This window comes from Phyllopteryx taeniolatus, chromosome 4, assembly GCF_024500385.1.
Source record: "Phyllopteryx taeniolatus isolate TA_2022b chromosome 4, UOR_Ptae_1.2, whole genome shotgun sequence".
Classification (NCBI taxonomy): domain Eukaryota; kingdom Metazoa; phylum Chordata; class Actinopteri; order Syngnathiformes; family Syngnathidae; genus Phyllopteryx; species Phyllopteryx taeniolatus.
In genome coordinates this window covers 10,412,613-10,480,642 of record NC_084505.1, presented here as the reverse complement: position 1 = coordinate 10,480,642, position 68,030 = coordinate 10,412,613, and the positions used below count along the sequence as shown (strand labels likewise).

Below are 68,030 nucleotides of genomic sequence, written 5' to 3'. Positions count from 1 at the left end.
TGCATTTTATGACAAAAACATTTTCCTTTTTGTCTCATTTTAATTTTGCATTGAGTAGTTTGACAGTGCGGCACGGTGGCCGACTGGTTAGAGCGCCAGCCTCACAGTTCTGAGGACCCGGGTTCAATCCCCGGCCCCGCCTGTGTGGAGTTTGCATGTTCTCCCCGTGCCTGCGTGGGTTTTCTCCGGGCACTCCGGTTTCCTCCCACATCCCAAAAACATGCATTAATTGGAGACTCTAAATTGCCCGTAGGCATGACTGTGAGTGCGAATGGTTGTTTGTTTCGATGTGCCCTGCGATTGGCTGGCAACCAGTTCAGGGTGTACCCCGCCTCCTGCCCGATGACAGCTGGGATGGGCTCCAGCATGCCCGCGACCCTAGTGAGGAGAAGCGGCTCAGATAATGGATGGATGGATAGTTTGACAGTTCCTCAATAAGTTTCATTCCTTACATTTGTCTCTCGCAATGAGGTGCTTGTAAGTGCGTTGACATCTGCATTTTAATGATATTTAGGATTTTGAGAAATAGCTACAAAAATACAAGGACATTTGTTACTGTGAATAAGTAATACGAGAGAGATATTACACAAATTTGTAATTTCTATAACATGTTCTAGCCTTACATTTATTTATTATTTTTTTCAATTTTCTCCACAGCAAATGAGGTCACTGTTGTTTTAACTTTTTAGTTTAACATTAAATAATTCAGCTTTTGCTTCCTTCTAACCCTTCTAATTTCTTCTACATAAGATTATTATTGTCTCGCTGTGATTACTAATAAAAAGAGAGTAATCGTTATACATGCTCAAGTAATTATTTGTTCAAATTGGTCACTTAATTACAGCATAAGCCGCGGTAACAACAGCATGCTAAGCTAATGCTTTCTTTATTTCAAGGTAGCTAGCTATAACATGATCTTTACACGAAACGATATTTTTAAAATATGTTGACATAACGTTACCTTTACATTTTGACTTTTACTCCTCCGCTTTTCTTCTTTTACGGAACTGTACGCCCGAAGGCTTAGCTGTCCTTTTCATGATGGAAAACAAAATTGTAAATGAAATCACCTGTCCTGTTCTGACTGATCGCTCGTTCGACTGCGGTCAAACCAGCCACCACTCGAAAAGTAGCAGTCAAGCCAGCCGCCCCTAATCTTGTTCATACTAGGCATTACGGTAATAGGTCGCCAACTCGCGGCGAAGCCACCTTCAAAATAAAAGCTTCCCAATAATACGGACGTCAGTGCTCTTCGGTTTAGGAATGCAACCAGCAAAGTTAATTTGAATCTTGAAATACATTACATACATACATACATACATACATACATACATTAAAAAATAAAATACAAATAAATGGTAATGGGCTCCACTTATATAGCGCTTTATCTACATCATCACAGTGCCCAAAGCGCTTTACAAAGCCTCACATTCACACACACATTCATAAACCAAATGCCGACTGCTGCCATGCGAGGCACTGCCAGGCCCACTGGGAGCAAATTAGGGTTCAGTGTCTTGCCCAAGGACACTTCGACATGCGGACAGTCGGACCAGGCATTCGAACCTGTTCTACCTACTGAGCCAAAGCCACCCCAACATAATCCCATTGGTATCGCAAGACAAGTCCAGATCTGTGTGACAGACCACCAAGGACTCCACGAAAAGAGGTTTGATGAAGATATTGTATTTCAAAATAAAAATCCCTGAAAAATGCATATGTTGCTTTCATAACCCCTGACTGAAAAAAATCTGTTAAATCTTTTTAATGAGATATCGCAACACCGGTCCAGTTCTGGGGGACACTACACCACCCCAGGTCTCCAACGAAAGAGGTCCCATCAAAATCTGATGTGGCATTTCAAAATAAAAGTCCACTGAAATTGGTATATTTCACTGTCATGATCACGGATTTCAAAAATTCATAAAAAAAAATCTCCTAGTTATCACAACACCAGACCAGTTATGGGGGACACTACACCACCCCAGGTCTGCAACAAAAGAGGTCCCATCAAAATCTGATATGGCATTTAAAAATAAAAGTCCACTGAAATTGGTGTATTTCACTGTCATGATCACGGATTTCAAAAATTCTTTAAAAAAAATATCCTAGTTATCACAACACCAGACCAGTTCTGGGGGACAATACACCACCCCAGGTCTCCAGGTCTCCAACAAAAGAGGTCCCATCAAAATCTGATGTGGCATTTCAAAATAAAAGTCCACTGAAACTGGTATATTTCACTGTCATGATCACGGATTTCAAAAATTCTTTAAAAAAAATCTCCTAGTTATCACAACACCAGACCAGTTCTGAGGGACACTACACCACCCCAGGTCTCCAACAAAAGAGGTCCCATCAAAATCTGATGTGGCATTTCAAAATAAAAGTCCACTGAAATTTGTATATTTCACTGTCATGATCACGGATTTCAAAAATTCTTAAATAAAAATCTCTTAGTTATCACAACACCAGACCAGTTCTGGGGGACACTACACAACCCCAGGTCTCCAATAAAAGAGGTCCCATTAAAATAGGATGTGGCATTTCAAAATAAAAGTCCACTGAAATTGGTGTATTTCACTGTCATGATCACGGATTTCAAAAATTCTTTAAAAAACATCTCCTAGTTATCACAACACCAGACCAGTTCTGGGGGATACTACACCACCCCAGGTCTCCAACAAAAGAGGTCCCATCAAAATCTGATGTGGCATTTCAAAATAAAAGTCCACTGAAATTGGTGTATTTCACTGTCATGTTCACGGATTTCAAAAATTCTTTAAACAAAATCTCCTAGTTATCACAACACCAGACCAGTTCTGGGGGACACTACACCACCCCAGGTATCCAGCAAAAGAGGTCCCATCAAAATCTGATGTGGCATTTAAAAATAAAAGTCAACTGAAATTGGTGTATTTCACTGTCATGATCACAGATTTAAAAAATTCCTTAAAAAAAATCTTAGTTATCACAACACCAGACCAGTTCTGGGGACACTACACCACCCCAGGTCTCCAACAAAAGAGGTCCCACCCAAATCTGATATTCATCCAACCATCCATTTTGTACCGCTTATCCGAGGTCGGGTCGCGGGGGCAGTAGCTTTAGCAGGGACGCCCAGACTTCCCTCTCCACAGCAACTTCATCCAGCTCTTCCGGGGGGATCCCGATGCGTTCCCAGGCTAGCCGAGAGACGTAGTCTCTCCACCGTGTCCTGGGACGTCCCCGGAGTCTCCTTCTGGTGGGACGTTCCCGGAACACCTCACCAAGGAGACGTCCGGGAGGCATCCGAATCAGATGCCCCAGCCATCTGGCTCCTCTCAATGCGGAGGACCATCAGCTCTACTTTGAGCTCTTCCCGGATGACCGAGCTTCTCACACTATCTCTAGGGGAGAGCCAGAATACCCTGCGGAGGAAACTCATTTCGGCCGCTTGCATCCAGGATCTCAATCTTTTGGTCACGACCCACAGCTCGTGACCATAGTTGAGGGTAGGAACGTAGATGGACCGGTAAATCGAGAGCTTTGCCTTTCGGCTTAGATCCTTCTTTACCACAGACGCTGCACCGATCCGTCTGTTGATTTCCCGTTCCATTCTTCCCTCACTCTTGAACAAGACCGCAAGGTACTTGAACTCTTCCCCTTGGGGCAGGATCTCATCCCCGACCTGAGAGGGCACGCCACCCTTTTCCGACTGAGGACCATGTTCTCAGACTTGGAGGTGCTGATTCTCATCCCAACAGCTTCACACTCGGTTGCGAACTGCTCCAGTGAGAGTTGGAGATCACGGCTTGATGAAGCCAACAGAACCACATGCTCTGCAAAAAGCAGAGCTGCAATACTGAGGCCACCAAACAGACCCCCTCTACGCCTCGGCTGCGCCTAGAAATACTGTCCATGAAAGTTATGAACAGAATCGGTGACAAAGAGCAGCCTTAGTGGAGTCCAACCCTCACCGGAAACGAGTCTGACTTACTGCCGCCAATGCGGAACAAACTCTGACACCGGTCAGATGTCCCCCGCCTCCCTCCGAACATGAGCAAAGTTCTGTCGGAGGTGGGAGTTGAAACGCCTTCTGGCAGGGGATTCTGCCAGACGTTCCCAGCAGACCCTCACAATACGATTGAGCCTGCCACGTCGGACCGGCATCTTCCCCCACCATTGGAGCCAATATCACCACCAGGTGCTGATCAGTTGACAGCTCTGCCCCTCTCTTCACCAGAGTGTCCAAGACATGCGGCCGCAAGTCTGATGAAACGACCCCAAGGTCGATCATCGAACTGCGACCTAGGGTGTCCTGGTGCCAAGTGCACGTGTGGGCACCCTTGTATTTGAACATGGTGTTCGTTATGGACAATCCGTGATGAGCACACAAGTCCAATAACAGAACACCGCTCAGGTTCTGATTGAGGGTGCCATTCCTCCCAATCACACCCTTCCAGGTCTCAGTGTCATTGCCCACGTGAGCATTGAAGTCCCCCAGCAGAACGAAGGAGTCCCCAGCAGGAGCGCTCTCCAGCACCCCCTCCAAGGACTCCAAAAAGGGTGGGTACTCTGAACTGCTGTTTTGGTGCATAGGCACAAACAACTGATCGACTTTGTGGTCGTGTCATCGGACTTGTGGCCGCATGTCTTGGACACTCGGGTGAAGAGAGGGGCGGAGCTGTCAACTGATCACCACCTGGTGGTGAGTTGGCTCCGATGGTGGGGGAAGATGCCAGTCCGACGTGGCAAGCCCAAACGTATTGTGAGGGTCTGCTAGGAACGTCTGGTGGAATCCCCTGTCAGAAGGTGTTTCAATTCCCACCTCCAACAGAACTTTGCTCATGTTCGGAGGGAGGCGGCGGACATCGAGTCCGAGTGGACCATGTTCCGCCCCTCAATTGCTGAGGCGGCCGACCGGAGCTGTGGCCGTAAGATGGTTGGTGCCTGTCGTGACGGCAATCCCCGAACTTGTTGGTGGACACCAACGGTGAGGGATGCCGTCAAGCTGAAGAAGGAGTCCTATCAGGTCTTTTTGGCCTGTGGGACTCCTGAGGCAGCTGATGGGTACCGGCTGGCCAAACGGAATGGTGGTCACTGAAGCAAAAACTCTGACATGGAAGGAGTTCGGTGAGGCCATGGAGAAAGACTTCCGGATGGCTTCGAGGAAATTCGGTTCCACCATCCGCCATCTCAGGAGGGGGAAGCAGCACACCATCAACACTGTGTATAGTGAGGATGGGGCGCTGCTGACCTCAACTCGGGACGTTGTGAGTCGGTGGGGAGAACACTTCGAAGACCTCCTCACACGCCTTCCCATGAGGAAGCAGAGTCTGGGTTCTCTGAGGCGGGCTCTCCTATCTCTGGGGTTGAGGTCACCGAGGTGGTTAAAAAGCTCCTCAGTGGCAAGGCCCCGGGGGTGGATGAGATTCGCCCAGAGTTCCTCAAGGCTCTGGATGTTGTAGGACTGTCCTGGTTGACACGCCTCTGCAACATCGCGTGGACATCGGGGACAGTGCCTCTGGATTGGCAGACTGGGGTGGTGGTCCCCTTTTTAAGAAAGGGGACCAGAGGGTGTGCTCCAACTACAGGGGGATCACACTCCTCAGCCTCCCTGGTAAGGTCTATTCGGGGGTGCTGGAGAGGAGGGTTCATCGTGAAGTTGAATCCCAGATTCAGAAGGAGCAGTGTGATTTTCGTCCTGGCCGTGGAACAGTGGACCAGCTCTACACCCTTGGCAGGGTCCTCGAGGGTGCATGGGAGTTCGCCCAACCAGTCTACATGTGTTTTGTGGATTTGGAGAAGGCGTTCGACCGTGTCCCACGGGGGGTCCTGTGGGGGGTGCTTCGGGAGAATGGGGTACCGAACCCCCTGATACGGGCTGTTCGGTCCCCATACGACCGGAGTCAGAGGCCGACAGTAAGTCGGACTTGTTTCCGGTGAGGGTTGGACTCCGCCAAGGCTGCCCTTTGTCACCGATTCTGTTCATAACTTTTATGGACAGAATTTCTAGGCGCAGCCGAGGCGTAGAGGGGGTCCGGTTTGGTGGCCTCAGTATTGCATCTCTGCTTTTTGCAGATGATGTGGTTCTGTTGGCTTCATCAAGCCGTGACCTCCAACTCCCACTGGAGCAGTTCGCACCCCGAGTGTGAAGCGGCTGGGATGATAATCAGCACCTCCAAATCTGAGACCATGGTCCTCAGTCGGAAAAGGGTGGTGTGCCCTCTTCAGGTCGGGGATGAGATCCTCCCCCAAGTGGAGGAGTTCAAGTATCTTGGGGTCTTGTTCACGAGTGAGGGAAAAATGGAACGGGAGATCGACAGGCGGATCGGTGCAGTGTCTGCAGTGACGCAGACTTTGTATCGATCCGTTGTGGTGAAGAAGGAGCTAAGCCGAAAGGCGAAGCTCTCGATGTACCGGTCGATCTACGTTCCTACCCTCACCTATGGTCACGAGCTGTGGGTCGTGACCGAAAGAACGAAATCCAGGATACAAGCGGCCGAAATGAGTTTCGTCTGCAGGGTGTCCGGGCTCTCCCTTAGAGTTAGGGTGAGAAGCTCGGTCATCCGAGAGGATCTCAGAGTAGAGCCGGTGCTCCTTCACATCGAGAGGAGCCAGATGACGTGGCTGGGGCATCTGATTCGGATGCCTCCCGGACACCTCCCTGGTGAGGTGTTCCGGGCACGTCCCACCGGGAGGAGACCACGGGGACGACCCAGGACACGCTGGAGAGACTACATCCTTTGACTGGCCTGGGAACGCCTCGGGATCCCCCTGGAGAGTTGGATGAAGTTGCTGGGTAGAGGGAAGTCTGGGCGTCCCTGCTAAAGCTACTGCCCCCGCGACCCGACCTCGGATAAGCGGTAGAAAATGGATGGATGGACATCAGATTTGGGTGGGACCACTTTTGCTGGATACCTGGGGCGGTGTAGTGTCCCCCAGAACTGGACTGGTGTTCTGAGAACTAAGAGATATTTTTTAAGAATTTTTGAAATCCGTGATCATGACAGTGAAATATACCAATTTCAAGAGTCTTTTATTTTGAAATGCCACATCAGATTTTGATGGGACCTCTTTTGCTGGAGACCTGGGGTGGTGTAGTGTCCCCCAGAACTGGTCTGGTGTTGTGATAACTAACAGATTGTTTTAAATGAATTTTTGAAATCCGTGATCATGACAGTGAAATATACCAAATTCAAGAGTCTTTTATTTTGAAATGGCACATCAGATTTTGATGGGACCTCTTTTGCTGGAGACCTGGGGTGGTGTAGTGTCCCCCAGAACTGGTCTGGTGTTGTGATAACTAACAGATTGTTTTAAATGAATTTTTGAAATCCGTGATCATGACAGTGAAATATACCAAATTCAAGAGTCTTTTATTTTGAAATGCCACATCAGATTTTGATGGGACCTCTTTTGCTGGATACCTGGGGTGGTGCAGTGTCCCCCAGAACTGGTCTGGTGTTGTGATAACTAGGAGATTTTTTTTAAAGAATTTTTGAAATCCGTGAACATGACAGTGAAATACACCAATTTCAGTGGACTTTTATTTTGAAATGCCAGATCAGATTTTAATGGGACCTCTTTTGTTGGAGACCTGGGGTGGTGTAGTGTCCCCCAGAACTGGACTGGTGTTGTGATAATTAACAGATTTTTTTTTAATGAATTTTTGAAATCCGTGATCATGACAGTGAAATATACCAATTTCAAGAGTCTTTTATTTTGAAATGCCACATCAGATTTTGATGGGATCTCTTTTGTTGCAGACCTGGGGAGGTGTAGTGTCCCCCAGAACTGGACCGGTGTTGCGATATCTCAATAAAAAGATATCTCATTTTTTCAGTCAGGGGTAATGAAAGCAACATATGCATTTTTCAGAGATTTTTATTTTGAAATACAATATCAGATCTTCATCAAACCTCTTCATGGAGTCCTTGGTGGTCTGTCACACAGATCTGGACTTGTCTTGCGATACCAATGGGATTATGTTGGGGTAGCTTTGGCTCAGTCGGTAGAACAGGTTCGAATCCCTGCTACGACTGTCCGCATGTCGAAGTTTCCTTGGGCAAGACACTGAACCCTAATTTGCTCCCAGTGGGCATGGCAGCGCCTTGCATGGCAGCAGTCGCCCATTGGTTAATGAATGCGTGTGTGAATATGAGTCTTTGTAAAGCGCTTTGGCCACTGTGATGATGTAGATAAAGCGCTATATAAGTGTTGTCCATTGCCATTTATTTTTCCTAAGATATCAAATAAAGTAATTGTTTAATGTATGTATGTATGTAATGTATCTCAAGATTCAAATTAACTTTGCTAGTTGCATTCCTTAACCGAAGAGCACTTTCGTCTGTATTATTTGGAAGCTTTTATTTTGAAGGTGGCTTTCGCCGCGAGTTGGCGACCTATTACCGTAATGCTTCGTATCAACAAAATTAGGGGCGGCTGGCTTGACTGATACTTTTCGAGTGGAGGCTGCCTTGACCGCAGTCTCGTTCGCTGACTTGAGTTGCGCCCCCACGTCATGTGACGTGGCTTGACAAGTGACAAACACAGCTAATTGAGTTTATTTTGTCATTTTATTTGTTGTTTTCAAGACAGAAATGCAAAGTAGACGTCACAAATTATTTGATGATTTTATTAAAATATTTTTCCCGAGGAGGAGGGCGCTGACTGTGCGCCCCTCCAGAGGACGGCGCCCTAGCCGGCCCTGCATGCAATTACATTTTAATTTTTTGATTTCGTTAGCCACTATCCACGATAGCGTGCGTTTTAGTTGTATTATTTTTGATAAAAGGGGAACGACTGAGTCCAAAGTTGACTTTAGTTTTGTGTTAAAATTATCAACAGTAAAATCGCAGGGAGCAGGAAGAATGTCAGCAGGAGTGCTCTGTAAAATCTCAATAAAATGTTTAGCCACTTCAGACGACCGGTAATGTTTCATCACCGGAGCCTTCCGAGTATTAACACCGGCGATGTTAAAATACACACAGTAATAAACACGGGCTGCTAAAAACAAAGGTATGGTAATCAAAATGATGTATAGGTGTAAAAAAAAAAAAACAAACAAAACAAAAATGTATCTCATTTGGGTGAAGTGTTTCCTTGAGTGATGCAGTACTGCCTCTCCCATCCTAACCCAACTTGTAAAGAATAAAAATCTACAATTTGGTGGGCTGGCCTCGGTGATAACAATTGATGCATCAGTGCCAAGCCATGTCTCTGTTAGTAATATAATATCTAGTTTACTGTCAATGACCAGGTCATTTATGATGAATGTTTTGTTTTGGGAAGGGCGCACATTCAGCACAGCCAAATTGATGCTTTTGCCAAATGTGCACTCATCAGGACCAGCTGTGATGGGACCGTGTACCAAACAAGTCTCCCTCTCACTGGAGCTTGAATTGACGTTGTTTAGAGGCCTATTGGAGGTTTTGACTGTATACATTATAAATTCTAATCACTCCTATCAGAAGACTAATGTGAAATTTACAGTTTTAAGTAAAAGACTTACAAGGGAATAACACATCCAATGTGTATATTAGGTTTAGTTTAGAATTAACAGTCTGGAATTATTATTTGTAATTACTACATCTTTCCCAATAAAGGATATAAAAAATGGCATGAATAGAATATTTTGTAAAACAAAGCCATATGAATATGGCGTGTGTGAGCATTTTACTGTGATGAAAATACAAATCCAAGTCAAATTCCACATATGACAATAGACAAGTTCATCCTACACAATTTACGTTGTAATCCCCCAGCCCTCCACCCCTCACCCTCCAAAAAAAGGTCTTTTTTTTCTCCACAATGTATGAACTTTATTTTAAGAGTTACTGCACACAATGGGTAACAGACTCAAACAGCTGTTGTTTAATACTTGAAAAAAATGTAAACGAATAGTAATATTGAGCAAAACAGGGGAAAAAAAATCACCACTTTATCACTATCTCTCGATTTCACTGATCACAATTTGACTTTTTCTGTCAAGCACTCATTTCTAAGATCACCTTTCAAAATTAGGTTTTGATGTGCTTATGCAGTGCATTTCTCTTTTGGTGTTCTGGTCAATGTCTTTAAGCTATACTGGGGGTCCACAACAGCTTTCTAACGATTCCAGAGCTGTTCAGAAACCCTTTCTAAAATGTTACTGAATATTGAGCACCAGTTTTCAATTTCAATCATGGTTCTAATTGTATGTATTTGGTCAGAACACTAATTCTATTGCAGTGGTCCCTGATTGAGTCCAGTCATGGCAGCACAGTTAATATTTGAGTTTGGCAACTTTTCATTATAGAGTAAAATATTTTGCACGATAATTTGCTTGAATTGACCTAATGGAAAATGAAGTGACATGAAAGCACAGCCTTATATTGTACAAAACAGTTGCCTCATCAACATTCTACTGGTTGATACATTAAACTTAATTTGGCACAAAACTGTTACTTATTTTTGTGTGACCGTCACACCAATTCTACTGTACATAACATTGACCGTATTTAGTTCCATCACAAGGAAAGCAGAGGAAGAACAACTGTCACCTAGCATGTATGAGTCCTACTTTTTGACTTTTCCCCATTGCACTAATCAGGTTCCTCATTTGGATTCCGTACCCTCGTGTGCAAGATGTTCCAAAAATCCAACAACGAAGCAGTCTGCAAGCTTCGCCACACCCACAATATAGTGCTGATACTCCACGAGTGTACGTCCAAGCGAAGGAGAGCATGCAATATTCCTCTTCAACATCTCACAGTCCATATTGTTCATCCACCTTCAGCTTTCACTTAAGGAAGTCCAAGTTGGCGGGGGCTAGTAAAAAGATAACATTGTAGCATTTTGTATCAACATCAAGAAACATCTTTTTTTTTGTTCTTGTTTTTAACAAGGTAGGGCTCTTTTTTCTTTTTCTCCTCGCTCTTTTTTGTGCATTGGCAAATGGTCTTATACATCCCTACACGTGCATCCCTTTCCAGCCAATGTAGATGCTGCTGTTGTTGTTAATGGAGTGCTCACATGACCTCCCCCTTCACCATATACAATAGGCACTGTGATGAACTAAGTCATGACATGAGGAACAAAAAATAAAAAATACAATGTTATCCATCAACTGTTATTCAAAGGAAAGTACAACAAAGTTACGACTTATCTAATTAAATTAGAAAAAAGTGTCACAAAATTTCGTGTTCCTCCCTTGAAGTGTGTTGGACTGTTTGAGCGACATTCTGTATTATAAAACTGCTCCCGGTAACGAAGAGATTTGACCCTGAATAAGTTTTTTTAAAGTCCTTTAACTCCTTTTGCAGTTGGCAGTGAATGATCGGAACATTCTTCTTTTGTTTTCCAAAGTAGCTTGCTACTTTTTGGAATGGGCTTTCAATTAGACATCCTCTGAGAGAGTAGCACGGCTACTTTTTCAGTCAAACAAAGCATGACAACCCCACTTCAAGTGTCCATTGTGAAGGAGAAGCACCAGTCTCCAACCCCCACTCAAGTATGCTCTCGTTTTAAATATATAGATTTCTTGCATTGATTCGCATTGAATTCAGTGTTTCACAAACCTGCAGTCTCTGCCTCGTCATATCTTCAGAGGCTGTGCGCTTAACAGCAGGTCCACTGAGACAATTAAAATTTAAAAAAAGACCACAAATGAGAACAAAATAAAGTGAACATAGCGTGTCTCCCGCTTCAGATTGTGTGGTACAGATTATCTGTGGTGGAAGTCACGAGTGACTTGTAGCGACATCCACTGGTGGCATGGAGGAATCAGACACAGCTCTCCCTGGTCTTGTTGTCCATGAGGAAAGAGTTGAGCTGGGAAATGTCCATGACCACCGCGTCTCGTTTGCTCAGGTGGATGTCTTTCAAGTGGTCCTCGTCACTTTGGTCCTTGGCAAAATTTACAAACACCTTAATGGGGGAAAGAGGAAGAAAGATTAGATCATCTGTGCCTAAATTAAAAAAAATAAAAAACATCTAAAATGCAAAACATTTGAATGCATTAAACCAGGGGTGTCAAACTCATTTTTGTCTCGGGCCGCATTGTAGTTATGATTTCCCTCAGAGGGCCATTAGAACAGTGAAACCATACAAATGTTTAATCATCACCAAAACATGTTATTACTATTACACAACAAATTGAGGGATAACTAGTTTTGAAATCAGAAGACAAGGATAATAGTTTGTTCAAGTATTGTTTAAGTTAGTGTAGAAGAAGGGTTTGGTAACAGAAAAATGCAATATCTCAACATTGTTGTTTATTATTATGACAATTTGGAATTTGGGTACAGATTTGAGCAAAAATCACGGAAGTTGACGAGCATGATTTGCTTTCGCGGGCCACATAAAATGATGTGGCGGTCCGCATCTGGCCCCCGGGCCTTGAGTTTAACACCTATGCATTAAACGTTACAATAATTACTACATCAAAATAAATTGACATTGACATCTGAATATGCCCATGTATAGAAATAATGAATACAATAATATGATATGTGCCAGAAGCCTTGCAATTTGCCCCACAGTCTCCAAATGAAAGAAGGCGCTTCATTTTGTGCTCGGAGCTGCCTCTTTAGTGGACAATTTTAAAAAGCAACACATTTGTTTAGGCACACATTCCAGGAAGATTATATTATATTGTTTTTGATTTGATTGATTTGTTTTTCTTCCTGGTATTAACTGTAAAATATAAAACGTTCTGATTCTGTATTTCATATATGTATGACTACTTGAAGCGGTTTTTGAGTCCTCTCTATGAAAATACAACAATTAATAAAAATGTGCATATGTTCTCTGTGCAAAAATAGATATATAATATAATTCAAAAACTCAAAAATAGAATTGGATATGTACGTCATAAAGGAAGACTTAAAAGAGGGTTACTTGGTCTAGTGTGGTCTGAGAGACAGAGTAGTCTTCTATCCTGAGTGCCTCCTTGTTGGTGGCCAGCAGGGAGAAGATGCGTGCGAGGGAGGTGAGGGAGGAGGGTAGCTGGTACTGAAGCATGTTGCGGTGCTTCTCTTTCAGTGTACTGCCGGGAAGTTCCCGCTCGATGAAATCCATCACCGGCCTGAGGTCTGGATCCGGTCCGGCCACCCTCAGGATGATGGTGTAACCATCTCCGAACCTGAGGAGAAAGATGAAGACGTGTTTAATTGTCACATCAGCATTTAAGACATTACAATCAATACAATTCTGCAGCATTAACTTCCTCAACCCATATCACTGATGAGGGAACAAATGCCATATTAGAACATGGTATCAAGAGTACTCAAAGTGTGCAGATCTCTCCCAAGGTTACACATTTGTTACCCAACAATACAAAATGTTGCAGTCCCAATTTAGGATCTTACCAGCTAAAAGAAGTGAACGATTCATTTGAATTTGAATCAGTGAGCATATCCAAATCTGATGAGGTTTGGCAGTCTGGACAGCTTCAACGTGTCAATTCTCAACAAAATATAATAGCGGCATCCTTGACTGAATACCTTTTCATCGTACTGTACTGTACGTTTGTGTGATAGCATGAAGTTGCACTCTACTTTTGCCACATGAAAACATAACCTTACCCAAGGTAATAACATTTCATGTCACCAAATCATCACTTCCGTTTGTGCACTTTATCTATTTATCTATGTTAGCATTTAGTTTTGACCATGAAGGGAGCTTTGCCAGTGAGATTTGGTGCAATGATTCCTACCTGCTCTTCAGGTGCTGTACACTCCCCAGACAGCGGAACCTGCCATTGACCATAATGGCCATCCTGGTGCAAAGTGCTTCACACTCCTCCATGCTGTTAAAAGAATCCCAGCAGATCACATTATGTATGTTTGGGCAAATCCATCAATTACTCATCCTGTGTCTTCAGATTTGATCTTAGTTTTTAAGTCTAACCTGTGTGAGGTCAGGACAACAGATCGTCCCTCTTTGATGATGCTCAGTATGGCGTTCCACAGGGCACGCCGTGCTTTCGGGTCCATGCCTGTTGTAGGTTCATCCTGTTAAATAAAGTAATATTTAAGTGATATGAACGAAATTCATTTAGGAACATTGAGGTCAACTCGTTGTTTTCCTCTTACCAGGAAAACAACAGGTGGTCCTGCTATGAGAGCGATGGCAGTGGACAGTTTTCTCATGTTGCCTCCACTGTAGCTACCTGCTGATTTGTCAACATACTTGACCAAACCCAACTTGCGAATGCCCCATTCTGCCACCTAGTGGAGAGAACGAAACATCAACCATGTGTCCAGTAAACTATTAATGCACAAAAAATATATATTTTTACAAATCGTACTATCACATGAGCAAGTGATGGAGCAATTTCTGATATAGGTCATTTTCATATAGTTTGATCAATAACGGTAAAGAAATGGCCCACTGACTTTCCTTTTGAAAGTCAATTAATTTTACTGATGAGTAATTAAATTATTGGCAGTAGTTATCCATCAAAAAGTTACCGTTAATGCCACTGGAGAGAGCCTCATGATGTTACAATACACCAGAGGGCTGTGTAAACTGAAGTGCCAGGATGAGGCGGCCATTTTGTATTCACACAATAGCAATACAGACTAAAACTGTGTTATTTCTGATATATGAATGAATATGTATGAATTTGTGAAAGTGTCAGAACTATTGCATTTCCTTATCGTTATACAATTGTATAAAGACAACAGTGAAAAGGATTTAATGAGTAGCTAGTATCCTTTATGCACTTGTATCCGAAGGTCAACAACATGTAAATTGTACAACTCACACAATTTTTATGACGCTGTTTGTCTTAACCATTATGGAGTTGTTTCTTTTTGCAAAAAGTGTATTTCTGTGAGTCAACACCATTTGCTCTGTCAATAAGGATTGCTATGAATGCCTAAAATTATAAATCATCAGTAACGTTTTGAAAATAGGACTTTAAGGGTGTCTGTTTCAGCTTCGAGACATTTACCCATATAAAACCAAGACGGCATAAAAAAAATGTAACTTTTTTTTTTAACCGTTATTGATCAAATTATATGTAAATGACCCATATATAAGCATGATAACCATTATTTACTTTATATTTAGGAAATATACAGAACAAGAATTCACTCATGTTGTTTGTAGCCATTACAAATGTCTAGTGTAATTCATTTCTAGGTTATTTTGTCTCGAGGGGAGCAAGCACTCTCCAAAAGTCCCGCTGGTTTTGTGTTACTGACCTCACACACTTCCTTCTCAGGAACACCTCTGAGAATGGCGTAGAACTCAAGATGCTCTCGTCCCGTCAGCAGGTCATTGATGGCATCGAACTGCGGACAGTAGCCCATGTTCTGATGCACCTCATCTATTTCTGTCGTTACACTGGAGTGAGATGCACGCACAACAAGGAAACATATGAGTACTGCTTTCCAGCAAAAAAGTGTAATGCCATTGAGATTGCATAAATTAGAGCCTTATACAGTACAGTACTCTTAAGCATGTCCTACCTCTTGCCTGCCAGGTAGGCCTCTCCACTGGTAACCACTGAATCACCTGTCAGCATTTTGAACGTACTAGTTTTCCCTGCTCCATTGACTCCCAGCAAACCAAAACACTGAAAGATAACGAAGACCACCATTTAACCATCATTTCATTGCCACTGAAAACCAGATCATGGTTTAACCTTTCAAACTGTACTGAGGTGCGCTCTACGGCCTGATTTGTCGATAGGCCTTTGTCTACAGTCAAGAACAGAAAAGATTAAACAAATTTATTTCCTACCTCGCCTGGAGGAATGCCAACACAGAGCCGGTCCACGGCAGGCTTCTGTTTCCGCTTATATATCTTAGTGAGCTGACGAAGCGCCAAAATGTCCGTTTGTCCTGCTCCACTGAGGATTCTCTGTCGTTCTCTGGCCACATCTTCATCCTCTTCTCCAATTGGCTTCAGGTGACTGGATGATGACCTGCCAAGACAATGGTGAGGTCACACTCATTAAGGATTCACAGAGAAAATAATTTGGGCCAAATTGTTGAATGTTCAAAAAGGTCATCGAAGAGAGGGTCTATAATGGAATTCTTTTCATGCACACACCTGGCCTTGATAAAGAAACGATACTGGATAAGGACGGTGATGCTGAAGAAGATGACTCCCTCGATGGCCATTGCAAAGAGGTTCTTTCCCACCATGTCCCAGGCCAGAGGGGAACGGAAACGGTTTTCCCCTAGAGACCCACAACCACCTTGTTAAAACCCACAAGAATATTCTCGCAGTTCTTATTAAAAGTGCCATGGACTAGTTTCCTGTTCCTGCCAGGTCACTCGGCTGTGCCTACCAAATCTCTCCAAAGCATCAGCCATTGCTTGATTCTTCACCATGTCGATCAATCCTCGCCCCAGACAGAAGTGAGGGAAGATGAGGAATACGTTCTTCAGGATGTCATTGATCCCACCAATCTCCTGAAAGAATCCGAAGACTCTCTCTCAATCATCATAATTTGTTATCAAAGACATCAACATCAAAACACAAACTATTTGCTATTTATTTAACTGAATCCAAATGAGACAGAAGGTGATAATTACATTGCCTCCAAACAGCTCCAGTACAAACGTGGACACGCTGCCATTTATTCCAATCAGTATGTTGACACTGGTCAGAACCACGTAGGCCGTGCTGGGTATCTTAAAGAAGAATGAGGCTGGGTACATGAGAGGTGTAATCGACCATCTGGAAAACAAGTAGAAAAGACACTTTCAAACAGCTTATTTATAAAAATGAACAATAAACGTATTCAAATGTATGTCACATTAAAACAAAGATACTCCAACTTACCCATACAGCAGCAGCAGCAAGGCCAGCACAGGCAGGTTGGTGGAGGAGACGTAAGCATCTTGTTGGAAGCAGATGAAAATGATGATAACCAATGTGGCGGGGACAATGTAGTTACACTGTAAGAGGAGGACAAAGAAATAAAAGAAGACTCGAGTAAGCTGCAATCATGCTGGCGTTTTGAGCATCATAGAGATGGCATCCAGCAGTGTAAAGTGGGTTACAAGGGCCCAGGGGCAAGGCGCGTATTTCTTTTCTTTAGGTCCCCAATGGAATCTTTGGATTTTTAGAACATTAAAAACATAGACTTAATGCTGGTTCACATTTTTACCTGCAACAAGTAAGGAATGCTGCTTTCCAAGGGCAAATGATTTACAAATATTCCTCATATCGCAAAGAAGTTAGAAAGGAATGTCGTACCATGTCCCAAACAAAGTTGGCCAGCCAGTAGAGGAAAGGTTGTACTCCGCTGATAAACTGCAAGTGTTTGGCTTTGTTCACCCTCTCTTGGATGAGGAAGACAACAAAGCTGGCAGGTACAAAGGACATGGCGAATATCACGCAGATGGACACCAGCACATCCACCGATGTCGTCATTCTGAGGAAATAGTTAAAGAACGAAAAGTAAGTAATGAATTAGTTTTTTCTTGGTGGATGTTCACACTATGTGTTTTGTTTTGGTTTACTTACAAGGCAACTTGTGACAGCTGCTCCTTGGTGAGGTTGAGGGGATGATTATAGGCAGCGATACCAAATTTGGCGGGGTCTTCTCCAGGTGGCAGACTTGCTCGAAGGATGCCATTGTTCATCACATTCAGAAAAGAGCCAATACTGTGCCAGCCCTTGTTGTTGAACCAGATCTGTGGACAGGTGGGACATCATAGCATTTGTTGTCAAATTGTACATTTTCAGTCACGCTCTTTACTTGTTTTTCACGCTGAACATGTCAGCATGCGCTAACCTTGACATTATTATTGGTGTCTAATCCTTGAATGAAGTTGGAGAGACTGCGGAAGAACCGATCTGCTGCAGCTCCCTAAATGGTTGGTGAGGAAGACAGAGGTCAGTCATGTGACATTGAGGTACAACGTTTGTCTTAATATTATTTCTTTTTTTGTTGGTAGAGTGACATGTCCAATCAGTGTTCTAAACCAAATTTTTTTTCAAAAAAATAAAACTCCTAAATCTGAAATCTCGTACCCTTTCCAGACGGAAGCGCCGGCGCACTTGAGCAATTGCCTCATTGATCTCGTCTCTCTGGGCTGGAAGCTGAGAGGCCCTGGCACCAAGTGAGAAGCCACCATATCTGTGCAGAGATACGTTATTTTAATCTAAGAGACAGACCAGATTCCTGCTCTCAAGAGGGACTACATGTCAGCTAATGTACCTAAACTCGTTGACCCAAATCTTGTTCTTCAGGCTGAGAGGTGAGAGAAAAAAAAAAAGAGGTTTATCAAGGACCACTTTCTCATATATCGCGGAAAAGTGAGTTAAGAGCAAAATAATATGAGAGCGGTAATTGAATGTGTAACGAGCGTCACCTTTTGCCAATAATCTGAGCATAGGTCTTCACCAGATAATCTGACACATTTTTCCCTGTCAAATTCTGAAGAGTCTCTTTGTCGCTGAGCTTCATCTGAAAACAACGCAGACAAAACAGTTAATTTACACTTGTATTTAAGCAGCTAACCTGTACATTATCTAGCTTCACTAACCTGTGGAGGTGGAAGGCCCCCTGCACCAGCTGGACATTCAGGCAGCATCCTTTTGCGCCCCTCGCAGCTGCACTCGCACAGAGGCGATGGATTCTCCATGGACCAGTTGCCGTTGTCGAACATGTCCTTCACACTTTGAGCTACTTGCGGAACCCACCACTCATCCTCCACGGAGGCACACGAAGTGTCCCTGCACCATAAGGAGACACATTCACACACATTCATTTACTAAATACAAATAAAATGGCTGAGGGATAATTCAGTGTTACTACTAATGAATATTATATTGATAAATTACATGTATTTTTCTGCTTATAGTTATGACTCACAAAATGGATTCTCCTTCTATGCAGCGTGTTCTCAATCCTGGTTTGTCTGTTAAAGCTCCCAGTAGTTTGTTGGTATGAGGGTCCTCGGGTATGTCATTACTGCAAAGACATGCAACATTAGTTGAATTTCATGTGTGCTTGTGTCTTGTGATATTTTTCATTTGAATCTGCGTGATGACATAAAATGTGTTGCCAAGCAGTTATTTTAATACACAGTACTGCCTATACAAATAATTGACAGATAAGTATACTTGACAACAAATCACAAAAAACAAATACCTGACAAAGGTAAACTGCTCTCCATACATGCTGGGATGCAGAGCCAGGCTGGGGTACTTTCCAAATGGAGGAACAATTAAGCTGAACACCAGTGCAATACACACAAACACAGCTGGGAGGACAATCTAGAAAAAATAAATGAAATAAAATTGCGCAATAATTAAAAAACACTATCAGTATGAAGTACTTCATTGTCACAGAAGGGAGCATGGTGGCCACTTTTGTATAACAATGTGGACAAAAGCATTGACATACAACCTTTTAATCATTAAACTAAACAATCACTGATTGGCCTCAACACTTTAGTTCCCTTAAAATCTTAATTCTTCTTCTTGCCAAGACATTTGTGACAATTCTGCACATTCAAATTTATGGGACCAGCTAGGTCTAATGATCCCACTACATTTGTCCACATAATCTGTGTTAATGAAAAAAAGCCTCAGTATACCTGTGCAAAAAAGCCTTTCCTTGAACGCCGAGCATAGAGGAATCTTTTCCAGAGTAGTGCCACAAACTGCTGTCGCTTCAGACTCCAGCCTTTGACCTGGTATGAGCCTTTGCCATCACTGCCACTGAGCCAGTCAGTCTCACGGGACTCTTTAAACACACACCAAACACATGAGCTAACATGGCAAACCTTGTTATTACATTTTTTTTTGTAATGTGTTTACAGATGCATGATAACAAATACTTTTGCTTTAATTTGCACTGCTGGGTCACCTTCAGAGTCATTGAAATCAAAGTCATCTTCGGTGAAGGGCTTCAAGCAGCTCTGATGGTCTCCAAATGCATGGCGGCGCCGTGTCCTCGTAGGCACCACTCCATCTGTAAACATTAGCCATTGCATCGATTCATATACAAAATGTTCCACTGCGGTTAAAAATTGTATTATTCAGTATGTTCATTTGATCATAGAACTCACCTGAAAGTTCCACAGAATCAACTCCACTGTCCTCAGCAACTTTCAAGAAAATCTAAAAAAGAAGATATGAGTAAATTATTCGCTGAGGTTCATCACTGGTCAAGTAAGACAAATCATTCCACATTCGATTGTTCACAATAGTAGTCGGGCTGAAAGGCTCAACTAAGTTCCTTACCTCCTCTAGGGTGGTGTCTGATATTCCATAGCTTGATATTCCCAGGTAGGTGAGACGGTCATCAAGCTCGTGGAAGAGCTCCACAAAGGCTCCATCTTTAGCGGAATGATAGGGCAGGATATAGGTGAGCTCGTGTCCGAGGTCCTCCACCAGGCGAGCCTCTGAGACATGCTTGAAAATCACGTTGGAGATGAGGGAAACATCTGAAGGCAAGGGTAGTGAGAAAGAAAGGTGCTGGCTTTAGTTCCCAACACATTATCAATGAATTTTTAATTTGTAAAAACAACTGTTTTTTTTGTTTTGTTTGTTTTTTTGTTGTTTTTTTTTTTTTTTTTACCGATGGTGGTAGTTTCACTTTCTGGTTCACTGCCAAGGCCTGCATCAGAACTGCTCTCAGACACACTATCCTCCTAAGTGAATGTATATACAGAGTTAAGTGAAGCGAGACTGAATCATCACAACATTGCAAGTGAGGCAAACACATGCCCTCCTACCTTCTCAGCTTTCTTGCTGTAAGAGACAGTGCTTGCAGAATTCCTGCAGGACTGAAGTGCCAGATCGTAGTCTCTCTTGACCAAGGTCAGGTAGTAGCCGGTGCCCAGTTGGGTCTTTAGGAAGAGCGAGGACCCGACACAGCATAGCTTGCCGTGGGAGATGATGGCGATGCGGTCACCCAGGATGTCAGCCTCATCCATGTGATGGGTGGACAGGATGATGGTGCGGCCTGACAGAGGGACACCAATCTTGATTTATGGTCACAACAACATTGACGTTTTTGCCTAACTGACATTTAAGTATTAGTATTAATGACTACTCCTGAACCCATTTAAAGTTCTAACATGTACCATAGTGTTTTCATCAGCATGTTTACATTCATTTGTGTGCTATGTATTGATCGTATGGATTGCGCATTTGGTGGAAATTAATCAACATGGACTCTCCAATTTACATCTTTAGATTATCTTGTGTCAAACCTCATTCGAGCAGGTTATTATTTGGTGAGTAAATATATGATTGTATTTGTTAAGTTGGTTCCAGAAGAAAGTCTGTGCCTTTTCATGTCACTTTAGCTACTTATATTCTAAATCGTAGCTGTTTCCTTGTTAATCTTTTATGTAACAAATGTTTAAGCCTTGGCGGAGGTCAGCACTCATATGAATATTTTTTTCCTTTACCTTGTCGGTATTTAAGAAGCAGGTCCCAGATGCCCCTCCGTGCATAAGGGTCAACACCAGCAGTGGGTTCATCCAAGATCACAACCTTTGAGCCCCCAACAAAAGCCAAGGCTACTGACAGTTTCCGCTGCATCCCACCTGAATTAAAAAAAAAAAAAGCGTAATACCATTAAGATACACGTACCAGCAAGCTGATTCACATGAAACACATTTCTTGTTTACTGACTAAAAGATCATGAAATTATTAAAAAAACTGAACTGACCAGAAAGTGTGCTGCTGCGTGACTGTCGCTTATGAGGCAATCCGACATCATTGACAATTTGTTCCATCTCGGCCTTCACAATATCCTCTGGCAGTCCCTTCAGGCGAGCATAGAACCAGATGTGCTCTTCCACAGTCAGCCTGCATTCACATCAGCCAGACCACAAAGCAGTGCCAAAATGTTAGAGAATTTCCAGAACTAGCAAAATGCTTGGCATTATTGCCAATATAATAAATATTTTCCCATGACCCCAATGTCTTGTGAATACGTACATGCTGAAAAGCACATTGTGTTGTGGGCAGACACCCAGATTCTGCCTGATGGTACTGAGCTCCGAGCGAATATCTTTGCCTAGGATGTAGGCCGTTCCTGAAGTGGGCGGGAACAACCCTGTTAGGATTGACCTGACAAAAAAAACAAAAAAAAACAAAAAGCAGTTAGTCAATTGCCTCCGCAAATGGGAATATTTGTTGTCGATGCACACAGGATGTGTGTGCTGCCTCACATTGTTGTGGTCTTGCCAGCTCCATTGTGACCCAGGAAGGAGGTGATCTGCCCTTCATAGAATCTCAGGGAGAGACCATCCACTGCCAGCTTGTTTCCGTGACTGTAGACTTTCACCAGATTCTCAATGTAAACACCTGGATCTATGTGGCTTGGCTCCTCCTCTATGCACACGGCTGGAGGCAAAATTAAAACACCATATCAGCATGGTTTTGTCGCCTGACAAAAAAAAAAAAAAAAAAAAAAAAAAAGAGACATGAAAATGTATTTGTACCATCAGCGTTGCCTTTCTTGGACAGAGGAGTCGAGATGTTCTTGTTCTGCTTCTCGCCACACCAGTATGTCTTAGTGAAAGGGAAATACCAAGGCCTGGGGATTCCGTATTGGCCTGAGATGGAAATATTTAAATTGTCTTGTAGTAAGTTCTCAACCACATTTCTGATTTACTACAACAGCAGATTTGCAAAGAAATAGTCAAATAGCGATTATGTGGACACTCACCAGGGAACACAGCTTCTATGTACCATGTCATTACTCCATAGAGCACAGCATCAAAGAGCATGAGACAGATGGAGGTGGTCAGGTTGTAGCTGTCCTCCTCCAGGGGGCTCGCCAGCAAGTTGGACCACTGGATTCCCACACCTTGCTCCTCAAACAGGGACAAGTACTCACAGCCAAATCCAAAAGCTACAGGAGACAGCAGGCTCTGAGAGGAGGATGGAAAACATGACAGAGTTAATGCGCAGAGAACAGAATTTCACAAACAGGATGCGGTGGAGTATTATCAAACTATCCACACACCACAACAAGTTTTGCTCCATATCCCACGTAGTCTTGCCAGGCAACACACAGCACGTAGGGCAGGTAGAGGGTGAAATAGATTATTCCACCACAGGCAGCTGCCAAGTTGGCACGAGAGAACAATGTGCTGATAAGGAAGCACTGCATGATGGTTACCACGCCGAAGGAGCTCAGGAAAAGAAAGACCACGCCTGAGTCGCTGTAAGGCAGCAGGTTGCCGATCTGACAGGAGGTAGGAACAAAAATGGAAGATAATGAAAACATTGTGAACACACACAAACACACGCAGACATATGAACATTTTGGGTTTCATGATACAGAAAAACATAAATGTTGAGAAATACGAGTTATTTATGTAGCCTGATTTCTTTTGGTGTGCGCGTTTGTTTGTCCTAACCTTCAACAACATGACCAATAAGCTGGCGCTGATCAGCAATGGAATCAAACTGCTGATGAACCAGCTGAGCCACAAGATGCCGTTGTTCAGTCCCATGATCCTCATGGTCTCCTTCAGCCGGGCCTCCTTCTCGTAGACCACTCCCTTGATGATGATGGCCACCGAGTACATCCATGCCAACGTCATGAAAAGAGGCATTGATCGACTCATCACCCGCAAGAAACTAAAGGAAGTGAGAAGCGAAACTTAATAAATCAGACTTCTGCATAATTGTTTTTACATTGTGGCGTCACGTACATGTCGTCTACGTAGCAGGGGTAAGGCATCTGCTGAATGTAGATGCCAGTTTTTTCCTTGGTGCCTGTCACAGCTCGGATGATTCCCTGTTCAATCACATCCTGCAGGTAGGAGAATCCGCCCCAGATGTACCGCAAGTCCTCAAAAGGGTCTGCCCTGGGACCGGGGTCCCAGTAGCTGCAAAAGGCAAAATTCAATAAGCTCTTTAATATCGTGAATAGCATGAGCACTTGTTACTGAAGAATAGTTCAGCAGCACTTCAAACATGATAAGACGGGTCTCTCGTACCCATCCTTGATCTTGTTGGTCCTCTCAACATTATCAATGTCCATGCGGATTTTGTAATTGACGTTGGGAGGCAAGTCAGAGCTGTTGCTATGGGTGATGTCAGGGAACACAATCCCTGCCCAGAACTTCTGGTTGTCAAGGAGATCCATAGATTTGTTGACCATGCGCTCTTCGTTTGCTACTGGCTCCAGTTTGTCCAGGTTCACACACTGATTGGGAAAGAGGGAAGGGTGGGTTATGGCAAGTGAGTCGTATTTTCAGAGGAAATAAATAAGACCCACAAGAACCCACTTCTGAATAACATTATAATTGTGACGCTACCTGGTCATAAAGGTTTGCTAAACACACATGGACAAGTCTTGAGACTCTTAACTGATTTAAACTGACTTGCACCATGTGTTTGAGAAGCCAGTGAGTCCAAAACCTGATGAAAAGGCGGCATGACCACTCCGGGCATGACAAACATTATTATTTTTTACCCCCCATAAACTGTTTGGCCTTGTCATAGTTTTTGTTAGGAAAGAGCGCAAGCATCCATTATTTGAGCTCCTTACGAGGTGGATCCCACCTAGTGGGTCAGTAGGTCGGAATATTGTTTACAGTTGTGCTTGACATTGTGTTAGGCTTTTCAGATACAGATCCATAATGATTCAATGCCATTTCCCACACGTGGAAAAGATGTGGATTTGTCCACGCTGCCCATTCGACATTAGATATCTGTATCACGAATCTAAGGTGACCAAACGCTCATCATGATTTTACTATATGTGCTGTAATCTTAGCGCTACTATTGAGAGGAAGAGTCACACGGCTATTAGCTCACATTAACCGCTGAACTACAGGAATAATTTCACCCCTGACGAAGATAAATAAGAAACCCATAAGGCCCTTTCAGGTGGGAAAGAACACTGCTTCATGTTTGTCGAGAATATTATGTGGTGGATCTTAAGATAAGGCTCGGCATGCTGACCCACTGATCATAGACTGAGACAGTGACCCACTCTGCACGGTCATGATTCGATTCACACCAAGAGCTTCAAAACAATGTTAACGAGATGACCTAAATAGCCAATTAGGAGTCAGTCTGTTCCCGTATTGAGTTCCTCCTTGGATACTGACCTAAATGTAAGATAGTATATAACAGTTCATTTGTAAAGTCAAGAAAAAATGCTTCATCTGTGCTTTGGCTAGCTACAGTCTGTAGTAATCACTGTGCATATTTGCAGACTGAGCTAGTTAAATGATAACTCTTAGAATTATATTGTATAGAAAATGTGTATTTTTACATCCATGTTTTAATCATACTGACCTCCATGAAGCGGGTGATGGTCTGTATGGCCTGGTCAGTTTCATTGAAGACATCCCTCCAGGTGTATGCTGATCCTGCTGCTCTTGGCTCAGCTGAAGATTTGGAAAGGAAGTGCGACACATCGGACACTTGCCACTCAGTCCCACTGAGTTGGGTGTTCAAGAAAGTGGCACTGGCGTTATTTTGGAGCAGCGTCTGCAGAAAACCAGAATATAGATTGTTTCAAACATAGACTGACTAAAAAAATAAAATAATGTCTTTTTATCAACCTTCATTCCATTTGGAAGTTCAACAACAACAAACATTCTGCATGCCTTACGGCTGACTTTTGACCATTTTGCATTCTACATAGGCTTGAGACCATGTAATTCACTTGAAAATCTGTTATTATTAAAATATAAATAGAAGACTACTACCAATCTATATAACTATCGAATATAATTATATAATTACACATTATCATAAGGGATAATAAAACTGTTTAAATTAGTTCATATAAGGTTTACCCATTTTATAATCTATAACTCTAATATACATTTGAATGCATAATTGGAATGAAGAAATCTTTTTGTGCACTTTTTAAAGTTCTTTTTTTTTTTTTTTTTTAAATGTCGTTTAAATGTTGAGCCCTAGGTGGCGTTGCTGAAGGTGTAATCTTGAAGAAGCCAAGACCAACCATTTTGTCTCACTATGCCATCTGAAAGATTTTCAATTAAAAAAAGCTTCTAAAGATATTGTAATTTCTGGTTGACCATCTGCATTTCTTTACCCATTAATCTACCTTTAATCCTATGTAAGGGTCATTGCAAATCAAGTTGACTAGTTAGTGTACTAGATTTACAATGGCTATGCTTTGGGAATGATTAGTGAGAAAGCAAAGTCTGAAATCAGTTGAGAAATTAGATCTCTGTGCAGTAGTCTCTGATGTTTGTCTCTCATATTGACCCAGAAAGCAAACCAGACTAGTGTTCCGTTTATCTACCTTCTTTTCACCACACAGCCCGAGAATAAACTTGGTGGGGGGGGGGGTTTGTTTATATAATACAGTCGCATAATGAGTTCATAGCAAAGCAGGATGGAGAATGATGCCTGCAGGGGTTTTTGATATTGAGTTCATGCAAGTACCTAATGACACCGATCACTATCCCAAGTGAAGAGGAATAATATATACTGAATGTGTGTTCTGTCAGTGGAACCCACTCACCCTGACCAAGTCCATTTCTTCACTGTTCTCCATGAAGTTCCACACTTTGGGCTTCACCTCGTCCCACATCCCACCAAGGTCCCTCAACAGGCCGAGCTCCTGGAAGGTCTTGTTTACCTGGAACGGACAATCCCACACATTAGCCACCATTCGGTAAGGATGAATTTCAACTAAGGTAAGTGTCTCTTTTACCTCGTGGATTATCCTCTGTGTGGCCGGAGTATCTGGGGTGTACAGGATCTTTCCCACCAGCAGAGGTTTCAGCGCTCTCCAGATCATCCTGGAAATGGGGCTCGACTCCAGTCTCCGCATCATGGTGTTGCAATAAGGAGCTTGACAAACAAGCAACAAAAGCATTTACAACGAATGACCCTCATCTCAAAGAGCTTTTTAATAAGAGCAACCTTCAACACCTACTGGATGTGTTGTCATAGGTAGAGAGGGGCTCGCTGTCGCTGCCGTTGCCATGGTTTCCAAATAGTGCTTTGTAGTTGTTATCCTCGTACCAATTGAGAGACTTGATTTTGAGGCCGCCTCCTTCTGGGTGGCCACAGACAATACGTGACACAGCCTGGTACATCTGATTCGGAGAGCCCGTGGCATTTGCAGTGAGATAAAGGATCTCCTTTCGCAGATCTTTCCAACTCTTCATGCTGGCAAGCTGGAAGGAGAGACACGATGTTAGCATAAACAACAAGCCCATGCTTGGATGAGTTTGGTGTGAAAGAACTTATGAGCCCTGACCTTGACCCCCATTTAACACCTTTGGGAAGAACTAGACCAGAGACTCTGAGCCATTAAGCCCTCCTTCAGGTTAGGGATCAACTCCTTGCGCAATGGTCACGAGCGCAAAAACCTCTCTTCATATAGTGTACAAATGTTGATGAGTTAGGTAATACAAAGAGGCTACACACACTCGTACGGTGTATATTGTAATATGTGCACAAATATTCAACTCAAGAAAAGGTCACTGGGGAAATATATGAACATACAAAAGTATAATATCTTTTCGGGAACAAGATGATGAAAGATGATAAACGATAGTCCCCTTTGTATTAACAGCAAAACAATCGACTGTTCAATGGTGTCAAAATGACCCTGCAGGCACAGAGCAAAAGTGTAAATATTTGATCATCCAAATTAAAGGCATACTTTCCTATCAACAGAATCTCATGTTCACTGTGTCAAATCACCTTCCGAGAACAAAACAAAGTCACCAGAGGTCTGTCTGAAAATCAGCTTCGTGCTTGTGGTTTCTCAGCCGCGGCAACACCATGAAAATCACATCTGTAAACACATGTGCACACTATCAAGTGTCACAACACAGGCTGGTATGACTGAGCGTCTGTCAGTCCCTGGTTTGAAGTTACTGATGGTAACTGACGCTACCATGAACGGTATTCCAGACAGGCACTCTGCGGGGTGGAGACACTTAGGAGTCAGACAGACGGTGATCATTCTCCAGTCTTATCTGCTGTTCTGTAGTGTGTGTGAGCCCTGATAACATGCGTAGGTTAGTGCAACACTTGCATACTATTGATAATGCTTGAATGGCTTGTGTCCGCTCACACTGTTAATGTTAATAATAATACCTGTTGACTTGCCAGGTATAATTGCACTCATAGAATCATATAAGTGGATATGAAATAATGTATCATCTGTACATTAACATGCTTTACTATTGGTGGGTTTTGTTTTGTTGCTGCTGTTGTTTTTTGCCATGCTTCCTATTTATTGTGATTTTGCTGTTCTATACTTTGTTGAAAACGTTGAAAATAAATGACACACCAAGTCACATACAAATGTCACATTCGTCTTAATATCCTTCGGGTAGTATTTTATGAGGTAACTAGACACACATTGGAGTTGTTACAAGTTGAGAAACGAGTCACCACAAGTTCTGCATTAAGTCAACTCGTGATAGGGAAGGAATGAAGGGATGGGGGTGTCGTTTTTTTGCGTAACAAAGGAAGATGCGGAAAGAGGGTGAAGCTTTTGTGTCTGCAAGTGTGAATTAGAGGTCACCTGAGTTCATGATATAAAACCTTCGCTCTGGAAACGAAACAGGTTAGAGCTACCAGAAAAAAACCAGAGCAAATATACAAGGGGAAAAAAAGCAAACCACCGGAGAAGTAGGACATAGGAATGAACAAAGAGGGAAGACGCACGCAGGAGGCGCGAGAACAAAGAGAGGTTACTATCGGTCATTCTCATAATAGGCAAACGTCTGCAGGCTCCACAAGTACTCTGCTATTAAACTGACAAATGCCATTTAGCACGCACGCACACGCTCATGTACACACAAACACTGTTCTGACATGCATGGTGGTTTCAGGAAAAAAAAAAAAAATTCCCCCTCTTTCTTGTCTGCATTATTCAAACTACATCCATCCATTTTCAAAATCGCTTATGCTCACTACAGTCATTTAATTCACTGCATGTACTTATTTTTCCGTCTTGGCTATGTTTGTACACAACATGAGCAGCATTTATCATAAAAAAATAAATAAATAAAAAATCTAAAAAGTGTATCGTATGTTCACATATGTGAAACACAGAGAAGCAGTTTGTTCCGAATGTAGTTACTTTTGGTCTTTATTTTCAGCCACTCTGTTTTTAAGAGTTGCGTGCAAAAAGCTGTACGTGTGCGCAATATGTTTTCTCGGATGCATATCTGTGTGTTTGTGTAGGCGTCTGTGTTGAGTAGATTGTGGATGCAGGCCATCGAGTGTGTCATCTATGCCACACAGAGACCCAGTAGATTAATGGGCTAAAATGTGGAATGGTCTCCATAGGCAGTAATTTAGACAAACTTTTTATAAGACTGAATAAATGTCATTTTCCTAGAGGAACCATGGCCATGTCAGCATGACTGACCAGGCGAGTCACACGCACACACAGCTCAGCAGCCCGTTATGTCCCACAGTAACCTCCTCTAAGCAGTCTGTCTGAGGTTACCCAAGTTCATTTTCATCAAGTCAGAATCACAGTAACTGCTATTTCCAATTACCCAGCACATTAAGAAATAACCAAATACTGCAACACATTTTGAAAGAAATTTTGTCAGGTTACCTATAAAGCTCAATTATACTATAGGTACACATAATCATCAATTTAAAAAAGGAGCGTATGGTTCAATAGTATAAAATGAATCCATCTCCTTCACATATAGGAGGTGCAGTGTTTTAGTCCCTCTTGTTGCTCATTGATTGAAGCTTAGCTGTTAGTAAAGGAGAGAGGAGTAAAAGACTGAAGCCTCCTTTGACCAGTTTGAGGGCAGACCCTTTTGAGGACTTGCGGTACATCTGGGGTGGATTCTCCTACCTGCAGGATGTGATTGAACAGGGAATCATCCGAGCTGTGACAGGCACCAAGGAAAAAACTGGCATCTACATCCATAGATGATGTGATCACAGCATCACGTTTGCTACAAGCTGAGTTTGAAAGTAAACAAGCCACTATAGTTTTATAAAAGCCGACTGACCGTTGGCAAGTAACACATACAGAAAGATTGTTTCAGTTCTCCATTCCCATTGAGTCGCTTCACTTTGCTCACGCGCTGACTCTCATCCCATTTCACATCTCCTTCAGGACGCACTCAGCCCCACGTTGACGCCGCTCCTCGCGGTCGCCATTCCTCACAGCCGTACCATCGGAGACGGTCCAATAACACCGAAATTCTCGGCTCAACAAAAACGGGGCTGTTGCAAATATGCTGCCGTGAAGGCGGCAAAACAACAAGCGCCGATACTCTCCTTCAATGAATGTCAAGGTCAAAAACGCAGAAAACGGTTCATAGCTGGCATGAACATGAAATGACAAAAAGAGGTGTAAAAATACTAATTAAGTTAGTTAAATTACCAAAACAGGTTCCGTATATAACTGATAGTAAAAAAAAATACTTTGTACTGAAGCTGTACTTAAAAAACAAAACATTTACTTAAATACAGAAGTTGAATCAGTACTTTTACCAGTATCTCTCTTTTTTCAATATCTATACCTTTTCTTAGAGAGTATAGGAACCTTTGGCACCTCTGTGAATGTTTTCGCTGTGGCAGTATGGTGTATGAGTGGTTCACAATTTTGCCTCACAGTTGTGAGATTCTGGGTTCAAATGTCAAGACTGCTTGGGTGGCTTTCCCCCGGGTACTTTGGCTTCCTCCCTGATTCCAAAAACATGAATGTAATGTTAAGTGAAGACTAAATTGTCCATAAGTGTGAATGTTTTTTTTTGTCTTTATGTGCACTGGAGTGTAGAATATGGAGAGGAATTTTATGGCGCATATCATTTTATTCCATTCCAATGGTCCTCTAACTATATCCAAGTTATTTTCTCTTGATAAACTAAATATTCTGAGAATGCTTCAGTGAGGACTATTCAGTATTCAGAATCATGTTTACATATGAATGTCACAAATATTTTATGTTCGACATGGTTTGGTGATAAGTGAATGAAGTTTCATTCATGAAAAGACATTTTATCAATATTTTTGGTGTGGTCGTACTTCTTTTGGGCTTGATAAGCATCAGGTGCAAAATAAAGAAAAGGTTCCATGAGGGCATTGCTCCATTACACAAGTCTTGCGTGCCAATTAGCTAACCCTTACCCACATAATCAGCTTCAAACCCTCTTACAAAACACAAATGCTCTTTCATTTCTGTTTCAACTCAACACTTTTTGAACCCCCTCAAAATGGCCAAACTGGATGAAAGGTACGCAAGACTGTGTTTTTAAGTTCTTTTGACCCTTTCCCTTACATCAACAGTTTGCCCATCATTTTAGTTCACCTCAATGTCAAGCAAAGAGGAATGTGGAGGTATAAGGATAAAAAAAAAATAAAAAAATGCTGAAGGTTGAAATGGTCAGTGTGAGAAGAAAACAGTTTGTTGTTCTTACTGCTGATTAGACAGGAAAAACAAACGCACAGCTGTGCCACGGTGCTTTGTCAGCGAAGCAGAGCGGAGGCCGAAGAGGAGGTTTTTCGAGTATTATAAAAATGGGCCAATGTAAATTTGTTTTCTTTACCTTTCGTGTTAATGTTCCTCTAGAATGTGATGACTGGGGATTAAAGTTTTACCTTATTAAAATAGGGTAGCTTAATGTTGAGAAATACATTCTCAAAGTGTAAACCAAGTCTGGACGCATGTATATATTATAGCAGAAGCAGATCCCAATTATGATGCGAGAAGGTTACAGATTTGTGAATAGTTGGCGTGCGCGCAAGCATGAGGTGAAATGCTGATTCCTGAAAGTCAGTCACTGTGAGAGCGCACGCTATCAAAGACTGACCGTTTGTAAACAAATACTTCTCACGTGTCAATGCTGTTGTATGTATGCATTTCCTACAAGTGTAGTTCAAGTACCTCCACGGCCAGCTCTCCCAGGCTCTCCAGAAGGTAGTCGGTGGCAGCTGAGACTTCCTGAACAACTTTGGGATCAGACTTTACATCCTTCTGTAAAGAGAACATAAATATAATAAATACAACAATATTCTTAGTTGAAGTTTACAAAATAAAAGATAACACGAGGATTTAAAACAATATTTGTATTTTTGTATAAAGTTTGTCCTTTTTTTACACATACAAAACACATTTTAAGTCACTAAAAACGTACACTTTTCAACTCTGTTTTTTCTTTTATCATATAAGTAATATAAAGCACTAAGTTCACATCAAAATCATTCTACAAGTCTGCATCATGTCTTTGGCAGGTGATTGACATATTGCAAATACATTTTCATGCGGGGGGTGCTACAATTTTATTTATTATGTTTTAAAATATTATATTTTTTTTAAATCAAAGTTGGGAGGGTCATTTAAAAAAAAAAATATATATATATATATATTGTACGTCATAGTCAAAGTTGTCCCCTCTAATATTAAACCAAGTTTATGTCAGTAGTTCTTTAATTAATTAAACGGATTGTAGCTCTCCACCTTTTCTTTTGTGAAATAACAGGGAGAAACCATTTACATTGTTTGGGAGGAAAAAATAAGATATATATATTTTTTTTTTTTAAAGGGGAAGGAGAGAGGGAAGCTGTGAAAGAACAACAGGTCAATGTGGCTTTGGCCTCGCACGTTCCCGCCTGTCATACTGCTGCAAGCGCGTCTGTTCTTGTATGTCACACTCAGCAGTCAGTTGCTAAAATGTCTCACACAAAATTAAGCACAGGTGTTGTGAAACAAATTTGGAAGAGGAGAGGAATGCTTAAAATGTCTAAGATACTTTCACAATGATGTTGTTGGACTTATACAAGAGAAGACCATTCTTTTTAAGATGCACTGTATAATTTGGTCTCATTATATTTGTATTTCTTGTATCAACATCATGGAATGACAATGAAGACTTTCTATTCTATTCTATCCATCAAAATCTTGTAAAACACTCATCAAAAGTAATGTGTTTCAAGCAAATGATTTCCAGGATTCCTGAGCTTTCATCTTGTCCCTGTTGTTTGAGAACATTCACCGTCTCTGTTACTTCGTAAGATTTTGTCACAAAACATCAGAACCCTCTTTCAGCAGTACACAATGTTTTGTTCACCTCTGCTCATCCAACGCCCGCGTGACTCACTTGGCTGTCATGGGTATGGAGGGAAAGGGGGCAGCTTTATTGGGAAAACATGTAGGGGAGAGGTGACACTGGCCGTGAAAGGGAGCAGATGTGTTGAAGCCAGAAGATATGGGGGCTAACACCACACTTTAGTGCAAGTTTAGACTGTTTGATAGATAGAACAGATTTGGCTTGAAATAAAAAACAATTGATAAACACACTTACCCGAATTGGCTTGAGGAAGTCCAAGTTGGAGAGGAAATGACTCTGGGCCTTGTTCAGCCAGTCCCTGGAGGACTTGCAGATGATTTCTTGCGTCAGACGGGAAACATTGCGATCAGCAATATGCACAAACTCCTCCAGAGGCGTTATGTTACACAGGTCTCTGAGATGAAAGCCAAATCCTTTCGTCAGAACCTGGACAGAGGAAGGTGAAAGGAGACAATGACTCAGTATTTACTTACATTTTTCAATTATTTTTCAAAATGTAATTGTATTTTCTTTCCACGACCAATCAGCTAATACACTATATCTAACTAAGGGTCTTAACACTTGCCAATACCTAGACATGCAGTATTTTTCATTTTACAGAGATGTAGTTACAACCCCAATGCCGATGAAGTTGGGACATTGTGTTAAACATAAATAAAAACAGAATACAATGATTTGCAAATCATGTTCGACCTATATTTAATTGAATACACTACAAAGACAAGATATTTCATGTTCAAACTGATAAACATTATTGTTTTTAGCAAATAATCATTAACTTAGAATTGTATGGCTGCAACACATTCCAAAAAGGCTGGGACAGGATCATGTTTAACACTGTGTTACATCACCTTTTTACAACATTCAATAAACATTTGGGAACTGAGGACCCTAATTGTTGAAGCTTTGTAGGTGGAATTCTTTCCCATTCTTGCTTGATGTACAGCTTCAGCTGTTCAACAGTCCGGGGTCTCCGTTGTCGTATTTTACGCTTCATAATGCACCACACATTTTCGATGGGAGACAGGTCTGGACTGCAGGCAGGCCAGTCTAGTACCCGCACTCTTTTACTACGAAGCCACGTTGTTGTAACACGTGCAGAATGTGGTTGGGCATAGTCTTGCTGAAATAAGCAGGGGCATCCATGAATGGCAGCATATGTTTCTCTAAAACCTGTATGTACCTTTCAGCGTTAATGGTGCCTTCACAGATATGTAAGTTACCCATGCCATTGGCACTAACACAGCCCCATACCATCACAAATGCTGGCTTTTGAACTTTGCGTCCATAACAGTCCGGATGGTTCTTTTCCTCTTTGGCCCGGAGGACACGACGTCCACAATTTCCAAAAACAATTTGAAATGTGGACTCGTCGGACCACAGAAAACTTTTCCACTTTGCATCGGTCCATCTTAGATGAGCTCGGGCCCAGAGAAGCCGGCAGCGTTTGTGGGTGTTGTTGATAAATGGCTTTTGCTTTGCATAGGAGAGTTTCAAGTTGCACTTACGGATGTAGCGTCGAACTGTATTTACTGACATTGGTTTTCTGAAGTGTCCCTGAGCCCATGTGGTGATATCCTTTACACATTGATGTCGGTTTTTGATGCAGTGCCGCCCGAGGGATCAAAGGTCATGGGCATTCAATGTTGGTTTTCGGCTTTGCCGCTTACATGCAGTGATTTCTCCAGATTCTCTGAAGCTTTTGATGATATTATGGACCGTAGATGAAATACCTAAATTCCTTGCAATTGTACATTGAGGAACATTGTCCTTAAACTGTTTGATTATTTTCTCACGCACTTGTTCACAAAGAGGTGAACCTCGCCCCATCTTTGCTTGTGAATGACTGAGCAATTCAGGGAAGCTCCTTTTATACCCAATCATGGCACCCACCTGTTCCCAATTAGCCTGTTCACCTGTGGGATGTTCCCAACAGGTGTTTGACGAGCTTTCCTCAACTTTCTCAGTCTTTTTTGCCACCTGTCCCAGCTTTTTGGGAACGTGTTGCAGCCATAAAATTCTAAGTTAATGATTATTTGCTAAAAACAATCAAGTTGATCAGTTTGAACATTAAATATCTTGTCTTTGTAGTGTATTCAATTAAATATAGGTCAAACATGATTTGCAAATCATTGTATTCCGTTTTTATTTCTGTTTAACACAACATCCCAACTTCATTGGAATTGCGGTTGTACATATCAACATGGAATCAGACTATTGTTAGCAAACACAAGAGAAAAAAATGTAACAATACCATTTTGGGACCATGTAAGTAGAGGTAATTAATTCTTCCAGGACAGACGAGACCCATTATCTACCCATTATCAGACTAAGTGTTAATTTTTGTTGTGTGTTATGCATCTGTATATACCACAAACAGAGACTTGTCCCCCAGTTGTTATTGACCTGCTTGTGTTATGCCATCATATTTATCACGTTATACATACTCCAAACACGAACATTAATTATCAGCACTGGTGACGAGTCATCTGGATTTGCACAAATGTTTGGAGAATTAGTGGGAATTTGCATGAACTGTAAATTAAAAAAAATGAGGATTCTTCTTGAATATTGAGTAATGGCCTTGCCAGGTTACTGGAAGCTCATCCTCACTGATCAATAGACATTTGGGTAGCGGCGGTGGGTGGAGTGATACACATCGCAGCACTGTGTCTATACGTGAGGAGTGACGGGGGAAGGGTGAGTGAAAAGGAGCAGCCATGTGATTCCTGCCCTTTGCTATGATGTGATTTCCCGGCAGCTGTTGCTGATGTGTCAGTGCATTGCTAAATGCATTCATGTAAGTTGGTGATAGTTGGACAAATACATGAATGATATGAATGGGAGAGGAGGTGTGTGTGGCTGTGTCTTTCTTCATGTTAAGCCTGTGATAATATCCCAATGAGAAGACATGATAAGGAAATTAAGAGGCAGATAGTTGTACAGTGGTAAGGAAGAAGAAAAATATTAGATCCAATTGTAATTTAGATCTTGATTAAAATGGAGGAAAATCCAGTGCAGAGGGTATCACTTTGTGTCCACAGTGTCTGGACCCATATAAGCCCACCCAGAATGGTTTTTTTTTTGGTTTTTGTTCTAGTATTAAGGGCTTAACAGTCTCCACTGAGTCAAGGTCAATGGATTTGTGCACAAGCACTGAGGCTGGGGATTTATGATGATCTCCCATGTGAAAAGCACTCGACATGCTGTACATCTCGTTTAGATTTGAAACATAAACACAGTAACAAATTGCCCCCGTTTGGTGCCGCGTTTTAAAGTTTAGAAATAATAAACACAATAATATTCTACCTTTTCCAGATTGACATTAGCCTCCACTATCTGCTTTAACGCGTGGCGAGGAAGTGAGGCGTTGTGATGCAAGAAGTGGGAGAGGGTTTCGTTGTCCCTTAAAAAGTCCTTCAGTTTGAAACCTAGAAGAACAAAAAAAAAAAAAACACAAGTGTCAGTCCTGAACCTCCCTGATTAACAACTTTTAATACACAAACACTATCTTTTATTCCACATTGTTAAATGCTTAGAAATATATGTAAGATGGGAAAGTGAAGACTTGTTCCGACAACAAAATCAAGCAGTGAATGACTTAGACAGAGGTATAACAGAATTTTCCAGCCATTAAACCACTTCTACAATTCTGAATCATTGTGTTATGATGACTAGTTTTTGAGTATTTAATATTCTGGTAAGGGAGGAATTTATCTGGAATGTAGCCACTGGACATAATGGATGACCAAAACATTTGGTGGAAATTAGATTCAATTCAGCTAAATCCCGAATCTGGCTTAGATTCACATGAAACTTCAAATCACAGAGGTAATAATTTTTTTCCATGTCAAAAGCAAAATATAACCTTGGTGGGGGTAGTGTATTTAGTGGTGAATAAGATCAGAAACTGGAACACAAACTGCTCCGAGAACTTTCTGTGACTTTGCTGAATTCCAAGGATGTCAAACAACTTCTCTAAATGGTTTGGTCTTAGACCTGCAATCACTTAAGGTTACTTGCGGCCGTTCCACTTTCCCCTACATCCTGCCAAATGCTTCCTTCCTCTCTGAGGCACGCACACATAAAACAATGCACAAACTGCAGCCAAAGTGAACATCCCAGAGAGGAAGTGAGGAACTGTATGGTTCTACGGCTGCATGAGCACAGTGTGAGTGTTAAATTCTACCCTTGTGTCTTTGAGTTGGCTTAATTCTCTGAGGTGAACTTCCATGGAGTGCTAATAGGCTCTAATCAGTGTCCCAGTAGGAAAGAAAGGCCCCATTACAGGACATACAAAGGGCAAGAGGACACAGTGGACTAGATTCTACAAGCTCATTAAAATGGGTGGTTGTATAGTCAACACAGATGTATGAGTTCATTCCAGGTGTGTGTGTGTCTTCATTTACTGTGTCAAAGTGATTGAAATTCCCAGAGTTATCAGGATCAGAGAGTTTTATTTTTGAAGCCCAACGCCAGTTTCTTGTTTGTGTTTGTTGTGCTGGACGTGGGTAAATACAAACCAAGCTGACTGAACAAGACTGCTGGAGCCTTTTATTGTTGAAAAGCCAAACAGTCGTTAAACTGTTAACCAAACTGTCCATAAACAGGCTGCCATCATTGTGAACCACCAATGCGCTTAACAAAACAGAATTGTTACACAGCACTGAAATAAACTCCACAATTTTATGGATGGAATCTGCCTTTGGTGTTGTGATCCTGCAAAAAAAAAAGGAAACTGTGCGTTTAAATGCCAGTCTGGCCTGTTCTGTATGTGTAGCAGCTTTGTACATATTTACCGCAAATCTAAATTTCTAAAGCACAAACCGCATTTAGACAAAATATTTCAGGGCAAATCTGGTTGTGTTCATCTGTCTGGATCAAGATAAGGAGAAAAACTTGTGGGCCATGAAGGAAGCAACAAGGCATTCATTTTTGTTGTGGGCCAGGATAAAATTTCCTTTATTTCTCATTAAATATCACCATGATTGAAAAAAAGGAAGGAATATGTAGGTGAATCTATGATGGTTGACAAATTAAGATTGTTTAGATGGGTGGAATGTTTACCTCTACCAAGAGCCATTCTATGCAAAATATGACCATTCCCAGTGCCCCTTTGTTTTCTCAATTGTTCACGTACACGTGAGCAGTTTGACTCCTTTGATCCGTCCTCTTATTCTGATGGTGTCACCACGCAGTAGAGTAGTGTTAGTGTTTTCGCACATAAAACATTTCCCTTTTCCAAAGCAATGCATTCCGTCACATGGGTGTGAGCGCGCCACACGCTGTGCATTTGGAAATTGATTAGTGCTCAGATGATCTAAGGCTTTCAAATCTCCACAGATGAAGTCATGCAGTATCTAATGTGCATCTGTTAACAAAATGGACTGGAAAACAATAACTGACAATCCCACATTACACAAGAGATGGTCAAACAATATTTACAATTCTTTGTAATTATGATTTTCTAACTAATGTGTATGCAATGCCTTGCAGAGCTGTTGCATAATAATGTTTTCTACCTCTGGACAAAAAGAACAGATGGTTTGCAAACAACAAAAACCCTTGTTGTTTTGCTTAGCTACAATAGATCTGCTCCACATCGGGGTCTCATGTGAAACCTTGCACAGGCACATTTATTGATGGAAAGTAACTGAACTGATCACATGGGGATTGAGTGGTAAAATGGAACAGACTCTTAGTTGTTATTTTGTCTTGGTTGTCTTCATGCTGGGCAGCATGGCATAGTAGTGGTTAGCACGTCTGCCTCACAGTCGGGATGTTGTAGTTTTGAATGCTGACTCAGTCCCTCCTTCTGTGGGGAGTTAACGTGTTCTGTCCATGTTTCCTCCCACATTCTCAAAACATGCATGTGAGATAAACTGAAGATTGAATTGTCCATAGATGGGAGTGAGATTGAATGGACTGTCCATATGTGTCATGTGATTAACTGGTGACCAGTCCTGAGTGTATGCACCCCATTCATCTGCAACCCTAGGGAGGAAAAGCAATATAGAAAATGGATGGATAGATGTGTGTGTGGGCTCCAAAGAAGTAAGGGTTTAGTGAATCCCTTCTGGGTCAATTTTTTTTAAAAAGTGTTTTATATTACTGCAGAGTCGAAACGGGACTCTCTCTTATTTTAAAATGTCTGCACCAAGTCTGCTCTGTAAAGCCAACAACAAGACGTTATCTGAGAAACGCAACCTTTCTCAGCAGCCAAGGTCATGGCTATGGCTGCGGATCTTTTCCTATCACGGTCTTTCAAAATGTTCCTCTAAAAATCCAAATGGAAAAAAAACTATGCTTACAATTGAGATCTACTGCCTCAGAGTAGGAAGTGTCAACATTCAAGTTGGGACAAGGTGCAGATTTGTGTCTTGATTACATAATAATTGTCAGGGTGGTCCATATGCAAGCCTTATTGCCATTTCCTCCATACTCCAATACCGTAGGCAACACCCAGTGGCCTTGAGGAAATGTGTGTGTGTGTGTGGGGGGGCAGGCTGTCGGACGTTGATAAGAAAGGCGCTCAGAAGAGCTCAACTTTGTTGCCAACCTTTACAACTCACTTCATTTTGCAACACCCATTTTGTTAATCCACTGATTCGCCATGATTCATTCAAAAACTACAGTATCACAATGGGTTTTTATTTGAAATAAGAACCCTTTCAAATGGCTGCATATTATATATATATATATCAAGTAAATAAATGTGTTTTCAATAATGTAGATATCTCAGTAAAGATGCCTTATGTCATTGTGGAATATTTTAAAGATTCAAACTGGGCATGAAACTGAAACGGTCTCACAAAATGAAATATGTGTGACCGTAAAGTTACTTACGGGCAGTGTTCTTCTGCATCTTATGGAGGGCCCTCAGCAGCCCTTGGTAGCCCTCGTAGCTCTTATCGTTCTGGGTGTACAGCAGGACCTTCTTGGCATCAATAAATAGTCGAGAGATTCTGAAAATGGACGAGGGAAATACACAATCCCGGTGAGACAAAATCGAGACACTTTGTAGTCCACAACAATTGAATGACCTCCAATGCAAGTGCTATATAAAAACATTTTGCCAACCAACAACATTGCAACCAGCTCCAGCATGTTGCAGTGCAGTTCCACACTACTGCAAATGACAGTACAACAACAATAATAACCATTGTTAAATTAACAGCTCACTGACCGCTCTTGGATTGGATCTCATGAAGCTGCTGATTAATATTATAGAAAAGACAATCGTTGAGCTACTGTATCAATGTGGAAGAAGGTCATTTTCATCACTCACATAGAATCGTTGAAGTTGCCTACAACCCCTGGACTCTCTCCAGGGGTTGGGTTTCGGAAGCAGGGGTTGTTGGCGTTGCAAATGATTCCTTGTACCCAGGGCAGAGTGCCTGCTGAAGGCATGGCCTTGTTTGGGAAATGACCTGTGAAGTTATGCAGAACATGGCATTATTTTTTTGGGGGGGGGGGGGTCGACATTCGCTACACAATCCAGAAGACAAGGAAGATGTAAATAATTGCATCTCAGTGGACAAACAAAAAAACTAAATCCTTCAATCACGAAAGCCCTAGGCAAGGTAACTTTATTTTCAGAGCACAATTTGTGTACAGGGTAATTCAAAGTACTTTACAGATACATACAATTACAATAGGACTAATAAAATCCTTCCATAAAACATAAAAACAGTTATCAATTAAAAGTAAAGAGTGCGGATCAAATACTTTCAGCTGTCATATGCAACTGTCCAGATTTGAGGCTTTTTTACCACACTTATGGCCTTGACTTTACTATAATAGAGTCCTATCACTAACTTTATTGCTACTGTGTAATTTACTGGATAATTTACTCCTAAACTGATAAGCACTGAGGTTAAGTCGATACATTTGTGAACTTGTACCTTTCATTGGTCTCCATTGACTTTGAGTCAAGGTATCATTTCCATTGATCCAATATGAGGGTATAGATATCATTACTGTACATTAAAAATCCAATAAAATGCTTTCAGAAAGTATTTGGGACGTGGCCTTTGCTGCAAGTGCTGATGCAATATAATGATTGCATTTCCCTGAAGAGCCAATTATATGGCCCAATGGTGCAAGCAAATATTGACAAATCCAAAAGACCCTAACATGCTTAGGACTACTCATATTGATTTTACTAAGAAACTTGAGGCTGGCTATGTGTAAAACATTTTACTTTTTGGAGTGTATACTATTATTACATATGTTTCATGATTAAAGAGAACGATTGTTCATTCTCGTATTGGTAGGACAGCTTACATTCATGTTGCTCATACGGTGGATAGTGTATTCGAACTGAGATGAGGATGAAGAAGATGAAGAGGGGCCAGATAATCTCAATCAGCAGCTGAATCTGAGAAAAGAAGCATGAAAAAGAAGGGATGAGACAAAACAATCAACCACAACCGCTCAGGAGACATCAATTTCACATTAGTCCTCTGTGCCTGGTAACTCTTTTGCTCAACTTAGATCTTCATCTTAGTGCAGCAGACATAAAAACAAGTACATTATACTGTATGTATCTAGCTAGGAGGAAGGGTATGTTACCAGTAATACCGAGTAGTAAAGTATATAGGTTAATAGGTGGAGACAGAGACAAGTCTGCCGGGTTTAGAAGACTGGGTTTTCTGCCCATCTGTTCCATATGGCTGCTAAGTCTGGCAGACAGTCACCAAAAGCGCTGGGAGAGATCAAGAATAAAGACATTCTCTATGAGAGTGCACTGTATCTCTTTGTTGGAAATCACTGGACTGAAAATGTAGCAGGAACTGCCGTCACTTCGGGGAAAGCTTGCTTCTTGACGGGGGTATAAAGGACTATTGTATGCAAATGAAGCCCTTAGTTAAAACAGAAGTCAGCTCTGTGTTTCGACCCACTGCTGAATGCGATTGAGATAACTTCGAGTGAGTGGCCGACAGACTGCTCGAGACGGTAACTGGATAATGGAGCTGAAGTGCACTTGTGTCAACGCATTGTTCGACGGAAATGTCATCAGTAATCCTTTTCGGAGCCTGTGGCCAACAGTGGACTGACATCAATCCTAACCCACAAAAGGAACCAAGATATTCTAAAACTACCCTTGAAAATAAAACAGGCGGTAAAAACCATAAAGCGTGGTAAAAATCAAATATGATAATACAAAATTCGATGCACAATGACATTAATAAGACAATAAAAATAAAGTCATACTGCCACTTGACCTGCCATTGCGTGCGGTAGACTGAGAGAGATTCAGACAGGAGTAAAAACGCTACGATGGGATATGTATATAATTGAATGTAAGAAAACTGATCATTGTTGCCAAAATAAACTCCTTACTGACTATGACACTCATACTTACAGTCTGTCTTCTTCGGTAGGTGAAGTTCTTCCAAAGCAGTAAACCCAGTTGAGTGAAGACCGCCATCACGCTTTCTTCTCGACCTCACTGAGCACGCTCCTGCTCCTCACTGCAAATCGACACACACAAAAAAAAAAAAAAAAAACAAGCAGACTGTTATCGGCTACTTCACTGACAACAGCTAGGACAAGAGCATACTCAGTGGAATACTGTTATATATACCTATTCAGGAATTCAGAAAGGCTAAGTCAATTTCAAAGCAGAATAAAACAAAACAAAAACAGCTAGAATATGGGGGGGGGGGGATAAAACAAAACAGCTATTATGACAAAAAGGAATAAAAAAAATTGATTCACCTATGAGGTTTTACAGCAGCAAGCATAAAGAATTGCATATAAACCACAGGGGAGGCGGCGAATGAGTGAGGGAAGCAACAAGCCACTGCAGATCTTTCAAGCCCACATAATGTCTACCCAACAGTCCAAAAACTGTTCAAAGTTCAAAAAATTGTGAAAGTGGTCTCCAAGTCTTCATGGGTCTATTTTCACCTCATTATCAGCTACATGTCAGAAGACTCCTATCATGATGTAAATGTGGAACATCAATTATTTCACTTCATCAAACCAGGCCGACGATTTCATCATCAGTGGATTTATTTTACGAACATACTTATAGACCCTGTAAAGTGAATTGAATTGAGAGATTTGTTTCTAATTACATGATGTACTTTTGAAGATAATTGCTGCAAACGTGAAAAGACAAAGAATAGTGTAGTTCTGAATTGTGGAGCTATAGCATTAAACTCTATTTTCACCGTTTCAGTTGTCTGGATTTTTGAGACGGGGCTAAAAAACACTATATAAGTGTTGAGCACCTACATTCCATCATATCCATATAATTGCTACTTTACTTCGTTTTTATTACAAGGTCCACTTCTACCACTACAGTGTGAAGCGAGCTCGCTATCTATACCTACAACCCGAAAAAAATGCTTCTTGCATAGACTGAACAATGTGTATCGCTGTGTTTAATAAATGGTTAACTTTCCTTTAAATGTCTCTGTTATGTGGACCGACATACCGTGGGCACACGACGGCAGCGACGTACTGGACAACACCGACATTCGGAAGCCTGTTATCCCGTCAGCTAGCTAGTCAACGCGGCATGGAAAAGCCCCGCGACAACTCAATAGGATACATTCCAGGCACCAGAGGCTTTGAACAGACGTAATGTATTTTCACAGTTCATACATTTAGGGATATATGTAGGCATATGCTTGACGTACGAAGATGTTTGCGTGACAGGTGGCAGTAGAGCGGGGCGTGTTTTCAGCGCATTCTGCAGACATGCCAACAGCGTCTGAAAGCTGAGAGAATGTCTCAATTGTTCACCATTTTCATATACTTGGCTATTTTTTATTTTTATTTTTTAAATTCAGTCCAATCTGGCAGACTTGTTAACAACACTTCTCTGCGGTGTGTCAAATCTGTGGGACAGCTGTTTGTTCACTTTGCAAGGACTTAAAAGATGTTTCTATCCAAAGAAGACCAACATACACAATGTATTTTGTATGCAAATACCTTTTTCCTGGAAAACCATGTAAAGGTTGTTCACATCAATACTGCTGAAGGGTCACGCCACTTGCTAAGATAACGCCGATTGGATGGGACGGAGTAGGTAGGCCAACAGCAACACAAAATCAAGGGCAAAAGGATGCGCAAATATAGTGGGAAGAAAATACTTAGTTCAACATTTGCTTCAAGGCTGGATTTAAAAAAAAAAAGGTCTAGTTAGATCATTAATCTATTTTTGTTGGAATTATAAGATTGCAACACAAACGCAATTTTAGTACTCTGTCCATATCCACTGAAACTAATTAAAGGGTTTATAGCTTTACTTGTTTTTGTCATGAATCCAAAGTGGATTCAAAATCATTTAACAAAGATACTTATAACACACTTTCCCCACAGTTGCATGTATAAAGTAAATTTGCTGGAATGCTTAAAATGTTGCAATAAAAACCAACAGCAACATTGGGATGGACAAATAACACAATGACCTGTGCACACAGGCAATTTAACATCCATTTTCTCTGAGTCATTCAATTTAATGGAAAAGCTCATGACACATTTATTTAACCACAGTGGCACCACTGAATGTTCAGCACACTTGGTGAAAAACACACTCTTTACACTACATTTAAAATAAATAAAAAGGCTGATCACGTGAGAAAGAAAACACTGCATGTCTCGTGCAGTGCTAAAGTACTGCAAACTACAACCACAATGAAGACCTCACTGACAATGTCAGTTTAGCACTAGTTCTACTTATAAAAGCTACGTTCTAGATACAGCTCTTTAATTGGATTTCAATTGAGTTTACAGGTGCTACTTAATGGTGTGCCCTGTAACTTTGTATTTACACCATTACCACGCTGGAACATATTCATTCATTTGTTTGCTCTTTATTACCCATTGTTTTCATTAGGTTTTTTTTTGTGTGTGTTTTTGTACAACGTATGTTTGTTTATGTGGTGAACCAAACAAAAAACATGAAGTCATGTTCATTTTAACGGTGCATTAATGAGCTTCTAATTTTAATTAACAATTTAAATTCATACAGAAACCTAAATAACTCACTTGTTAAACGTCTTTTTATTTAGGTATTTAGGAAGATTTGTTTTTCCTGAAGAAGCCTTCAGGCGGAATGGTGCAGGGCTACAGCGCCCTTAGTGGTAAACCCAAATATGGTCCATTTTAGACTTGTTTACCATCAATTTCAGCTCAGGTCACATTTTTCGCATGAACTGTTCCTCCTTTTGGACAGCACATTTAAAACACGATTAGAATAATAACCAAGTTTATCCCGACGAAATATTCACCTCAACATTGATCACAATTCGGACACAATAAAAACAAGAACAATAATATATAAATGCAACTATAGCAAAACAACAATAGTAATATTGACACAAAATAATACAAATATGAATACAATAAAACAATGACAAAAGGAGATGCGTTCAAGTTATTCCAGCAGGACGGTTAAACAAAATATAACAATTGCTTTGAATGAAACAATGAAACAACGTACAACCTCATCAGAGTCACTTAAGCCAGTTAATTGCTGCTTTGAAGTGAGGTCACTATCGGACATTCGGCATCGCTATGTTTACACGCCAAGGTGTCAATTGCTGAAGATATTCAAGCCAACGGAAAGGAATTACCATCTGAAAACGTACACGATGACGAACAATGAACCATCGCAGTTATCAATCCATGATTAATGTCGCGTCGAGAACAGCCAACGAGCCGTGATTTATTTTGAAAGTAATTTACCGGAACTGTTCATGCCCGATTAAGCTCTACCTTGACAATAAGACAACTCGGAGCAGACGGCCATGGAGGATACTGACATCACAATATGAGACAACAATGACCACTGACAAAGAAAATACCAACATATTTTGACTACACCCTCGTTAAAAACAAATGACAAGAAAACTATATGACTTCATTAAACATGCATAATGGCATTCGTCTAAATTAGTTCGATGGTAAAAGCAAGTTTAGCGACAATTACTACCCGGTAACACAAGATAAAAACAAAACTTGATTGTCTTCAACTAAAAAAAAAAAAAAAAAAAAAAAAAAAAGAAATTAACAAAAATAAACAAAATGACGTCCAGATTACAAACTATGTCAATTGTATCACTGCAAGTGCGGGTACATAAGAGAAAAGGACAACATCAATGTCACCGACCTTTATCCTCTCTCTTTATCCCTTTTCATCAACAGAATGACTGGTCCGAGGCAATTAAAAATGAACAAAACTACAACAAAAACGGTACTCCTCTTTCCTAGCGGAGCTTGCATCTGTGTGTCTGAGTCAATGCAAACAGTAGTTCATCCCCCCCCCTCCACCGCCCCCCCAGTCGGTTTTTATACCGCTGCTCGATGCGGAGCAGAAACGAACAGCAGCAGAGGTAACTAGCGGTCAACACAGGCTGCCTCGATCCCATATAAGGAGCGCACGTGCCCGGTCAAAACACTTCTTAAAGGCCCAGCGTCACCTCACTGGCGCCATGGTACTTCCATTGTGGTGCGTTTTTGTAATTAGGCAACACACATGGAAAAGTAAAGTAGAGCAATCTTTCTCATTGTTTGGTTCTTTTCTGACTGCATGTGTGGGTCCAGAAAATTTGGGTCAGTAAATACAGAAGCGCTGAGCCCAGTGGGCTACGAAGCAGTGGACCTTTCTACCAGTACAGGCCGGCCCATGAGTGTCGGCGTCATCGATGCAACTCCTGTGCTTTGCTGTGCAGTCAAATGTTTGTTAATTTATACCAAACTGCACCGCTACAGTAATTCTTTATCTTCTTCATCCTCCTCCTCCTCCTCTTCACCATCACCACCATCAGTATTGTTGATGTGTATGTACAGGTCAGGTACTGTACATTCTTTGGGTGGTTAGCTGTAAGATGTTTACAGTACTGTATTTTTAAGGGTACAGCAATGTTTGAATATGTTTGTAAGTATTTGGGGATCATAGTTTCAATTATTTGCCGGAATTCACTATTCTTGATCGGACTCAGTTCCTATCCCCTGCCAATACCGGGGATCCACTGTATACAAATTAATAAAAAAATTTAATCATTGCTTTGTATGAAATATAAATTCCATCAGCACCATGTGCCCCTTAATGATTCAACTCTGCAATAATAATACCGAATCTGAAGATATAGTTACTGTATGTCGATGGATAACGGCTGTGCAAAAAATAAATATCCATTCATCCATGTTCTGTACTCTTTATCCTGTTCAGGGTCGTGGGGAGCTGGAGCCTTTCTCAGCTGACTAAGGGACGAGTGAAAGGCAGATGACATCCTGGACTGGTTAACGGTCAAGCACATAAAAGAGACAGACAACCAGTCACACTCACATTCTCACCATCATTGAGTGGAAACTGAACCCACACCGCTCGCAAGGAAATCAGGAGAGTAAATCACTACACTACACCTTGTCCAAATGGAAATGGAGGTAATTTTTTCTTATTTGTTTTCAAAAGCTGAAAGACTATAGTATATACAGTATGCCAGGCCTGAAGTGAGGCTGTAACGCTGCCACAGGAAGTCATCAAAAACAGAGAATAAGAGGCCCATTCGATCTAAACACACATAACAATGAGGGCGACATTTGTGTGATCTGATGACGAAGAAGAACTTTGCTTCAGAACAAAAGCCCAGATCACAGCCAAGGTAAAGAACACCCGGATCGGCAATCGACCATTGTAAATGTCGTGCACAGTCATGTGAGAACAGTCACAAACGTCACTGTCTCAAGAGAGACGCAGATGTGTTGTACACACGGAAGCGCAACAGCAGCGCTTTGATATCCATTCATAGTGGGATCCAGTTTAAAAATTTATTGTTTTCAGGCTCCCAAATTCTGGCTCTGTGTGGATGAAACATTGAAACGATAAAAACCTTTGCAGATACACTGAAACACCTTTCCGTGGGGCCGGAACACGAGGGAGGCCAAGGAGGTCAAAGAACTTTGTTTTCAACAGATGCAGTTGTTTACCCCTTGCTGTTCCTTCCCAAATTTACATTGATACCTGCTCAGTCTCCACAGTAACCACCTCCCCCCGAAAGGACAGCGATGACTCCTGCTGTGGATTAACATGCCCTCATATGACAGTGACAGCTGACCAGGTGAGAATACAGTTCGGTCCCTGTATGACCGGTGTCCCCATTGCTGGCAGTAAGTCGAATACGTTTCCAGTGAGGGTTGACTCTGCCAAGGCTGCCCTTTATCGCTGATTCTGTTCATTACCTTCATGGACAGAATTTCTAGGTACAGTCAAGGTGTTAAGGGGGTCCGGTTTGGCAACGCCATTATTAGGTCTCTGCTTTTTGCCTGTGATGTGGTTCTGATGGCTGTATCAAGCCGTGATCTTCAGCTCTCACTGGAGAGGTTCATAGCCAAGTGTGAAGCGGCTGGAATGAAAATCACCACCTCGAAATCTGAGACCATGGTCCTCAGTTGGAAGCGTGCCCTCTCCGGGTTGAAGAAGAGATCCTGCCCCAAGTGGAGGAGTTCAAGTATCTCTGAGTTTTGTTCACGAGTGAGAGAAAAATGGAACGGGAGATCGACAGGCGGATGGGTGCAGCGTCTGCCGTGATGCGGACTCTGCATTGGTGTGTCATGGTAAAGAAGGAGCTCTCAATTTACCGGGTGATCTATGTTCCGACCATCACCTATGGTCACGAGCTGTGGGTCGTGACCGAAAGGAACAAGATCGCGGATACAAGCGGCCGAAGTGAGTTTCCTCTGCCTTAGAGATAGGGTCAGAAGCTTGGTCACCCGGGAGGGGCTCAGAGTCGAGCGGCTGCTCCTCTCCATAGAGAGGATCCAGATGGGCTGGCTTGGGCGTCTGGTTAGGATGCCCCCCGAATGCCTCCCTGGTGAGGTGTTCCGGGCACATCCCACTGGGAGGAGGCCCCTGGGGCGACCCAGGACACGCTGGAGAGACTATGTCTCCCGGCTGGCCTTGGAACGCCTCAGGATTCCCCCGGAAGAGCTGAACGCAGTGGGTGTGGAGAGGGAAGTCTGGGCTTTCATGCTTCAGCTGCTGCCCCCACGACCACACCTCGGATAAGTGGAAGTAAATGGATGGATGGATGGATAAAATGGGTTTTGTCGTTCCTGACAAAATATGTCAGGCCTGATCTTGGAAAGTTGGCCACGATAGCAAATCAGGCCAATATCAGGGCTAAAATCCTGTAGTCTGATCCAGGCATCATTGTTTAGTTTCACAATTTCATAATAAATAAATATTTTACATTAATAAAAGTATTTTAAAAATCAATAATTTTCATGGCACAATTTTATAATGTTCAAAGACAAGAATTTTCTTAATTAGAATAGTGTTGCTGTGCAAAAGCAATAAAGCAACAAAAGCATGCATCTAATAATAAAATTTATCCCAAAAGCTTTTTTGCTCTTTTTTTTTTAACCATGTTCATCATGTCCGGACCATGTCCGCTGGTACTTTTAAGAACATATTTTTACATGCATTTTGGACTTTTATCGACAAGCAAACTGTTAGAATACTCCGACCAGGGTTAAGACTTTCTAAAACTACCTTTTGCGTGTTTTTTGTCTTGTTTTCCTTAAATATCGTCAGTCTCTTATAATGAAAATTCATATACTGTACAGTGCTCAACTTGAAAAAGTAAGCGTGTTATAATTTTCTTAGTGAACTTAAGAACATTACTTTTAGAATTTTGATTATCCAGACCGGTGGTTGAATTCTTGCATATTTTTTCAAATGTAAAATTTAGCTCGACTAGACTCAATGGTGTGAACTGACCTATGCATCACGAAATGAATTTGTTAGATAAAGTATATTTTTGTCTATCCACATTGGCAAATCTCATCTGCAAACATTTGCTCTCATTGTGGTAGTATTGCATGCCATAGAAAATATTGATTTTGAAAGGAACCTGATGGTTTTCTAACAAATCTGTTGGGGTACATTTTTATGTTGAGTACTTTATATTATAAATATTATTTAGTATTCCTTCTTCGACAGCAGAACATGTCAAGTGACCTTATCACTTTACCTGAACTGATTTCTTTCCATTCATAGACCAGACATACTAGTCCCGATTGTAAACAAGCTTACAAAAATAAGAAGAAGGTCAACCATTTATACAGTACAAATGTACAATATCTCAAATCTCAATGTACACGGGAACAGAGCGGTCACAATGCACTGGCAAGGTGGTTGCTGTTGCTTTTCCAGGCTTATAAAAGAACTTTACAGCTGTCAAGAGGAAAGATTTTTGCTAGTATGTGAACAGGTTCTTTTCCTTACCCTTGATAAGGAAAACAATGTTTGTTTTTCTTACATTCCTGTGTATGTATGGAGTTGGATAAAGAAAATATAAACAACATTTGGAGATACAGTACATGCTCATCACTGCACAGAGGCATCGCAAGCATAGTAATTTCCCTAACCGTCCGCCAGCTCACTTGTTTGCTGTAGTGCAAACCAGCCTTGCTTAATCCACAAAGTAGATGGCAGCCATCTGGAAATGATTATTTTCCCAAGCCCGCCTTCTTTCACTCGTTTTACTGGAAGAGAAGTTTGAGTAGTGCACAAAAAATGCTGGAAAGGTACATCCTATTCCTTTTCATAATATTCCAGAAGTAGATACAGACACACTTAAGAAAAATCTGTCACCTCAACTACTAGGGATATATATATATATATAGATCTATATATATCTATATATATCTATATCTATATATATATATATATATATAGATATATATAGATCTATATATATATCTATATATATATATATAGATCTATATATATATATATATATATATATATATATATATATATATATATAAATATATATATATACACACACATATACATACATACATATACACACACACACATACATACATACATACATATACACACACATACATACATATACACACACACACATACATACATACATACATATACACACACATACATACATACATACATACATACATACATACATACACTAAGTACACCTTGACTCAGACTTGAATTTAAGTGACATCCCATTCTTAATCCAAAGGGTTTAATATGACATCGGTCCACCCTCTGAAATTACCACAGATTAAACTCTTATGGGAAGGTTTTCCACAAGGTTTAGTAGTGTGTTAATGGGAATTTACGACCATTTATCCAGAAACATATTTGTGAGATTACACACTGAAGTTGGACGAGAAGGCCTGGCTCTCAGTCTCCACTTTAATTCATCCAGAAGTGTTCTATCGGGTTGAGGTCAGGATTGTGCAGGTCAGTCATGTTCATGCACATCAAACTCTCTCATCCTTGTCTTTATGAACCTTGGTTTGTGCCCTGATGCACAGTCATGTTGGAACAGGAAACGGCCCTCCCCGTACTGTTCCCACAAAGTTGGAAATGTCCAAAATGTTAGCTTCTGAGCTCCAGTGAAAGGAACTCTGAATTCTTCAGCATACCAAGAGATTTTGGACAGTCAAACAGGTTGGGGATTGCCCCTTCCTATTCCAACATGTCTGCGCACCAGTGCAAAAAGCAAGGTCCATGAAGACATGGATAAGACAATTTACCAAGGATGAACTTGACTGGTCTGCACAGAGTTCTGCCCTCAACCTGATAGAACACATTTGGGTTGATTCCGTGTGCACAGTGAGCCAGGCTTCTTGTTCAACATCAGTGTGTGACCTAACAAATATGCTCCTAGAAGAACGAGCAAAAACTCCCATAAACTTGCTCCTAAACCTTATTGAAAGTCTTCCCACAAGAGTTGAATCAGTTATAGCTGCAAAGGATAGACCAACGTCATATTAAACCATATGGATTAGAATGGTACATCACTTAAAATCATGTCAGTCAAGGCAGGTGAGTGAATAATTTTAGCAATATAGTGTATATATTCTACACGATGGCGCCTATTTGGTTGGTCACCTTGGGAACACACTCTCTAGTATTGTCCTTGTTTTTTTCTTTTTTGTTCGCCTTTGGAGACATTAGGTGACTTACTTACACTAGGGAAGATTTGCTTAACATTTCGTCAACTTTCACAAATCGACAAAGTTTTTTCTCGAGTTATTGACAAGCGGAGCGGCTGCGCTCATTGGCGAATGGAGGAGGCGAAGACGGTGCCACAGAGGGAAGCGTGCCAGAGTGCAAGTTAAGCTCAGAGAGCGAGGATTTCGAATGCTTTTTTGTCGATTCACCTTGCAAGTCTATGCTCTCTACGCAACAAAATGGACGAGCTTCATCTCCTCCCATAGAGCAGCAAAGACTTTACACGTTCTGCCGCCCTCTGCTTCACGGAGACTTGGCTTTGTGAAGGCAACCCCGACAGCGGCGTACTGCTGCCCGGCTTCCAACTTCACCGAGCGGACCGCAACACGGAGCTATTGGGGAAAACAAAAGGTGGCGGAGTATGCTTCTACATCAAAGAAAAATGCTGCACTGATGTCACGGAGCTCAGCTCTTCTTAGGTACACACCAGTCAGCCTGGACTTGAAGTCGTTTTTTAACTGTAAGTCATTTTACCCTCTGCATAGGTTTGTTCATTCATACTCGCTGGCGTTTACATCCCCCACAGGCTAACACGAACTCCGCACTGCGAACGCTGGACAAACCAAGAAAACGAATTGAAAAAAAGCACCCAGATTCACCCCTCATTATTCTTGAGGACTTTAACAAAGCAAAACTAAACCAGAAAAAACCTGAAATACAAGCAGCACCTTGACTGTCGCACCGTGGACGATAACATTCTAGACCACTGCTATACCATGCTGAAGTACTCGTCCCATGCTATTCCCTGTGCAGCTTTGGGCTCATTTGATCACTGATGATCACTAAGTTAAATGTCCAAAGCATGTGGTGAAAACAGTGAATAAGTGGATTAATGAAGCAAATATGGAACTTCAAGACTGTTTAGACTGCACAGATTGGAGTGTCTTTGAAATTTCAACTGGCAGCTTGGATGAATATACAGACACTATTACATCCTACATCAGCTTCTGTGAGGATGTGCGTGTACCAATAAAGACATTTTGCACATTCAATAACAACAAGTTGTGGTTCACTGCCAAACTTCGCCAACTGCTCCAGGCTAAAGAGGATGCCTACCGGAGTGGGGACAGAGCCCTTGTACAATGAGGACAGAAACTAGCTGACAAAAAAAATTTAAATAAAAAAATAAAAAAATAAAAAAAAAACATCGCAAAGAGAAATTATGCAGAAAAACTGGAAAACCAGTTTGCTGCTAAAGACTCTGCATCAGTTTGGCAAGGATCACAATCATTAACCAACTACACGCGATCATCCTCCCCAAGCGTAGAACAATAAATAATAGGCTGATGACTTGAATACCTTGTACTGCAAATTTGAAAAGGACACTTTTACACACTATTACCCCCCCACCCCGACCGCACTACTGGTGACCCCCATCACACCTCTGACTTCCCCCTTTCTGCATTGACCATTCACAAACAGAAGTTGTAACGTTTCTTTACACAACAAAAGATCAACAAAGAGGGCAGGTGCGGACAGTCTTTTCCCCTCCTGCTTGAAAGTCTGCACGGGGCAGCAAGCTCCAGTCTGCACAGAGATCATAATCCACCTATTCCAGCTCTTTCCCTCAGGTAGGTGCTATCAAACAATGCAAACTAAAACCAGCCGACGTTCCAGCAGCTTCCTTCTTGCCATTAACTTCTTATACAGTTGACTTAATTTAATTGTTAATTTAACTTGCTGCCAGTTTTGCACATCTCTGTCGGGACACTTCTACATTATTTTGTCATGTGTGTGTGTGTTCCGGGTTTTGTCTTCCCCCCGTTTCACACACACCTGCTCCTGTGAGCATCTTCACCAACTGTGCCTCGTTCACCCTAATTACCCCTTGTATTTAACCTCGTGTCTCATTCCCTCTCGTTGCCAGTTCGTTGTACCTTGTCGTCGCGTTACAGCATTCCTTGTTTCCACGTCATAGCTTCACAGTAAGACTTGACCCTTTTCCGATTATCGACCTTGCCTCTTTGCCTCATGTTTTTGGATACTGTTGCCTCTCTTGGATTGCCTGCCTGTGTACCGACCTATGCCCATCTATTAAACCTCTCTTTTTGGAAACTGTCCATTTGTTTTGGAGTCGTGCATTTTTGGGTCCTATCCTCTGTTCCGTTCATGACAGAACGAACTGGCCAGAACATGGACCCAGCAGACTCAGACCCGGTGCGCAAAGCCCTTCAAGCGCAGGGTCAACGCCTCGCGAAGCAGGATGAGCAGATTGCCGCCCTCCACCTTCATCTAGAGGGACTGTCAAGGAATCAGGACAATATGATGAGACAGGTGGCCTCGCAGTTTGAACTTCTTTTGAATTTTTTTCAAGAGAAGGAACCAGTTGGCACCACACCCAGTACTGCCACGGTATTTCCATGTGAAGTAGTCACCATGCAGCCACCTGCCACCTCCGCTGCTGTCTGCCCACAGCTCTCTCGACCGGAGAGGTTCTCTGGAGAATCTGGGAACATTAAGCCGTTCATCACGCAGTGCGAAGTCCACTTTGAACTGCAGGCAGCCGCCTTCCCCACCGAGCGGGCAAAGATCGCATTCGTCATTTCCCACCTGACTGGTCGTGCGGAGGCGTGGGCTACTGCTGAATGGAGCCGCAATTCCGCCGCGTGTCATTCATGGGCTTTTTTCGTTAAGACTATGGAGCAAATTTTTCAATTTTCCACTCCTGATCGTGAGGCAGCTCGCTCCCTTGTCACCTTACAACAAGGCAAGCGCAGGGTGTCAGATTACGCGATTGAGTTTCGCATTCTAGCAGCTGAGAGTCATTGGAATAATCGGGCGCTACTCGATGCCTTTTTTCAAGGACTATCCCCCGCCGTCAAGGATCATTTAGTCCCGCTAGACCTGCCGACCGACTTGGACACTCTCATTGCTCTCGCCGTAAAGATCGACGAGGCTTTTGGATCGCAAGCTAGATGGAGATCGGCGGAGGACTGCGTCAACGCGTACTTGGAGGACGAGCCTCGGTGACCAGCCAAACCAAGGCAGATCCCCTGGTTCCGGTCTCAACCCACTGGCTAGTGTCCCCATGCATGAACCCATGCAACTGGGCAGGTTCCGTCTCTTCCCCTGAGGAACGTCAACGCCGGCTGAGGGAAGGGCGGTGCTTCTACTGCGGTCAGTTGGGTCATTCCGTGAGCAACTGTCACGTCAAAGTTGCCGGTGCCGGTAGCCAGGGCACGGGAGAGGTGAGTCTGAATTTCATTAAGGAAGACCCTACACGGGTTCTTCCTAAAGTGACACTATGCTCTCCTGATCAAGAAATTCATACACCTGTATTAATTGACTCTGGTTCTGATGCAAACTTACTCAACTCCCTCCTTGTTAGACGTATGCACCTTAGAACCTTTGGAATAAAACGCCACCGCAACACCTATGCTGCAGACGGCAGTTTTATGGGCAAGATCACTCACCGCACCCAAACACTCACATTGACATTCCCTGATTCTCACTCGGAACGCATTAGTTTTCATGTTTTTGACGCCACGAATCATGACCTTATCTTAGGGAACCCATGGTTGAAATTACATAACCCCCACATTGACTGGTCCTCTGGGCAGGTTATGTCATGGGGCAGCGATTGCGCCCGCAACTGTTTCAAGCCGCCATGTGATGTTCAGGGTCAAGTTTCTAAGGACAATCCACAGACCCCATCTAGGGATCCTGATTTATCTCAAGTGCCGACCTGTTATCAGGATATTAAAGATGTTTTTTCCAAGTCCAAGGCCAAATCCCTTCCACCCCACAGACCTTATGACTGTGCTATTGACTTGCTGCCTGGAACCACACCCCCATGAGGGAGGTTGTTCTCTCTTTCAGGGCCGGAACACAAGGCCATGAAGGAATACGTAGAAGAATCACTGGCAGCCGGGATCATTCGCCCATCTTCATCCCCTGCGGGAGCAGGATTTTTCTTCGTGGACAAGAAAGACAAGACCCTGCGACCCTGTATCGATTACCGGGGTCTCAATGAGATCACGGTAAAAAACAGGTACCCTCTTCCTCTCATCTCCACCGCCTTTGAGTTCCTGGAGGGAGCCAAGATTTTCACAAAACTGGACTTAAGAAATGCATATCATCTAGTCAGGATAAGGGAGGGGGATGAATGGAAAACAGCATTCAACACACCAACGGGACATTATAAATATTTGGTAATGCCTTTTGGGCTTACTAACGCTCCAGCTGTTTTCCAGAACCTTGTCAACGATGTCCTGCGCGACATGTTGAATGTTTGTTTTTGTTTATTTAGATGAGATTCTGATATTCTCCCCGGATGAGGAGACTCACATTATTCATGTCCGCTCTGTTTTGCAGCAGTTACTGCAGAATCAACTCTATGTCAAGGCTGAGAAATGTGAGTTCCACCAGGCGTCCGTTTCTTTTCTGGGTTTCGTTCTGGCTCAAGGTGAAGTCAAGATGGACCCTTGCAAAGTCGATGCCGTTATTAATTGGCCTACTCCCACGTCACGCAAAGATGTACAAAGGTTCTTAGGGTTCGCAAACTTCTACAGGAAATTCATCAGGAATTTCAGTTCTATAGCCTCTCCTTTGCATGATCTTACCTCGCCACACAAACCTTTTGTATGGAACCCGCTTTGTCATGCAGCTTTTCAAAAACTTAAGTCGAGCTTTACCTCCGCTCCCATCCTTACTTTGCTAGATCTCAAACAGCAGTTTGTGGTAGAAGTCGATGCGTCTGATGCCGGAATAGGAGTAGTGCTCTCCCAGAAATCTCTCAAGGATGAGAAGTTACATCCTTGTGCGTTTCTCTCCAAAAAATTGACCCCAGCTGAAAAAAATTATGACATTGGTGACCGTGAACTGTTGGCAGTCAAGGTGGCTTTGATGGAGTGGAGGCACTGGCTAGAGGGGGCACAGACTCCGTTTTTAGTATGGACAGATCACAAGAACCTTGAATATATTAAAACTGCCAAAAGATTAAATGCGAGGCAGGCTAGATGGGCTCTGTTCTTCTCTAGATTTAATTTTACGTTATCATACCGACCGGGTTCTAAAAATGGTAAGCCAGATGCTTTGTCACGCATTTTCTCCGAGGAGCCGCGATCCTGGTCTCAGAAACTGGTTTGGGTCGAATTCTCCCACAATTCCCTCCCCTCTGCATCCACTGGTCTATCGCCTTTTCACGTTGTGCATGGTTACCAACCATCTCTGTTTCCTGCCATAGCCCCAGAATCCACAGTTCCAGCGGCATTAACCTTGGTGAGACGCTGCAGGAGGACCTGGGAGCGAGCCCGCCAGATGCTGCTGCGCCAGGGATGGTCCTACAAAGCCGCTGCTGACCGTCGGAGGACACCGGCCCCGAACTACAAAGTGGGTCAGCGAGTTTGGCTTTCGACCAAACATATTCCACTCCGGGTGGAGTCCAAGAAGCTCGCTCCCAGGTTCGTTGGGCCCTTCCCCATCACAGAAATCATCAACCCTGTCACCGTGAAGCTGAGGCTCTCAAGGTCTATGCGGGTCCACCCTACTTTTCACGTCAGCCTACTCAAGCCAGCCCGGGAGTCCCCTCTGGTCCCGCCTTCCAGGCCCCCTCCTCCCCCCCGGTTTGTGGATGGGGGCCCTGTCTTCTCTGTGAAGCGGCTGTTGTCATCTCGTCGGAGGGGCAGGGGGTTTCAATATCTGGTGGACTGGGAGGGCTATGGGCCTGAGGAGCGTTCCTGGGTACCGTCTGCGTTTATCGTGGATGATTCGCTCATTCGGGACTTCCACGTTGCGCATCCAGGGGCCCCAGGGCCGTCTGGGGCCGGCCGTTAAGGGGGGGGGGGGTACTGTCGTGTGTGTGTGTGTGTGTGTGTGTGTGTTCCGGGTTTTGTCTTCCCCCCGTTTCACACACACCTGCTCCTGTGAGCATCTTCACCACCTGTGCCTCGTTCACCCTAATTACCCCTTGTATATAACCTCGTGTCTCATTTCCTCTCGTTGCCAGTTCGTTGTACCTTGTCGTCGCGTTCCAGCATTCCTTGTTTCCACGTCATAGATTCACAGTAAGACTTGACCCTTTTCCGATTATCGACCTTGCCTCTTTGCCTCATGTTTTTGGATACTGTTGCCTCTCTTGGATTGCCTGCCTGTGTACCGACCTATGCCCATCTATTAAACCTCTCTTTTTGGAAACTGTCCATTTGTTTTGGAGTCGTGCATTTTTGGGTCCTATCCTCTGTTCCGTTCATGACATATTTGTACACTCCCTGTATTATCACGCTGCAATATTTGCATACTGTTGTTGATTACTACTGGTCACTATGTGTTTGAGAACTGTGCATCATTTGCACAATCATCATTGCACTATTAGTCACTTTAAATTGCTCTAAATTGCTTGAGGACTGCATCATTTGCACAATGCCATTATATCAGCATCACCACACTAGTGGTGCATTTTCCTTGCTCAATGACTTTCGACAAGTTTTTTTTATGTCCCAAATGTGAGTCCCATCCTACCTCCGCCATGATCCAAGAAACAGCGTGTCGCCCTGACATCCGTGGTCATGAAGTCCTTTGACGGCTTCGTGCTGGACCACCTCAAGAGCGTCACAGGACCCCTGTTGGATCCCCTGCAGTTTGCTTATCGACCAAACAGGCCTGTGGATAACGCAGTCAACATGGGACTGCACCTCATTATGGAACACCTCGATGTCGCAGGGACCTACGCGAAGATTCTGTTTGTGGACTTCAGCTCTGCATTCAACACCATCATCCCCAAACTCCTCTCCTCCAAGCTTCTTCAGCTTGGCGTCTCAACTGCCACCTGCCAGTGGGTCTACAGCTTCCTGATGGGCAGGTGAGGCTGGGAGACACCACCTCATCCACACCAACCATCAGCACTGGGGCCCCTACATGAACGACTCCACCTCAACGTACCCGACTGTCAAACTCCTGAAGTTTTGCAGACACCACAGTCATCGGCCTCATCAAAGACTGTGACGAGTCCGCGTATCAACAGGAAGTGGAGCGGCTGGAGCTTTGGTGCAGCCAACACAACCTGGAGTTAAACACGCTCAAGACTGTAGAGATGATCGTGGACTTCAGGAAACCACAACTGCCCCTCATGCTGTCCAACTGCCCTTGTGTCACCTGCCAAGACCTTCAAGTTCCTGAGAATGACAATCTGAGGATCTGAAGTGTGAGACCAATATCAACTCCATTCTCAAAAAGACCCAGCAGAGGATGTACTTCCTGTGGCTTCTGAGGAAGCACGGCCTGCCACAGGACCTCTTGAGGCTTTTCTACAGAGTGGTCATTGAATCGGTTCTGTGTTCATCCATCACAGTCTGGTTTGGTGCTACCACAAAGAAGGCAGAAGACTGAAACAGACAGGGAAGGCTGCCGAAACTAAATATTGGTACCCACCTACCCATTCCTGAGTTCCAGAGAGAAAACCCACACAAGCATGGCGAGAACATGGAAACTCAGCACAGGCGAGGCTGGATTTGAACCCGGGTCCTCAGAATTGTGAGCCAGATGTGCTAACACGTCGGCCAACATGCCACCTCATTGCACTATTAGTCACTTTAAATGGCTCTAAATTGCTAGAGGACTGCATTTACACTTGCCATTATGTCAGCATCACCACACTAGTGGTACACTTCCATTGCTCAATGACACCCCATACTTGTGTTTTTATGTCGTAAATGTATATTTTGTCATAGTGCCTGTCATGAATTTCTTGTGTTGGAACATACTTTGCCAATAAAGTCGTATATATATATATATATATATATATATATAATTGTATTTATTATTATTATTTATCTATAATTATTGTATTTACCAGACATTATGTTTTATACAGTTTGAAGTCTTTAAATGAGTGGGAACTAAAGGAGATTTTTTAGACAATCGTAAAATCTCCCTGTATGGGATCTCATTAAAACTGGACTCCTGACTAAATAGATTAGAATCTCCCGAATGTCAGCATGAATAATGACAGATAACAACCTCTTAAATTGACTGAATGAACGTAATATGTCCAATAGTTCATTCTTGCGGAAGTCAGTCAGTGTGCATCAAACCGAATTATTTAAGTCAAAGTTCATTTTATTTGTAAATCTTTATAGAAAACCGGGGCAATGAATTACAAATATTTGTAGTTGTCTAATGATTTAGAATAATTGTTTTCGTGGTCAGTTTTGGTTCAGTTGTTTCTTTTGTCTTAGTCATGATGCAGCGAGCTGTCAGGACAAAGTTATTCCACTGACTGGAGAACAATACTTCAATATGACAGTGACAGCATGAGGCAGGCAGCAAAGGCGGATGGGATTATTTGACCAAAAGCCGGTTAGGACTGTCAGGGTGATGGATATTGGCTTAGAGCAGACCAGATCATTAGAAAACACCCAACCAGAACAAGAAAAAACAAAATTGAGCTTTGTGGTTTGGTTCATATCTCCTACAACAGTGGTGACCAACCTTTTTTGACCTAACATCTACTTTTCAAGTAGCCAACCTCCTGAGATCTACCAGTTTTCTCACACACACACACACACACACACACACACACACACACACACACACACACAAATCTGCATGATGAGCAGTAGCCATAACTGACACAGCCATAATAGGAACCAAACCGAAAAATAAATCAGATTCAAGGTAGGTCTCTGAGTTTAAAAAAAGGAAATCACTTCCTACCTTCGGCCGAGAAAACACATAAGGACTTTTCAAATCTTAAAAGATGTATCTGTGACATACCCAGCACATGAATATTAAAAATCTGGCAGTTAACAGTTTTTGGTCCTATTTTGTGCTGTGCTCCGATAATCTCAACACAGATCACCAGATACATAAAGATTCTGTTCACTTCCCATGGGATCACACGAGATTTCAACAAACCGAAGAAGTAGAAACACTTTCGGCTATGCGTCGATGTGTTCAGAACATTCCTGAATATTGCCCCAGCCAGGAGCCTTATAAAATGGCACCATGCTCAAAAAACGAGTTGCTTTGGAAAATGCCTCTTGCCATCTGGGGAACCCACTTTTATACAAAACAAAAACACATCGAGTAAAACATACTTCTTTGAAATTTACAGGTGTTTCCTTTTGTTGAGTGAGGGCGCTTCTTGATTGGCTATATTTTTTTCCACGTCACCATTCTCAGCGTCATGACTTGGAAGTCATCGGCTTTCCCCCGCACAGATGAAGACTTTAATACTGAACACGTTCATTTTTTAAGATTGTCAGCCCCGACCTGCTTCGGACCCTAAAATCGGGACGAATTCTCTCTTAACACACATCAGACCAAAGGACAATCTTATAGGATAATCTTATAAGAGTTAAGATTGTCTGGTGTTTGACGTGATTGGCCGGGAAGGGGCAAAATCGGCTCAAAAACAGACAGATTACCTTAGTGGGAGACCTGACACTGGGAGGAGGTTAGCTTCTTGTAGTCAGGAGTGTCGGAGCTGGTTGCAAGGGGTAGGCAGGCAGCAAGGTTGTCATAACTCACTGTTGATCTCTACTTGGACTTGATGATATTAATTTGCAGTGTTGTCCTTGAACAAGTTCAGTGAACGAAAGTTCACGAACTAATTCATATTTTGGGCGAATGTGAACTGAACTGGGTTCATTTCTGCCTGATGAACGTTATTGAGAACGCGTTCTTTCTGGCGTGTGTCAACCATTTTCAAACAAAAGTTAATTTTCATTCAAGTGTGCCAGGTTTTGTTCGGAACGCGGTCGACTTGGGATCAGTCTGCAGTCTACCGATAGATCGCGATCCACTGGTTGGACTCTGCTGCCCTAAAAACTTGCTCATGTGGACCCATGAAGATTATGTGAACAACTTCAAGAGACTCTGATTCTACATACTGCAATCAGACACCTTTCCCTTCATTTAGTTGTTTACAAGGCAGTTTCCTGTGTGACAGTTCCTCTCTTTTGGGGGGGAAGTAGTACTGTGCTGGCACACATTTAAAAAGACCTATAGACCACAAACTGACTAATATGTTTGCCAAGAGTCTTTAAACATTCAAGTCCCGTTGGACCCTGTTCAATGCCTTTTCCATCGCCACGCTGATTTACTAATTCACTTCTGAACTGCCCTCATCCTGCATGGTGACCTCAGTGATAGAAACTTTAAATCCTGTGCCAAGCTGGACTGCGATTGGCTGGCAACCAGTTCAGGGTGTACCCCGCCTCCTGCCCGATGATAGCTGGGATAGGCTTCAGCATGCCCGCGACCCTAGTGAGGAGAAGCGGCTCGGAAAATGGATGGATGGGATGGATGGATGGATGGATGCCAAGCTGGATTGATCCATTCCTGCTATCCTTTGCTCCTCACCCAGGCCTACATCATGTCCTCAAAGTTGTTTGCAATTTTCTGTTCACAGTTGCTATTAGAGTACTATAAATCAATAACAATACCAGCCAGAAACCTGTTGATAGTAGATCTATGTTATTATTGCATACCATACCACTATCACTGTTCTTGATGTCCACCTTTCTAGACTCTTCCCCAATCTTTCTGTACTTCAGCCTCTACCAGTCTGCCAGGTTTAGTTTGATCCACATTTTGTTGCATTTCAAAGATCACAAAATATTTGACCTGAACTGCCCTACTTTTCAGTAGGTGGACCCATTTGTGGGGTTGGTTGTTGCAGTGGTGTGCTTCACTACACAAGCAATGGATGAAGCTGCTAGATGGACTGTTGTCCATAAATTTTTGAATTGTTGAATGTGTAGTCCAATCGTCCTGGCCTGGAATAGCAGTTCATGAGTGCCAGACATTGGTCAACTCCATGCAACACAGATGTGAAGCAATTCTCAGACACAGTACTTACAGAATTTAATATTAGTTTAGGGATTTACATAAAAGCTTCAAGCATTTTTCAGTTTGTACAGAAAATGTATGAGTTCACACAGATGCAGGCATGAATGGATAGATGTCAGAGTGAAAGGGGCGCACAACCAGTACAGCGGCATCACATCCCTCCAACTCATGTCCATTTTTACATTTCATTACAAATCCCAAGTCCGTGCAGATGAGCTACTGCCATTCAAAACAATGTACTTCATATTTTCATTTGGAATAGAATCTGCAGTTCCAAACATTTGCATGCAAGGAAACAAATGTTGTTACAGTATACAGATTTTGAGTTTTACTCACTTTTTTAAATACTGATTTTATGTACCGGGTGATTGAAAAGTAACTACCTATTTTTCAGTACTTGTAATTTATTTCTGAACTATAATTCTTGCAAGAAATTAACATGAGAAGAAAGTGTACTGCATGGAGTTTTATTTAAAATTCTGTATGGGCGCCAGCCTTAGCCACCAGTTTCTCAAGCCGCCTGGGAACCGCATGAACTGATTTCACAAGGAACTCTTGTGGGATGCAAGACATAACTTCTCGTATTCGCCCTTCAAGTTCTTCCAAAGTTGTTGGTTTGGTAGAATAGACTTGCTCCTTCCATCATGGAACATACACAAAAAAATTGAGAAAAATATTACATTGACCGTAATGGGGTGAATTAATACTGCATTGACCCAATGGTGCATGCAAAATGGAGTGCTAGATATTGTCAATAATGACTCAATGACTCACCAAAGGTTACACCCAGAGCCATGCCCAGAGGATGGGCATGGCTTTAAGGGGAAAAACCAGACAGAAATTCATCAAGGGCTTTAACACATCGTAAGGGGTAAGACCAAATGGCATCGTTAGCGCTTATGCTACAGTATTGTAGTTTTGATACTGTCTGTATCTGAAGTCCAAGTATGTGCAGTTGTGCACTCAGGCTGGATTGACTGGATTACTGTATATGATTCAAGGGTCAAGTGACAATTGTATCTACCCTGTCAAAGAGATGCTGATGTAATCAAAATACACGGGAGTTGACCCAAATATATTCTTAATTTTCCTCACTCATCTAAAGGACACAAATTATTTAGTGCACACAGAATGAAAAAAAACAAAACATGGCAAATTCAAACAACAGCGAAAGAAAAGATATGGAAGTCTAGACTATTAAATACGAAAAACGGTTTCTGATGACATTTAGTGGAGTAAACTGGAGGTTCCTAAACGATACGTTAATACATGCATACATTTTCTTTATCATTGTTCTGACTTGTCAGTGCCCGACATTGACACTTTTGTAGTTGTTTACATGTATTTTGGGTGTGTGCGCCATTTGCACATGATTGTCACATAGCACATGAACAGTTTGATTCTTAACATTAGGCTAATTATCATGTAAATGTAGACTGTAAGCACACTAGAGTGAGAAACCACTTATATTGCATTAAAAACATCCAGTCGTTCCTCTTGAGTTATTTACATAATTGCAGCGCTCATTAAACGTTTGTGTTATTGCAAAATAAAAACAAAAAAATAAAAATAAATCCAAAATGTGGTGTAAAGACGTACTGCGCACACAGGTATAATTACATGCGGGCAACGCCAAGACAAATCCTCCGTTACGAGGCGTATGGAAAGCTTTGACCGATAGTAACCTCAGAGCAGCGAGTGGAGGAGGAGGGGAGGTTTGACCGATAGTAACCTCACCGCACAGCGTAAAACTGAGCGGGGAGACGAGGAGTGCTGTATTGCCGTAACTATCACGCAAAAAATGTGCTGAAAATATTACTTGTTTTTCTTTTTCATACACAAAAGAGTCAGTGTCTTCGACCTAGCTGTTTTGTACAACAATTTGAACGGCACAATATTCTTTAGCTCAGTGACATTAAAATATAATATACAGCTGGGTAATTTTTATTAGAACTTGAACTTTAAAATAATAATAATAATAATAATAATAATAAATGAATTAAAAAAACGACTTCTGATGGAATAGTGTGTTAAATAAACAGATCTTGTCCCTCAGTCTATCCGCTACCGAGGCAGTCCATGTGTTGCGTTCAATGCTGTCGGAGGTATTCTGTCTACGTAGTGTAAATCTATTCGATGAATGATTAAGTGTGAAAGCGTCGTTCTTTTACCAACTGCAGGTTTAAAAACTTAACATGCATCACGTAGCTTTAAAAAAAAATGTCATTGATTGTCCACGAAGCACACTGACTTCATGTTTTCTTTTGTCATTTTTACTAAAAGCAACAAAAAGACCGACACTCCGTTACTGTTTGTGGTAAATATCTGCTTACACTGTAGAGGTTTCGGCCGAGTAAGCTGTTTTCATATTAAAGTCGAACCATAAGTCAAGTGAGTCACTCTCCGACACTCGGATGTCGGAACGCGGGAGAGCGCGTGAATGCGCCTCACTTTGACCGCAGGTTACCTCGTACTGCAACCGAGAGAGAAGTGGGTGAAAGGGGAATGATGTCACCGGCTGACTGAGGCCGACTGCGAGAAAAACGAATGACTGAAAACAGTTACTGGACAAAAATGTGGAAGGGGGAGTTATGATTCTTGCAGATTTAGGATGTTCTAATCTAAAATCTGAAAGCAGAAAAATATGCACCTTGGATCATACAAGGTTGTTATAAAATATCCAGAATGCTTTCCTGACCATTTAGTGTCTCTGATTTACTTGAAATAAAGTTCAGATGTTACTTTTTCTTGCATTTATGTAGTCACATCTTACATCACAAGCCATGGTCCGAAAAGAGCTTCCTCAGCGAGGGATCTCATTGTTGAAAGGTATTAGTCAGGAGATGGCTATAAAAGAATGTCCAAGGCAGTAAATTTACCATGGAAAACAAAAGACTGTCATCATCAATTGGAAAAAATATGACACAACAATGACAATACCAATAAGTAGACGTCCCTAAAAAAATGAAGAAAAGACAAGAATAACTAACTATAACTGGTGCAGGGAGGCTGCCAAAAGGCCAACAGCAACATTGAAGGAGCTGCAGGAATTTCTGGCAAGTACTGGCTGTTTATTACATGTGACAACAATCTCCCATCTTCTTCATATGTCTGGGCTTTGGTGTTGGGTGGCAAGATGGAAGCCTTATCTTACAGAAAAAAAAAAACCATTTAAAATCTCCAAAATGCATGTGGGAAAATGTGTTATGATCTGATGAAACCAGGGTTGAACCTTTTGACCATAATTCCAGATGGTGTTTTTCGACGCCATTTGTCGAAAACACAACAATGCTCATCACCAGAAGAACACACCATACCTACAGTGAAACATGGTGGTGTCAGCACGATGCTTTTGGCCTGATTTGCTTTTGTTTTGATAGCTATATTTTTTATTTTATTAGCTTTTAGTCAATGAGTCATAAAGTCAGAAATACAACAAAGAATAAAGCCTAAAATAAAGCCTGATGCAAGCAGGGAACAGCATGAGTGGCCCCGCCCTCACTATCAACTGTCACTCCCGAGCGGCGTCTTTTCATCTGTGGCTTTTTGCCATAATTGCGAGTTACTTAGTAATAATAATTTGCCCCCTTTCTGCCACTACATCATGTAGTTAGCCTTCAAGCTATGCGTACAATCCAAACAATGCATCTTCCCTGAAGTGTTTTGTGTTATTTGGGTTGGTGGGTCTGTTGTGGTGACCCCTGAGCCACTGTGAGTTGGACGGCTCCACCGCAAAGTAACCTGCTACTAGCGACTAGACTAGTATAGTCATTGACAAAATTCTTGTCGCATAAGGATATAGGAATTTCAAATGGCATATAACTTTATTCATAATGATTCAATTGTTACCGCTTGTAAAATTAAATATGTTGATGTTCACTGCTTGGTAAAGCCCATCATGTCTGTTTTTTCTGGGACAAAAGACTTGTCATGTCTAGAAATTATCCAACCACTTCCAGATTAGATCTTCACCTGTGTCAAATACTGTAATTAGCACATTCCCCGGTGTGTAAAAAAAGAACCCACACACACCATGCCTTCATGTGAAGTGCAAGCAGACCTCTCATAACATGCCAAACGTTCAACCATAAACCAAAGTCCTGATCATCAAAAGTCTGAAGACCAAGACTGCTGCTGAGGTGGTGGCAGACATCTTTAACGCATCCAAATGCCAAGTGGCGAGGATGAGAAAAAGATTTGAAATAAACTGATGACGTCCATGAGAAGCCCATGTCTGGCAGACCCCATAAGACAACTGTTCGAATGGCCTGCTCGACAGTCCAGGGCCAGTCCTTTTTCAACAGCAGTGGAGCTACATAAGAAGGGGTCTTTAAACAAAAGACAACAAAAAAAGTTGTCTTATATTCACCAAGGCCCACAGAAAGGATCAACAGTAGAAAAGTGGCAAAAGACTGATTCTTCCGATGAGTCATCTATTGAACTGCATCCCAATCACCGCAAATACTACCGAAGACCTGTTGGAACTCGCATGGACAGAAGACTCACGCAGAAAACAGCCAAGTTTGGTGGTGGAAAAATCATGGTTTGGGGTTACATCTAGTACAGGCGCGTGCAAGAGATCTGCAGAGTGGATGGCAACATCAACAGCCTGAAGTATCAAGACATTCTTGCTGCCCATTACATTCCAAACCACGAGAGAGGGCAAATTCTTCAGCAAGATTGCGCTCCTTCACCTTTCTTCAGCCTCCACATCAAAATTCTTGAAAGCCAAGAAGGTGACGGTGCTCCAGTATTGGCCATCCCAGTCACCAGATCTGAACATTATTGAGCATGTCTGAGGTAAGCTGAAGCAGGAGGTTTGGAAGATGAAACCAAAGAATCTTGAACTCTGGGAGTCCTCCAAGACTGCTTTTTTTTGCCATTCCACAAGACTTTATCGATATTATTTGAATTATTGCCGATGCGTATGGATCCAGTCCTCCAAGCTCAGGGGAGTCATAGACGATATTTTTTTCCAAAACACCATGACTTTATTTTCTGCTGTTATTGAAGCATGCTTATGTATTCAAAACAAAGTATAATTTCTAATGTACATTATTTCTGTGTGTGACAAGACTTTTTTCCAAGCGTAAATCTGACCTGACCTAATTGAATAATACAATTTAATGAACGATAAGAAATTATTTTGGTATGATAGGCATAATCTAGAAGTCGTTGCCTCTTATACAAAGGGATTTCTAAATCCAATTGATCAATTACAAGTTGAGTTTTGGGGAAATTAATGAAGATTT

General features: G+C 42.2%; 2 protein-coding genes across 2 annotated transcripts in view; both read right to left on the bottom strand.

The window, feature by feature from the left end:
- LOC133476236 (probable pancreatic secretory proteinase inhibitor) overlaps positions 1 to 1,129 on the bottom strand; it is a 4,634-nt gene extending 3,505 nt beyond the window's left edge. The window contains exon 1 of the mRNA XM_061769350.1: positions 962 to 1,129. The gene's annotated coding sequence lies outside the window, so the exon portion shown is untranslated. The remainder of the gene's footprint in view (positions 1 to 961) is intronic.
- Positions 1,130 to 7,851: 6,722 nt separating this feature from the next.
- On the bottom strand, positions 7,852 to 46,263 carry LOC133476235 (phospholipid-transporting ATPase ABCA1-like). Its single transcript, XM_061769349.1, has 49 exons — positions 46,099 to 46,263; positions 42,337 to 42,445; positions 41,256 to 41,349; positions 40,258 to 40,399; positions 39,816 to 39,934; positions 36,279 to 36,400; positions 33,204 to 33,395; positions 31,787 to 31,876; positions 26,840 to 27,083; positions 26,615 to 26,754; positions 26,423 to 26,539; positions 25,219 to 25,413; positions 23,910 to 24,118; positions 23,622 to 23,798; positions 23,325 to 23,547; positions 22,928 to 23,149; positions 22,628 to 22,832; positions 22,401 to 22,514; positions 22,128 to 22,302; positions 21,895 to 22,026; positions 21,623 to 21,762; positions 21,360 to 21,497; positions 20,679 to 20,908; positions 20,522 to 20,594; positions 20,185 to 20,387; positions 20,010 to 20,061; positions 19,808 to 19,912; positions 19,536 to 19,684; positions 19,088 to 19,212; positions 18,809 to 18,907; positions 18,480 to 18,669; positions 18,306 to 18,400; positions 18,152 to 18,184; positions 17,965 to 18,070; positions 17,726 to 17,800; positions 17,455 to 17,624; positions 17,185 to 17,362; positions 16,768 to 16,883; positions 16,518 to 16,662; positions 16,271 to 16,394; positions 16,030 to 16,159; positions 15,718 to 15,901; positions 15,444 to 15,550; positions 15,177 to 15,318; positions 14,061 to 14,195; positions 13,876 to 13,979; positions 13,682 to 13,774; positions 12,865 to 13,108; positions 7,852 to 11,892 (listed from the first exon to the last, which is right to left on the bottom strand). The coding sequence occupies exons 2-49, from the start codon at positions 42,400 to 42,402 to the stop codon at positions 11,749 to 11,751; spliced, it is 6,807 nt and encodes a 2,268-aa protein (XP_061625333.1). The 5' UTR covers positions 42,403 to 42,445; positions 46,099 to 46,263; the 3' UTR covers positions 7,852 to 11,748.
- Positions 46,264 to 68,030: the final 21,767 nt, after the last annotated feature.

Excerpts from the sequence above, each read along its gene's own strand:
- LOC133476235 (XM_061769349.1), bottom strand. The coding sequence starts at position 42,402 with ATGGCGGTCTTCACTCAACTGGGTTTACTGCTTTGGAAGAACTTCACC. Across the intron at positions 31,877-33,203 it reads ACTTCCTCAAGCCAATTCGG|AAGGATGTAAAGTCTGATCC; the intron begins GTAAGTGTGTTT and ends TTCTCTTTACAG. Across the intron at positions 23,799-23,909 it reads ACCAACAAGATCAAGGATGG|CTACTGGGACCCCGGTCCCA; the intron begins GTACGAGAGACC and ends TGCCTTTTGCAG.